Source organism: Gobio gobio (assembly GCF_949357685.1).
Source record: "Gobio gobio genome assembly, chromosome: 6".
In the NCBI taxonomy this organism is placed as follows: domain Eukaryota; kingdom Metazoa; phylum Chordata; class Actinopteri; order Cypriniformes; family Gobionidae; genus Gobio; species Gobio gobio.
This window is the reverse complement of record NC_137102.1, coordinates 44002160-44074248: the sequence shown is the minus strand read 5'-3', so window position 1 is coordinate 44074248 and position 72089 is coordinate 44002160. Positions and strand designations below refer to the sequence as shown.

At 40.3% G+C, this 72089-nt stretch overlaps 1 protein-coding gene across 2 annotated transcripts; it reads left to right on the top strand.

Annotated features, from left to right (window-relative positions):
- The first annotated feature begins 16847 nt into the window (after positions 1 to 16847).
- epha4a (eph receptor A4a) lies at positions 16848 to 57366 on the top strand. 2 transcript variants are annotated; one of them, XM_079820322.1, is made up of 18 exons: positions 16848 to 17029; positions 18127 to 18194; positions 20464 to 21127; positions 36901 to 37056; positions 41462 to 41797; positions 44475 to 44599; positions 45645 to 45804; positions 46207 to 46318; positions 48579 to 48637; positions 48908 to 49021; positions 49184 to 49369; positions 52597 to 52658; positions 52767 to 52976; positions 53212 to 53388; positions 53488 to 53681; positions 54518 to 54676; positions 55023 to 55906; positions 56271 to 57366. In XM_079820322.1, the coding sequence occupies exons 1-17, from the start codon at positions 16930 to 16932 to the stop codon at positions 55135 to 55137; spliced, it is 2997 nt and encodes a 998-aa protein (XP_079676448.1). In that variant the 5' UTR covers positions 16848 to 16929; the 3' UTR covers positions 55138 to 55906; positions 56271 to 57366. The 2 variants fall into 2 exon arrangements, with proteins under 2 accessions (XP_079676448.1, XP_079676449.1); XM_079820323.1 differs by having other exon boundaries at positions 16863 to 17029; positions 53239 to 53388.
- Positions 57367 to 72089: the final 14723 nt, after the last annotated feature.

Sequence of the window (72089 nt, the reverse complement as noted above, 5' to 3'; positions counted from 1 at the left end):
GATTTAAAAGTAGTATTTGTCATCTTAACTACCCATATGCACTTTGAGGACATTAAGATTTCAAGAGAAGAATGCAAGACAAGACAAGACATTTTCTCAAGTACATGTATTTATCTAAGAGTTCTGTTTTTCCGGTACAGGGTTTGTAAAAGTGCATTTATAACGTCTCTGTGTTTCCATGTCCATTGTATGTGTGTGTGTAACACATTTGAGTTTATTTTGGATCAGAGCTTCTGTGGTTTGTGTGTTCCCCTCAGACCACATTCCAGTTTTTCGACCGCTTGCCAGCTCTAGTCGAGATGGAAGTGGTTCTTGGTCTGAGTAGAAATATGGGGCTCAGACCAGGCCTGTGTGCATGTGTGCATGTGTGTATGTTTTGGCTGAACACACAAACGTCTAGTGGCATCAGTGTTCGCTGTGCTTATAACTCAGCTATATGACTGTGTGCGCTAGCTGTTTGTGTGAGTGTGTACCTGTGTTTGGGTCTCCATATGGAGATATTTACTCAGATGTCATGACACAACTGTGGAAAATTGGTCTGTAGATCTGAAAGCACAGATCTGTGCTGAGCCAAGCGCTGCCTCTCGCAGGTACTCCCACGTCCTCCGAAGAGAACCGCAGGGGGGAGGCCATTCTTTGTTACCCCCCTCCCTTCAGGAAGAGCTGGGACAGGGAGTGGGAGGACAGCTGAAAAACCCCTCTTTTCCCCCTTTTGGTGGCAAGTAAAGCTTTAAGCACTCCGTCCAGAACAAAACAACCCCACAGTGATCTTTCTATCTGGCTCTTTCACTCTTTCTGACTCCGTAGGAGCCTCCATACAATGCGAGATCAAGGTATCAGACTAGGGTGCGGATTGGATTGGAAGTACGCACTGAAAAACACACACTGACCCCTAGACCACATCTCCCCACACCCATTCGCAGATTACAAGCCCCTCTGTGGCCAGGGCATGCCATCAACATTATTAATGGCAGCTAAAATGTGGCTACCTCAAGGTCCTGAGCAGAATAAATATCATTCATCACCGGCGCAATTCAAACAAGCTAGACAGATGAGTATTGAAGTACATTCTTTTAGTCAGTGGGGATGAATGCACAGTGTGTATATTTGGAAGGGAGATGTGTAACGAGAGAGGAAAAGTGAAATGTTTGACTTCAAGAGTAGAGAGTGCAAACACACTGCTGTAGTGGAGACCATTTAGCATTCGATAATATATGTTCCAAATAGCCTATCACTACCTGGTTTATTCGCCACTCAAGATCCGTAGAGGTCTATAACAACCCTAAAGACGGCACTATTTGCTCAAACTTTGATTCACTAAAGGGTGTCCAATTGTTTTTGCACATCTGGAAAAGGCTATTTTAACCCTTATTTGACTCTCACCTGTATGTACAGTACACCAAGACATCTATTCAGTATGTGCATTTCTATTAGTAATTTGCTTAAATGTTCCCTGTTGAATGTTCAACCTGGTCTCACAGAATTCCGTGAAATGAACACGGGCCCCTTAACTCAAAATCTGTGGCAGTTTCACGGAATCGCCGAAAATTCCGTGATGGGTCCACAGAAGTGATTCCTATGTAAGTCAATGACAGTAAAAAGTAGACATGATTTTATGAATATTTATAGACTACTTTTATATTTTGGAGCAACTAACTCCACTCCTACCCTAAACCTACCCACTCTCAACAATATAAAACACATAATAGGCAAATACAAGTACAGTCACAGGTATTTATTGCAAAAACTGACCAAAAACAGTATAAAAGTATTAACTTATGTTGCATTCCAAGTCTTCTGAAGTCACACAATGTCTTCATGTAAAGAACAGAGTTGATCTTAATGTTTTAATTGCTAAAATTATGATCCTGCTGCTCCGTGAACACACTCATTCCTATCTCATTCAAATAATACACACAACTCTTTAGCATGACGCAATCTGTCACGAGACACACACAAGAGCCAATGGCATTTTACAATCAAAGCCGACGTACTGACACAATTGGTCACAAGACATACGACAGCCAATGCTGTCAAAGCTGACGTAACGTTTCTTCCGGCGTTAAAATTTGAAAATGTGTTTATGATCTTTGGCGGATAGACTCGGCGCTGCTGATCGCTTTTGGGGATTTTCTTCACACAAATCAATCGTTTGGCCTCGGAACAATATTTGTACTTTTTGAATAAATTGTGCCTGCAGTCGTATGCCTGTTATATCCTGTTTTTTATAATACACAAATGGGTAGGTTTAGGGAAGGGATTGGGTTACGTGTTCAAAACGTGTCTGAATACTGTAAATAAATAAAAAAGAAAATAATTGTAAATAAAATGATGCTGGCTGATTAAATCGAGAATCACACTCCATTTCATAATGGCAAAATCATAGTTTCATGACGATAACCATGCCCAACGCGTCTGTATACTGTCATTGACTTACATTGGCATCACTTCCGTGGACCCATCACGGAATCTTCGGCGATTCCGTGAAACTGCCACAGATTTTGAGTTAAGGGGCCCGTGTTCATTTCAAAGAATTCTGTGAGATCAGGTTGTGAATGTTATAGCAACATAGTTTTGTGATATTTAATTTTAAAATGCCAGTTCAAAGTCTTTGAATGACATTTGTACTGATGTTGTTTAATGTTGTTTAAAACCTAATGTGATGCTTTCTAGGTGTTGTACTCTTTCATTAGCCTGGATGCCAACCGAATTTAGCCCCACCCACAAAATGTTTTGCTCGGTTTGCAATTCGGTCTGGACTCGCTCCATAGAGGAGGAATTATGCCCGAACAGAAGCTGTTCGGACCAATGAAATTGTCAGGGCGGGCTTTAGACGATGATGGACAGATGATCAACAGTAACGTAATCATCCACGTCATCGAAGGCTCTTGGGTTGAATTTGTTCTAATCCTAAACGGAGAACTTGTTCGTATATGCGTTCACCTTTACTATTTCTCACAGAAACGATGATCGTGTTGGTAAGTAGCCTACTCTGTGTATCCTTAAATTATTTTATTACTGCCAAAGATCGTTTACACTCATGTTTTTCTTGTAACGTTACTTAATCATGCGTGCGTGCAGACAGGGTTTCCAAGTGTTTTTGCAATGTCGCGCACAATTGCTACTCAAAACGTTTGGTTGGCAAAATATGTTATTTTGGCAAGGTTGCCTGCTAAAATTCGCATTCCTGGGTTTATTTAATCACATAATTGGGGTCGCTTCAACCCGCGGACATGGAGAAAAACACGGACTTAGTAACAGTGCAGTTGAGTTCTGTTGACATTTGACAACTAACGTTACGCGTCGCTCCGTTGCTCTGATTGGTTGTGGGTCTATCCAATTGAGGTCTTTCCTGGCTCGGTTGAAACACGCCCCATAATCAAAGCTCAATGGAGCGGTACCAGACTCAAATTCTGACTAGAATTGAGTATGGCCACGCCAGGCTACTCTTTCATAGATGTGAGCAACAATTGTGCAGGAACAAGATAATAATAACATTAGGTAATAGCTAATATTTAGTGACTGCTATTTTACCACTTCATCGTTCATCTACAATTGCATGTGTTTTCTCTACCATTACAAACAAGAACTGTCACCTCAACGCTGTACTAACATTAGCATAAGCGCTAACAGTGTGGCTACATCGCTATTGCAAACATGCTAAGTATTTTCAACAGACTTGGGAAAAGTTGTGAATTTATATGATACTGTATTCATATACCATGTAATTTACTCTTCAATGTGCTTTAAAGAATACCATGGTATTGCAATCAAGGTACTGTCCAAAGTAATGGCGCTTGTTTTGTTTTTTTCCTTCACAAAGTCATCTGTTCTGTATAGTGAGTAGTATTATATTATATTATATTGTATTATATTATATTATATTAGCAATATATTTTCATCAATAAGTTGCTCAAGTTGCTTTTTAACACTTTATCATTAATTTACAATTGTGCGTGTTTGCTGTAAAAAAATACTATCACCTCATCTCTGTCCCATAATGTTAACATGGGCTCTAACAGTTTGGGTTAGTTCACTTTAGCAAAAAAATGCAACGGCTTTCTTGGAAAGAAAGTTTTGAATTGAATACCATGGTACTTCAAAATATATTCCATAATATTATTGTAGTATGGTATTTACACTTCAAGGTGCTTTATTTAAAGAATACGATGATATTACAATCATGGTAGTGACCAAAATATAGTTGTGCGACTTGTTTGTAAATGTACTTGAATACTGTAAGGACAGAAACGTTAATGAAATGCAGCCAAAGCCATGTCTCCACAAAAGTGTGTCAGAGTACCTGGAGCAGGCAAAGAAAGTCTTTCACTATAGACCACTCACCCAAAATTGGACTAAAGAATTTTAATGGACTCCGGCAAATGGGAGCTAATTGGAGCGAAGTCGAGGTAAGGATAGGTGGAGTGAAACAAATGGACTGTAGAAAGAGTCATGTTTCAGAGAGGCACGCTGAGAAGGATAGACACTATGGCAATTAAATGGAAACCAAACTTTAAGAGAGCCAAAGGGAAAGAGCGTATGAGAAACAGTGGAATTTGGAGTCCAAGCAGAGGGAAATGCATTCCTTCAGTAAATTGCTGGTGGGGAATAAAGACAACGCAAGAAACGTCAGTCAGACTTTAAAGTTAGAGATTTACATTAAATCAAACTAAGTCCTGTGCTGTTTTCTTCTAGAACTTTAAGCTTGTGATATATAATCATCTTACAGTGCTGTCATAGCAGAGCTGCCTGTTTTGGGGAAGTGTTTTTCTCATTTTCACTGCGGTTTATGTTATTTATTGTTAGTTGTTCTCTGTAGCTATGGTGAGTAACAATAACCTATGGAATTGAAGGACTAATATCGAGTCTTGCACAATATTGTATCAGGCATATCACGACTAAGCAGAGTCAAAAACAATATTAAATAGTATATTATTTATCTAAATAAATTTAAAATAAAATACTAAAGACTAAAATCAGTCATTTTAAAACTATAAATAGACATCACACTATTATAATGTACAATATTAAATTATAATACTATATATATCACAGTGATATTTCTGGAAGTTAATTACTTTGAAATAATTTTATTTAAGGATTTTACACTGCTACATAAAAAAACAATACAATAAAGCTGTACTTTTGAACTTTCTATTCATCAAAGAATCCTAAAAAGCCATCACGGTTTCCACAAAATATTAAGAGGCACAACTGTTTTGAACATAATAATAAGAAATATTCCAAATCAGCATATTAGAATGATTTCGGGAGGATTGTGTGACACTGAATTTATGGCTGCTGATATTTCAGTTTTGCCATTACAGGTATAAATTATTATATTTTTTTTAAATATATTAAAAAAGAAAACATCTTGGTTGCATATGTAACCCTCATTCCCTGAAGGCGACGTGACGTTGAGAGTGATCGACTGAAAGAGAACAGTTTTATTACATTGAAATTTTACTGTACTGAATTTTTGAAATATTGCTGCATTTTTATTAAATAATGCAGCCTTGGTTTGCATAAGAGACTTCTTTCAAAAATAAAAAAATCTTACAGACCCCAAACTTTTGAAAGGTGTACATATATATATATATATATATATATATATATATATATATATATATATATATATATATATATATATATATATATATATATATATATATATATATATATATATATATATATATATATATATATATATATATATATATATATATATATATATATATACTATGTTTAATGACTTGTTTCCACTGAGCAGGGGTGCGTTTCCCAAAAGCGTCGTTAGCCAACTATGGTCGCAAGTTCTGTCGTTATCAACATAGTTCAACCAGTCAGTGTTTCCCGAAACCATCGTTCGAACGAACGTTCGCAAACAGCGTCGCAAACTTGCGTGGTTGCAACGACAGCTCTCGACCTGTGGTTAGAAGCATAGTTTCTTGTTTGCATGACATGTGGACTTAATAAATCCTTATCTTGAGCAAAATAAGCAAGCTGACATTCAGTACAACCTATATCTTTTATTTAGAATACATACAAATGTCATTAATGTCTTTTAGTTTGTCAAGAGATTTAAAGCACCGTTTTTGAAGAGTGCGCATGTGTGGACGTGCTCTAGTACGTAAAAAAGAGCCTATTTAAATCTGGAAATAAAGCAAAATAACTGAGAAAAATTTTAATTATTCCTCAGGTACCATATCCATAATGTGTAGCAAAAAATCTAGCATGAATTCGATCTCAAAATAATTAATTAAAAGCATTTATTACTCCACCACCTGCGTGACATCATTAACCAACGTGGTTGAACAACAGATTTGCGACAATACGGTTTCGGGAAACAGTCGTGACTAGCTAGTTGATTTCTTCAATGATGCATCGTACTATGGTAGTTAAGCAGTCAGTTACGTCGTTGTACGGGAAACGTACCCCAGTATGGTTATGTACTGTTCAGTACAGTACACAATTTTTGCCATTTCCATTGTCAGAAGTTGTGAATGGTTCCTGTGGCGAGCAGCGAGGCCGAGGGACCGTGAGGGCGGGACGAGGCGGCGCTCATCAGAGAGGATGAGCGCCAGCTGCGAGCCGCAGCGATCTCGGCCCTTGCGGAGGAGTGAGGGAGTATAAAGGAGGAGTGACGACAGTGAGGGACGAGAGAGGACCAGGCCTGGATTTTATGTTGAGTTTTATTTATGTTCTGTTTTGTGTATGCTGCAGTCGTCCGTGAGGGGCTGCAGCTTTTATTTTATTTTGTTAATTTGTGTTTGGTGTATGTAGGCGGCAGTCGACCGCGAGGGGCTGCCGCCGCCATTTTATTTTGATTAAATACTTTGATTGTTCGCCGGTTCCCGCCTCCTTCTTCCCGTACAAACAACATTTACTACAGTGGTGCCGAAACCCGGGAGGAAGGAGGGACACGCTGTCGAAGAGCCCTCGCAGCTGAGGGGGATCGCGGTGCCGCGGAGTTCGGGCAGCGCGGAGGAGAGAAGTCCGCGAGCGGCTGCCCGAAGCGGTGGTGCTGGAGCGGATGAAGATCGGTGGGACGGAGAGCTCGCTGCCGTGCCCCTGGGTCGAGGTGGGGTGGCTGCCGTCCGCGAGGGGGCGAAGGAGTCCCCAGCGCTTGCCTGGAGCCGGAGCCTGCTGTCGTCCGCCGCATAGGGGAGGAGCAGGGAGCGCGGGATGGGGACTCGCTTCCGGCCGCCCTCAGAAGGAGGAGCCACCGCCGGCCGCCAGGGGGCGGAGGAGTCTCGGGCCGTCCACCGAGCGTCCAGTGCCACCGCATGGCACCGCGAAGAAGAGCCTCTCGGCTGGCTGAGGACCGAGCGGCAGTGTGTCTGGGAACCGGACCAGAATTTTTTTTTTTTTCTTTTCTCCTCTCTCCACTCTCTCGTCTCTGTCGCTCCTCATGCTCCCCGCTCCGTTCTCTCACCTCGCTGTTCTTACCCCCAGGTCCCGCGGCCGCCGTGATCGGCCCCCCCGGGGAGGGGGGGGGGGGGGGGAGTAGAGCGCAGACTCGGGAGTGCCCCCCGGCCTGCGAAGGGCGTTGGGGGTATGTGGCGAGCAGCGAGGCCGAGGGACCGTGAGGGCGGGACGAGGCGGCGCTCATCAGAGAGGATGAGCGCCAGCTGCGAGCCGCAGCGATCTCGGCCCTTGCGGAGGAGTGAGGGAGTATAAAGGAGGAGTGACGACAGTGAGGGACAAGAGAGGACCAGGCCTGGATTTTATGTTGAGTTTTATTTATGTTCTGTTTTGTGTATGCTGCAGTCGTCCGTGAGGGGCTGCAGCTTTTATTTTATTTTGTTAATTTGTGTTTGGTGTATGTAGGCGGCAGTCGACCGCGAGGGGCTGCCGCCGCCATTATTATTTTGTTTGTTTGATTAAATACTTTGATTGTTCGCCGGTTCCCGCCTCCTTCTTCCCGTACAAACAACATTTACTACAGTTCCCTAATTCCGAACCGTACCGTACCACTTTTTTGGCACCCTTCCATTGGGGTACCTAGCACAGTAGTCCGGTACTAAAGGGTGGAGTGAGAATCAATGCAGAACGTTGATTGGTTGATGGAGAACATTCTCCTTGCAGCCTAAAGCCTTTGTTCAAACAAAGCATGTCTTCTTCTTGTGACAAAGGCACAAGCCAAGAAGCAAGAACAAGATCTGCTGTATGTCGTCCATTGTTGTTTACAGTGTCACTTTCTTCTTTGCGTGAGAACGACGTAAACCGCTACACCACGGCTATCATAAGCGTACTGTTGGCGGTGGAAATGCAAGCCGGATCAGGGTTTACGGTCTCGAATCGTACTGTACTGTACTAAACCGCACTGCACCGCTCGATGGAAACAAGCCATAATTCATTAATCTTGTTACTCTTATCATTTCAGCAATACAATTAAACCTCAAATGTGTTCTGATTGGCTGTTGCTTTGTGCAGGATTTATGCTTCAGTGAGGACAGAAAAAAGAATTGAACTATCTGCATTGCACCTAGTTTGGACAGTGTGTTTTGGATGAACATTTTATTCCTGGTTGCAGGGGACACATGGGACAGAAGGGCTCTCCAGGGCTGTTGAGAGGTATTTTTAGAGGCGGGTCTTATCTGAACTCCCAGAGGCCTGAAACTCAGTTCTTCACCTTGCCAGGTCAGCCGCTGAAAAGGGAATCAGTGGGCATCATGGGAACCGACTGAGTGGCGGAGCCAAAGGGGTCGACGGGTGACCTCACAGTGAGCTTGGGCAGCCCGCTGACAGTCCGACATGAACAAGACCACCAACAAGTCTATTTTCACCGGTACCTTGCTGTACTCCTGCTGTCACACAGACTTGCACACTGATTCACTTTCAGAAAAACATGAACACACACCATCATCATCTTAAAATGGCTCTCCTTGTTGTGAACCCCAGTAAACTCATCCAAACTTTGATGTATTCTCTTAAAAAAACACACACATGCTCTCAATTTCACCCTAGATAAATGTAGCACAGGTCTTTCTGAAGCTCATGGTAATATCCAAAATAATTTGCTTGTTTATCAGTAAGCATGCAACACAATTACCGCACTAATTACTGCAGTCGGTGCGTAAAATATTACCAAGTGTGAGGCATGCCTCCTCTCACGCTGCAATATTCATACCATAATCACGTTATTACTGTAAACGTGGCTCACTTTACGACAGCAGTAATTAAAAACGGCTCTGATCGCACGTATCAGTGGCAGCTTAGCACTGCCGTACTGTCAGTAATTAACACTGCCGCCCCGTCTCTCCCTTTCCTAATGAAATCGCTCAGACAGATCATAGATTTCTCATTCATCTAAGCAGACCAGGCACAGGCAGCTCACCTCCACTGCTATTGAACCACGTTAAAACAAAGTGGGGGGATAAAAACTCTCTTTCTTTCTTTCTCTCTTTCTGCCTCCCTGTTTTTCTACAACAGTGAAATCGATAATTTAAACTGCTAAAACTGAAGCTGTATTTTTGCCTGTAAGCGGCTTGTGTTATAGTGCTGCTTTCATCTTGTTCTAGTAAAAGAGGACATAAGAACCCATGTAATGATAGAATGATATATGAAGGGTTCGCACAGTGTAGCTATTGTAATTTCTGGCAAATTAAAGCAGTGACTTGGAAAGCCGAGTCTTTGCCATGTTACAAGCGCTGCTTTAAAAATCAATATGCCAAGAGGAACAGATGGGAGAAGGCATTGTGGACGGAATTCTTTACACGATATTTACATATCTAACTAGGCGACTGACGCTCCAAGAACCAGTCAACTGCTGTCTCAAGACCTCAAGCCTCACGTCTGATGATTTATTAGGCTTCTGGCACTGATGAAACTCGCTACCTGGCTGCCTTCCGCCCTTCTCTCCGTGTGTGTGTGTGTGTGTCATTTTGCTACTTGGCATGTGTGTCTGAATTTGTGTTCATTTCCATATGTCTGTGTTTGCTTGTCTGGGTTCCTGTGTGTTAGCACATATGTCTGTGTATGTCTTTGTAGTTTTTATATGTGTGGTTCTAGCACACTATATTTTTGTATGTTTGCATGAACACTGAAGCATACAAAATCAATGTATTTATTTTGAATAATGATAGTAATAGTAATCAGATTTTGGGAAAGTTACTTTTAAAAGTATTGCGTTACAATATTGCATTACTCTAAAAAAGTAACTAATTGCATTACTCAAGTTACTTTTTATGGAAAGTAATGTTACAGTATGTTACTTTTGCATTACCTTCCTCACCTAGGCTGGACTTCAAAGTAACTTGCGTGACTTATATGAAAAAGTAACTAAGATATTTTGTTGTATATTTAAAAGAAATGTGTTACTTGTAACTTGAAAAAAGTAATCAGATTACGTAACTTGCATTACTTTTGCATTATCCCCAAAACTAATAATAATATTTAATTTATTAAATAATGATTATTAAATTATTAATAATTATTATTTTTCTTCTCCTCTGCTTTCCTCCTTTTCTTCTTCTTCTTTTTATTAAATGTAAACTCTCTATATAGTGTTTGAACAACTTTAGAGGCATACAAAGCATACAAATGTGTCATTTGAGGGTCTTAATATTGAATATTGTTTTTATCTTATTTATTATCAATTTGATTAATTGCATATGCTTAATGCTATCACATTTATTTCACACAGTTACTGTGTTTACCTAATTTGACTTATGATGTTTCATTCTTTTCTATGTGGTTTTTAAAGACAAGTTGGAACAGTTCTGACAGGACACACACATCGGTAAATGAGTAAAACAGCTTAATGAGTGCAATAAGTTAATGTTACACTGTATTTGTGTTTCACTTATATTTCATGCTTTGTTGGGGTTTTATTATAATTAATTTAATCCATATAAAGAGACTAAGTGATTTGACTTTCATTACTCCCATCTGGATTTCATTTATACAAAATGTTGTCTGTTAAAGGGGTCTTTCTCAAAGTTTCTTTCTTTAAGTAATAAATGAGAGTCTCACTATATTGTGTCTTGGTATTGAACTTGTTATGGACAAGGATTCATATGTTTCTGACGTTTTACATGTCAAAGCAGTAACCATAGTGTTGTCAATATGTTGATAGAGTACGTTTTGGTCTTTTTTTCCACGGCAGTGCAGAGAGAAAAATTAAATGCAGTTTGCATGTGTAAAAGATGCATACTGTACAAATACCTATGAATACAAATGCCCTTTGAGTGCTTATAACTAAGTATATTTGTCTAAACGTGACTTTATGTGTGTCGGTACTCATGCAATTGGCACAGCAGGATGTTTGAAACAACAAAACGTCTCACTGTCTTCCTGCCTCTCTGCCAGCACCTGCTGCTGCTTTGACTCTCTGTTTATGTCAAACCTTACCTCTCAGCGCCATTGAGCGTGGAGCTGACTCTGAGACAAATGGCAGAGGACATTTAAACAAAGCAATATAAGGCTGCACTGAAATAATTCAAGGTTAGAGTTACAAACAGTCATGACAGTTAACTTAGTCATATGACAAAAGGCAGAGTGCAGTCTTGCATGACAGATCAGATGTCTTACTCTTTGAGCAATGGTATACATAAGTACCCAAAGGTAGAGGTTATGGAGCTTTCTGGAGTATTCGAATGTTGTAATGTGTTTTACAGTCATGGATGACTCTCTCTTTCCCTTTCGTTCCTTATTCATCCCGAGTTTTTGCTCCGTACAGTTGTGACAGCTGCCTGGTGCGATGGGACCGACAGTGATGCCTTCACCATTCTAATGACTACTTATTTCTGAAGTGCTCTAGGACACCCCGCACCATTACACATTCTATCCGTCTTCACCAAACAGCCACTCTGCCACATCTAAAGCCTGCTTTACTGCTGTGGGGTTGTGGCTGGCACTAGGCTGTTATTTAAAACTCTTAAGAGAAGTAGAATTAGCAAATAGAAGCCATGCTACTGCAAATCTTGAGGCCGTGTGGCACTCAGTCTGCACCACTGTGAGATGTTTGCCAATGGAGGTCTGGAGAAATAAAGAGCCAGAGTGTGTAACCGTTTCCTTCGTTATGAAGGTGGTCACACTTCAGGATTGTTGATTTCTGAGGTGTGTTTTCGCCTATGGGGTTCACTTTGAACTAGTGATAGAGCAATGGATCGGTTTATATCTGGCCAGTTTGAGATTATCAGATCAGCCGACAAACCACGTTCACTTGGCCGATTATCTGAAGTTATTCCACTGGCAGTGATTTAAATATGTTTTAATTAATTAATTTGTTGGTTTTTATATTAATTTTCTTCACTTGATTTTTTTTTTGTTGTGAATTTTGTATTAATATTGTGTACAAAAAATGTCTTTATGACTCTTTTTTTCATTTTATCAAGTTTGTGTACATCTCATTTGCTATTAATGAATTGTATTATGTATATATTGCAAGACTTTGTACAATTGAAATTGCCTTTTAAATTCCTGAATTTGAAATGAGGTTGCAAAAAGGATTTTAATGAAAGGAAGCAGAATTAAAATTACATTTAAATTCATGTAAGTATATTTTTTAACTAAAAAAGCAATTTGTCGACATTTTCAATGCTGGTTTTTGAACGTTTCAAGAAAGACTGACGGGCGGACAGACGGACGGTGGGACGAAAAAAAGCACTTTGTCAAGACTTTGAATGTTGGTTAGAAAGTTGGATGGACGGACGAATGGATAGATAGATAGATAGATAGATAGATAGATAGATAGATAGATAGATAGATAGATAGATAGATAGATAGATAGATAGATAGATAGATAGATAGATAGATAGATAGATAGATAGATAGATAGATAGATAGATAGATAGATAGATAGATAGATAGATAGATAGATTTGACATGGGTGGAAGAATGAATTTCCTAGTACGCATTGCCTGTGTTAAAGTTCTGCTCCTGCTTTAGACATCAACATCGACCATTGGAAAAACCCAAATCCATCGACCATGTGAACCCAGGGAAAATAAGTGCACATGTGGGACCTGCTCTTTAAAACAGATTCAACAAATAGCAGTAGAGATTCCGTATGTCATTTACTGTGTGAGTAACATTTACATAAAAACTGTCCAAGTACATTGATTGTTAGGTATCTGATGCTGTATTTGGGAAAACATCAGGGACTTTCCATTGCTGATGATTAGGAGCTCTTACGCTATCCATTGATTTCTCCTCTACCCAGGGATGAGCGGTTGAGAACACAGAGCAGAGCTGATAGCTTTGTGTTTGATTTGCAGAGTCTGGAATCCATTCACATACTCGAGGGGGAACAGGACTCTATCTCAAACAAAAAGGTCTTTGGGAAAATCATGTATAGAGACAGAGAAAGAGTGAGTCATCCCTCATCTTTATCAGAAGGCGAAAAAGGATTTTATGCAAAAACCTCAGCAAGGTCTTTTTGGATTTACTGAAAGACAGGCACGTTCTAACAAAGAAACTTCTCTCCTCATTTGGTTCCTCTGAAAGGCTATAGAAACATCTAGTAAGGGTACATCTTTATTGGAGACTGAAAACCAATCAATCTCATATTTTATTGGAATCGGTCACATCTCAATCGAGCTGAGGGTGAAATAACTATCTGTGAAATAACAGCTCTTCTTCACTTCCTTTGTTTCTGTATCACAAACACCCACACGCTTCTTCAAACTGCTGAGCCCGTCCTTTTAGTTGGGCCTGCCTGCATTCATCCCCTCTACTACGTTTTAACCAATCCATCACACATTCAATGTTTGCATGTGCACAGGATGTACGCATTAGAGCGGAGTTCTTTCGGATATGAGTGTACGTTGTTTGGAAGGTTCTGAGAGAGGCCAGAACGTGGGGCGTACAGAAAGTAGAAGAGTGTCGTCTTGCTCAAAGTTGGCAATTACAGACCGCACAGTGTCCCTTGGGGGTCCGGGGTGCACTCAGTCTGGAGACCTGCGTTAGCATCGCACAATACAGATGTGTGGGCAGATGCCATCTGGGGCTCGGAGAACAAAACCGAGTGTGGGGGCGCCGTTCAGGGAATTCAGTCAGGAGACCCGAGAATCCAGAAAGAGAATGGAAAATGATCTGACGGTAATCAATCAAAAAAACTGTGACACAAATGACCAAACACAACGGCCCAGAGCAAAGCCTCGCACAAACACACCCCGGCCTGTGGCGACTCCCCGCCCACTAGCCATAACGCGATCAATAGGCCTTCACCGATATAAGCTGAAGCGATTGGCCGAGACCGCTAAAAGCGAACCGCCTCCTCCCCGGCTAATTGGGCCTTTATGATTGCGCAGTCTTTCGTGCAGATTGAGAAAATAAAACGCCATTCTCTTCGTCAAACTGAGTGACAATCGATGTTGGGCACCCATCTAGGAACGCCAGATGCTCCGCCCGACTTCATTATGCCGGGCGAAATGGTTTCGCCGGAGCAACGGCGCCGCCACAAAGCGCTTCGATCGTGGCCCTGGAGACACAGTCCCGGACGTCACCTGCTCCTCAGCCTAATGCTATTAAAAACGAGAGATCCCAGAGAGGCCCCAAACGCATATGGAAAAGAACAAAAACGTAGCTTCTCTGGCCTATACATAAACAGGAAACGCTAGCTGTGGTCAGACGAAGCTTGAATTCTAAAATCTGAGAAGGCGGTGGAACAATTTCCAAGCCTTGACACAACTAAAACCAACTTTCAAAAAACAGCCTTTACTGGGAGAACTTTACTAAAAGTGACCCTGGACCACAAAACCAGTCATAAGTCGCATGGGTATAGTTGTGTAGCCAACAATACATAGTCAAAATGATTGATTTTTCTTTTATGCCAAAAGTCATTAAAATATTAAGTAAATATCATGTTCCATTAAGATAGTTTGAAAATGTCCTACCGCACATATATCAAAAACGTATTATTATTAATATTGTGCATTGCTAAGGACTTCATTTGGTCAACTTTAAAGGCAATTTTCTCAATATTTAGATTTTTAGCACCCTCAGATTCCAGATTTTCCAAATATCTCTGCCAAATATTGTCCTAACCAAAACAAACCATTCTTCAATGGAAATCTTGTATTCCGCTTTCATGTGATGTATAAATCTAAATTAAAAAAAACTACCCTTATGACTGGTTTTGTGGTCTAGGGCCACCAAATGATAAGAAATGCATTTTTAAAAATCTGGCACTTTCCATAAATAGGGCCTGAAACTAAACAAAATTACAAAGCTACCCTAGAATGGGTAAAAGGGTTGCAAATGCAGCATAAATTGAGGTTTATCAAACCTATATGATAGATGTAACAACAACAACAAAAAAGGATTTGTCTTAAATGCTTTCCAAAAAAAAGTCACTGTGGATGCATAGAGCTAAGCTTTACATGATTCTTTATTTAAGCAAAAACATTGTGATATCTCACTTTATTCCTTCCATGAACATTGATCTTATAGTGACACAACAATAAAGTGCTGCTACAACTGTTAATGTTAAAGTATAAACAGTGCCTCGTCTCTTTCAGATCCATCAGCCTCGAGGGCGGTACCCAATAACTCCAGTCAGTACTCTCCCTTGAAGCCCATCCATATGCAAACACACTGTTGTCAAAGTTGTCAGCACACAGTCAGCCCCGCCACCGTTACAGGATGTAGATTGGCTCATCAGGTGGGCTCATGCAGTTAGACGGTGCAAAGCGCGAAGCGAATTCGACGCATCTGCTGCTATTGATGGAATTCTACGATGGAAAAGACGCAGCCCTGGTTGTGGGCGTCATGAAACGCGTGATTGACAAGGGCAGGAGAGGTCGTGAAGTGTAGGCGTCCAGTTGATAAAGGCATAAAGGGTCTCACCCTAACATTTAATAACTTTTAGTCTTTGCAGCAACACATACTGAATGGCGATGCCCGATTGGCGAATGAATCGTTTTTTTTTTATTTTATTTAATGATGCAATTCACAAAATCGGTCTGAATAATTCGTTGAACAACTTCTTATTCGGACACGATTAACACCTATTAATTCAATTTAATCGCAAAATTAAACGGAATGTGTCTACATGGTTTTACTAGAACAGATAGGCTATCATACCATGTCGGGATGCCAATGACGCAATTATTTTTGAGACATAAAATAGTTGCTGAATCGTTTTTAAACCCACTAGAAATGAACTAGCCTATTTAAAAGAACCGATTTGCGAAAATAAGTCTTCTATCTCCACTGAAACTGTAGCACTGCAGTTTTAATGGTCTGGTTTACGTTTTGAAGTATTCCCACTCTCTTGTGTTTTAGGATTGTTTAATAATTATTGGAGTATTCTGTCTCCCCTGAATAAATGTTCTGGTATTTTATCAAAATAGCCTATTTATACACGACCTAGCACGTTTAGAAATTTGCTTTTAACAGTGTTGTGGATTAGAGGAATAAATTGCAAACGCTAGACGGCGCGCTTGCTCTTCCCACTATAGATCTGGTTAACTTTACTTTAATGACTTGCGCGCTCCATGCAGACTTATCTATGACGTATACAGATATAATAATTATGATCAGGGTATGTCCTATATATTATGGACCAAGTTCTGTATGTAAAAGCAGCGCTTTAACAACAGCCTTTCTATTTCTTTATCTGCGTTCTCTAGCTTTTACGCGTACACTGCATTATCTCTATTTCTCTCTCTCTCTCACACACACACACACACACGCGCGCGCGAGCTTAGGTTTTCTATGATACGCAAAAGATTGAAAGAAGAAATACTTTTTATACTTCTACAATTCTCCAATTACCATATACCTGGAAAATGGGCTGGCTATTCCCCCGAATGGACAGAATGTTGACTTTTTGTGTCTCGCTGTGACAGGCACGTCAGGCAGTAAAGATCCGCCCCTCGGCGGTGTTCAGCAGCGCTCAGTGCATCACTCTCAAACGCTAATTCCACCGGGACAGACGCAACTTCGGCCCGTACGCGGAGCGGAGGAGACGCACACGAAATGACACCAATGGCTGCGCTTGTGTTCACAGCGACTTTTGCGCTAATAATATGGATACCGACTTTCACATTAACCGCACGGGTCTACCCTCCTAATGAAGGTAAGGATTTACCAAACCAAAGGAACATTTCTCCAAGAGTTGTTTTTTTGTTGTTGTTTGGGTTACGACTTGGGACGGTGTAGAGTGGCACAGTGTACGACTGCCGTTTTTCTATTTTCTTTTTTTTTATTTCGAGACTTTATCCCGTCAGCGTAAAGGAATTATAAATTTTTTCTCCGAAAGTCCCTTTGGGGATCTCCAAGTGTCTGTGGTTCCCAAATCCGCAGATCTGGAAGACTGAGCCGTTTTTTCATCAAACGAAGTTTAAACTCGGACTCTATTGGGAGTAAACAGTCTTGTTTCTAATTGTGTTTGGAACTATTTTTTATTCCACCTATCTTTTTGTATTTATTTATTTTTATCTCATGAAATGTGCTTGGATGACCAGACTGGAAATATATGTAGCGTATTGGTCGAATAATGTGAAGGAAACTTACATTTTCACGACTCCTTTATTATTTTTTATTTATTTTGAGTGTTTTCAGAAGCGGAATGTACGAAATTCGTTTATCATAATCAACAGAGACACGCACGAGACTAATGATAAAAAACATTGCAGTCTAATAGACTATAAACTCGCGTTAATATCACATTACACCGTACGCATTTAATTTAGGGTATGCTAGGGCTTTGTTTTGGTGTGTATTGACTATACACAGGCTACTCACACATTCTGAAACCTTTAGAAATAAAAAGAAAAAAAAAACCTTCTTGTAAACATAAGCTTCTTCTATATTCCTTGCACATCCATGTGCACTAATTATGTTCTTCTCTCAAAGGACTGGATTTTGTTTGGACAATAGCCAAATTGGAACACTGATTAAAACAATACTTAATCATATCACAATCAAACTTTATAAAATACTTATTTTGGCTGAATATTTGTTTGTGTTATTTAACCATATCCAGTACATTTCATTATAAGCATAAATCAGTATACTTCGAGCCAAGGAAATGGAGAGAGTAATAACTTTGTGCATTTGGGAACAAAAAGGGTAGCAAAAGAAACAAGTTGTGACTTAAGAGACAGTTTGGTCTAGTCATAAGGAGGTGGATGATCCATCTTCAGTGACTCACAGCATTTTGTCTTTCCGCAGTGACGCTGCTGGACTCGAGAACTGTGCAAGGAGAATTGAAATGGGTTGCGAGTCCGACGGAAGGAGGGGTGAGTCTATACAGAGGGCAGACAATGTTGTTTTTACTTTTGTATTAGTGTGGAAAAAATCTCTATTGACAACTCTTGAAGGTGTTGATTGTCTTGGAAACTACAGTTGCACATGAAAACCAGACTAGAGACATTAAAGAACCTCTTTCGGGGCACAGCGGAATTGCTGTTCCACACTGTACATAATACTAGAAGGTCTAACCAAGGCCTCATGCTATGCTAAAACCACACCAAAAATTGATGGGAAACGGCTTAAGAGGCATCACACTGTATGCAATCAGTATTTTCTGCATTAGTGCATAGATGAAGCACAGAAGATTAATGGGACCTACACAAACATCCATAATTATAAATCCTGACAGATGAAATGGCTTTGTTCTTATAATTTGATGTTTCATACAGACTGAGAAACGACTTGAGTTTAAGTGCTTGTGCTCGGGATAATTTGTTGTAATTATAATGTTCATTTCTTTACATCATTTATGGGTTGGCATCTTAAAATTTGAGAATTTTCTTGTTCTTGGTGCACTGTGTTTTGCATATCCAACAATGAATCGTGACTTTTTGACTTACTAAAATTAGTAGAAATAAGATAATTGAAATACACTGTGCGCTGATGGTTAACATGCTGAGATTTAAATATTTAATTTATACATTTTTTACAGTTTTACATTTATTTGTTTTATGTTTTGGCCACACTTTACATTAATATTCATACTTAATTATAATTATTATGCAGTCAGCAACTGTATGTGTAAGTTTAAGCACTTTATATTTACACATTATTATTGTGTGTGTTGTTGTATTTTAATAGTAAAGCATATTTAAAAACCCCCAAAAAAGATTAAAAACTGCATACAACAATACATTAACAAAACCATGAACTTATTTAGAAACGTTTTCTATTGAAATATTGAGATCAAAGTTATTTTTCTGCGATTTGACTGATTAATTATTCCACAATTAGTCTTCCTTGTTCTCTCCATAGCCACTTATGTTGGTTTCAGGTTTAGTGGTGAACTTGGCATTTGAGGAAATGTGGTCCCCCCCCAACCCTCTGCTGCTTTATCTCATCGGCCCGTTTGATTGACAGGGTCCCGACAGAACCCCCTCCCTCATGCAAGCGGGCCGAATGTACAGCTTTATCGGTGTGACAGCTGGGATTTCTACACTTACGACTTACAAAGAGTAAAAAAGCGAGAATAAAAGACAGCGTCATAGATCGTGACAGGCCTTTTCAAAACTCTCCTTCATTGCATACATCTCATTTGAAACTCTCACCAGCAGGAAGCATCAAACTCTAGGCCCCATGGTATTACAATGGCTTAATATGGGATTAATGGTGACCAGGAAGTCAGGGCGTTCTTGCAGGGCTGGGTACTGCATTTGTTTGGTATATGTGCAAGGGTGTTGGTAATGCTGTATTATTATTGAAAACAGTACTTTCGGCTTAGTTTTAAGATTTTTAAACAATTGTCTTTCTCCCAATTACAGAGATCAATAATTTGACATATCAAAGGCATAAATGGCACTTTATTTTTAAAATTTTGATGTACAGAAATGGAGCTTGTCAATGCTTCGAAGAATCATACTATCCCAATTATGTTGATTATTTAACAATCTTACATTTAAAAGAAAAATTTAATCTACAATTACATATTTGAGTGGCCAAATAGTTGACCCATTGACTTTCATTTTATGGACAGCAAATATTCTTCAACATTTCTTTTTTGTTTTGTTTTCTGCAGTAAATTATGACAGAATTTTTATTTTGGGGTAAACTATCCCGGTCACCCTTTAGTTTAGGGTCCAATTATTACTATTAACTAACTATTAACTACAAATTTTGCCTCAATAGACTCCTAATTACTGCTTATTAATAGTTAGTAAGGTAGTTGTTAAGTTTAGGTATTGTGTAGGATTAAGGGATGCAGAATATGTGCTTTTTAAGTACTGATAAACAGCCAATATTCTAGTCATATGCATGCTATTAAGAAACTAGTTAATAGTGAGAATTTTACCCTAAACTAAAGTGTTACCACTATCCTTACTATCCACAGATAAGTGCACAGAATCTGGCAGATGTGTGATTAAATTCTCATTATCATATTGTAATCAATGAAATCATTGCATCATTGCAGCTGTTGGTCTGTGGAAAATCTCCAGCTCTGGGCCTGGCATTGTGTGCACCTGCTGTGACAAAAGTCTCCCTAGCAGAATCTCTATAGGCCTACTTACCTCTCTGTCTTTCCCTCCATCTCTCGCACAGTGGGAAGAGGTGAGCATCATGGATGAGAAGAATACGCCAATCAGGACGTACCAGGTATGCAATGTAATGGAACCCAACCAGAACAACTGGCTCCGAACAGACTGGATCCCCCGTGGCGGAGCTCAGCGAGTCTACATCGAGATCAAATTCACCCTGCGTGACTGCAACAGCCTACCAGGAGTCATGGGAACTTGCAAGGAGACCTTTAACCTCTACTACTATGAGTCCAACAATGACAAAGAGCGGTACATCCGAGAGAACCAGTTCACCAAAATCGACACCATCGCGGCTGATGAGAGCTTCACGCAGGTGGACATAGGAGACCGCATCATGAAGCTGAACACGGAAGTGCGGGATGTAGGAATTTTGACACGGAAGGGTTTCTACTTGGCCTTCCAGGATGTCGGGGCCTGCATCGCCTTGGTATCCGTACGGATCTTCTATAAGAAATGCCCCCTCACTGTACGCAACTTGGCCCAGTTTCCAGACACCACCACCGGGGCAGATACCTCATCACTAGTGGAGGTACGCGGATCCTGTGTGGACAATTCAGAGGAACGCGAGGTCCCTAAAATGTACTGTGGAGCAGATGGAGAATGGCTGGTGCCTATTGGAAACTGTTTGTGTAACCCTGGCTATGAGGAACACGGAGGAACATGCCAAGGTAAGAGCTCGGATAACTCCCTCGCTCGAGTTTTTCCAACAGAGCGTTTCACCAGGTTCTGTTATGATTCAAGATTTACACACCTCCCACATGGAAAGTAAAAAAAAAAAAATTAATGCCCTGATCGCCCAGCAGCAATACATTCCATCATTTAAGATGAGATCATTATAAGTGTAGCTGACCCGGATGCACTTTTCCCCCCTCAGGGATGTGAGAGTTTACTCAGATGTAGACAGCTGGGTACTCAGCAGATCACTGTGGATTAAGCGAGTGTTGTTATTCAAGAGGTCTGGTTATGATTATGAACCGCCCTGTTTGATATCAAAACACCTCCCTGTGGATTTGCGCATGAGAAACGTTGGCGCTAATTATTTTGTTGGAGCAACAGCCGTGTGTTTTATGTGCAGAATCCGCTTAATTAGATCATGGGCGAATGCTCTTGTACCCTTTTCGCTCTCGTTCTCGTTTGCTATCTCTCAAGAGCATGTGCAATGGTTTTCAGTTCACATTAAAGCGAAAAGATGTGATTGGCAAAACACTGAAAGAGCAGGACAGATAAAAGAAGAAAAGGAGAGGATCAGATAGATTGCTTCTGTCACCAGAGGGCCGTTTCTCTTTCTCCATGCTGGCTTTGATTCCCAGTGTCCGTAGTCAGGCCATACGGCACTGAAAAAGCCATGATATACTGTTTGGGGTAATGCTGAGGTCAGTGCAAGCAAAAAGGAAGAGCCAGAGGACATGTAGACAGTTCGAGCACGCCCTTTCTTTCTTTTCTGTCTGGTCCAGGAGAGGGTCATCGCTTGAGCAGGGTGATAAACGGCCGACTGGCCAGTCTAACGGCCTTTATTTATGAGCGCTATCTCAGCGGGCTAATTGCATGACAAATACGGGCTGTAATTTAGGGCTCCTGCGGGCTCAAGGGGGGCGGTCGGCATTCACCGCGGGCGATCTCTCTCTCTCTCAGTGGATGTGCTTGTGTGGGTGGTTGAAGGGGTACACTGGGAAAGGCCATTCTCAGGGAACTGGCCGTTTTTCTTGGCCACTCTTTTATTAGCAGAGCTCGCTGGCAGTGGCCAGGTTCCCCACTCGCTCCTTAGCTTTCCGTCTCTCTCCCTCTGCTCTCTTTTGCCGTTCAGATATGTTGAAACGAAGGAAAGAGGCTGTAATTTACCAAGAGCAGAACGGCGTTTCCACAAAGACATTTGGTGGAACGTTTTACTTAAATCACTTCAGGGCTTGCGTTGATGATTTCATTACTCTGAGATATTTGGAAGAGGGCGTTTTTAATATTTCTGTTGTTTGGCATCTGCAAAAGTTTTAAGATTCCATTTCCCAATTCGCATGTAAAAAAAAAACAACAAAAAAAAAACACTTAAAGTCTTAAAAGCTGTAGAGGATAATATGTTTAATTTATGGCCTACTTGTTTGCACAGGGCTGAAATATAAGTTTTAGGTCAGTTGAACAAAACCATCATTTGCTCTTTCAGGATGGTTAGGGTTAGTGCTGCAGCCAGTGCTGATTCACCAATGTAACATTCATCGATCTTTTACGTTCATTTTTATACATTGCAAACTACGTTTGGTTTTCTGTGACATACTGTATTCTCTATTGTTGTTGTACGTTCTGCTGATCTGACTGTTATCAAAAACGTTAGTAGCTGGCAAACATAGAGGTTCAATTTGCATAAATGATTTGACAGTTTTGAATGCATAGCTAAGAAATGTTTGCACTTAATGGAAAAATATTAATATTCCTAGAAATGATTAAAATACAGTGCTAAAAACAAAAATGAATCATTATTTTTTGGTGGAGCTAGTGAATTACCATAAATACTAGTTTCCAAGGTAAAAATTCCACATGATTCCATCCCTCTGATGACGTGTTTACCACTGGGAAGTTTGAAAATAATAATGATGATACCCAAATTCTCGAGATGGGCGTACCATAAACTTTAAACATGGTGGCGGGGAGAACTACTTCTGTGACAGGTATGATTTATTAATATTTTTCCCCAAAACAGCAAGATTGTTTGTAATGTAGTGCATATTTACATGAGTAATCATTTGAAGCATATGTTTTATACACAGCAAAAAATTGCCTACATTTGACCAAAATTAAAGAATCGGCAGATAGCGGACTCTTTGGATAGCATTGTAAATGTTTATATGGTTGTCAGTGCATGCGAAACTACATATAATATCCATAATTCCCGTTCATTCAGACAACAAAGCACTTGTACACAACAAGCTCGTAATCATGACTTCTGAAGTGGGAATTATGAAATTTCCGATAGCACGTGAAGGCAGCATAAGTCACAACTACAGACCACCAGAATTTTTTTTTAATGCATAATATATATGTGTTGTTAAAAAATGCAATGCCAATGCAAAAAGTGACCAATACATACAAATCCCAAATCATATTTAGTATTTAGTAGCCACATTCCGGCTTTTACAAATAACCAAGGTGCCTTCTTTACATATCCTTAGACCATCTTCTTTATATCTGTGCTATTTAAGCATGAGCCTGTCATCAATGTCTGATTAAGCCATCACATGCTGTCTTCAGCAAGGCAACAGGCAGTTGTTTCCTCATTGAAGCGGGTTCAAAAGGTGGCTTTCTATCCCAGCATGCAGATGCGAGTCACTGTCTGTTTAATAAGTCTGTGTGTGCAGCCCAGGCCAGGGGAGGGATACAGAGGTTCACCTTCAATGACGAGGGCAAGAACTTTCTCAATGGGGCGTCCCAAGGTCCTTGTGAAAAAAGCCCATTGAGGATAAGGGATACAAGCCCTGTACCCCAGAAGGCCTCAATGGGAGCCTCTCCCCAATTGTTGGGATGTCGTGATCGGGGATGGGGGCGAGAGGGGAGGAATACTAGACAGGGTCAGGGGTGACCCCTGGCTTTATCCTCCTCTCCTCCCCAAGAGACGGGGGTCATGGCCGAGATTGATTAAGACGTCAAAATTTTGACAGCTGCAGTCTAGATGGACAGGTCCAAGAACAGAGGAGCGAGAGAAGGCCACAAAACAGCCGCCGTTCGGTTGGTGAATGGAGCGGAGACTTGGCCAGAGGATTTGGTGTCTTTTCTTCTTTTTAAGAGATTTCTGTTTTCTCACTGCTCATCTGCTGTGTTGAGTAGGAGGTGAGGACAGAGAGGAAATCTCCGCTTGTTAGTGGGCGTCCGGCGAGCTGGAGACGTGTAAAAGCCCGCTGAGATGCTAGGCTGCAATGAAGAATGACAGCCCACTCTCAGAGTTTCACTACACTGTAAACGTACACATCGTTTAGTGAAATAGCACGACGGCATAGAGAAAAATCCAACCAACATGAGTGGGTTTTCAGCTCTTCTGACTAATATGCCTCTGCAAAAAAGCACTACAGTATTTCTACAATTATAATTTTCTAGTGTCTCTTAGAAAAGAAGTACTGGTACTGTTACCATGAAACATGTCCAAACAAGCATGGTAGTACCATGGTATTTGAACACCATACCATGGTACAGAAATGCATGCACCATACTTTTTAAATAGTACATCAAGATATTTCAAAATATACTATGGTATTATTGTAGTGCATTTGCAAAAACATGATAGTACTATGGTACTTTTGTATCACCTACAAAAAAGTGACAATAATACCCTGGTTTTAAACATGTAGTTTAGTACTACTATAATATTTATTGGAAGTACCATAGTACATGGATTTCAGCACCATGCTATATTTCAAAACCATTGTATACATTCATGGTACCGTCCCAGCAAACATTTGGACGTTTAATGACTGTTGAAAAGACGTCCCTCCGACACATCCCGTCATGGTTGAAAAAAAGTTCCAAAATGAAAGTTGAACAGATGTATCTGAATGCATTTTTAGGAAAAACTCTTTTTGGCCAGGGACACGATGTTGCCCTCTGACCAATGTTTGCTGGGATAGTAGGTGATATAAATGTCAAAAAAAGGTTTGTTGTGACACTTGTCTAAAAATTATATCAGTGTCATGGTTCTTTTTTTGTCAATGATACTATGGTATTTTACATGTACCATGCAAGTACCACAGTATATATCAAAGTATGCATCTGATGCATCCCTCAACCATGGTGCCGCCGCATTATTTTTTTTAATGGGTGCTAATGTAAAACAGCTCAGGCATATTTACGTAATTAGAAAGGATAAAGGCTTTGAAAACTAGAGCATGATGGGAAGGTGTGATAATATGAAACAGTGCTCTTTGAATCAGAACAGACAGCAGTTTGTGTAACTGGAAGAAAAACGTTGCTTGACAAAACATTATTTATGTATGTAAGCTGAGATAGACTCTCAAGAGAACGCCGTTTGTATCGACTTCACCATGCAAAAGTACGTTTTAGCTTTAATCGCACATTAAGCAAATTGGTGTACTTGAGGAGAGGTATTGATCCGTTCTTCTTATGTGTTATTGTTGAGACGCAGCTTTTTTTTTTTCCTGTGTAAACTTCGCACCTTAGCACCTGTATGCGGCTGTGTGTGTGCCTAATTAGAAAAAGCTTGCTTGTGTATCTCTTTGCTGTCATAATTATGAGCAGGTGTATGAGACTCATCATCCTCAGCTGTGAGTCGTTTTTGCTCTTTTCTTTGTTAAACAATAGCCGCCGCCTGCCAAAATGCTCCTGCCTATGAATATTCATCACTTCCTTTTTGCTTTTGATGGCAAGCACATATGTTGATTCCTGTCACGATCCTCCTCAGTTCTCCCTTATGAGCCCCTCCATCGGCCCCTGAATGGACTGTCAGCTGTCCCAGAAAGAGAGATGGAGAGAGGTGCCCTTTGATATCAGACAAATACATAATTTGCATATTTCGTCCGTGAAATGCAAAGCCAGCAAACTTGTCTCTCAAAGACAATGGGCGGCTCGTCCTTTCAGCGAGATCGAGCGAAGGTTGGGTCCATCCTCTTCGCTCTGTGATCATGGCGGCATCCTGTATATGTTTGAAATCATTTGGATAATATGATTCGCATGATTAAATCCAGATCTTTTGAATCGGCCGAGTCTGACGTTCGTGTTTCGAGTTCAGACGCTCCGGTCTGTTTGCGTCTCTCTTTCTCTCTCGCTCTCTCTCTCTCTCTCACTGTCTGTATGTGTGCAATTGCTTGCTCATGTGTGCGTTGTTCTCCTTGACCTCTTCCTGTCTATCATCATCCGGTGCTCCCATACGGAAGCTCCCCTGACAGCTCACAGCCCTTCAGTTGTCATGTTGTGATGGATGCACCGGGGGCTGAAAACGGCCTGAAGGACAGAACTGGTGGGAAGGGTGAGGGATGGAGGTGACTGTCCCTCTCCTACAGAACTGTTAGCGTCCATGCTAATGCAAGTTTAGATGTGACAAATGCCCCTTTTTTTACTCTTTGTTCAAATATGCTATTTGATATCACTGCATTCAATTTGTATTAGCTTCTGATGCTAAAGCTGTGCCTTTGTACACTCACAATAATTTATATAACAAGATATTTTCTACTTAATTTTGGTATTTTAACAAAACATTTCTCAGGAGGGGTTGTTGAAACTATGTGTTAAGCGTGTTTTTCTAATCCAATTAGTCGAAATGTTTGCTGTCTATCTGACATAAAAAAATGTACATATTATGAATAAATACTTCAAATAAAAATGGAGCATTGTAATATCACGGGGATACCATGGTACTCTTTGAAATACCTTGCACATTTTCCAGGATTTCCAGCTGTCCCCATGCATATAGGACCATGGTATATATCAAAGTCCCATAGTACTTTTTTATAAGGCAAAATACCTGAAATAACCAGATTAAGTAGAAACTATCCAACATCCTTGATAAATTCGCATAATTTCCCAAGAAAGTCTGTTGAAACTACATGCTAAGCAAATTTTTGCTAATGTGAACTAGCTCGCATTCCCTTTTGAGAAATTCTGATAGCGCTAGTCTCATCTCTCTGGTGTTTAATTATATTTTAATTACGCCGTCTGGCACACATTCATTGCCGGCGGTCTGGATCCCTTAGATCAGAAGAGCTGAGCACAGATCTCTCTTAGCGTCACTGGTACAGCGGTGTGGACAGCACTGTCTCAGCATCCACATGCCAGCGTAAATATCCTTTTGAGTGGATGAGCCTTATTGACTCACTGCTTGAGGGTCTGTCCTCCCATTCTCCCTGATTAACCCAGCATCCATTTAGCCGCTGCTCTCCACACATGCTTCATGCCAAAGGGTTTGTGTTCATTTGACAAGATGTCCATCAACGGCGGACACGAGCGCCCAACCCTGCTACTTTATGCGATCCTCCCCATCAGTTAGTGCCTGGCTCCTTTCTTTTCCCGCTCCGTACATGGAGCCCTTAAGTTGGCTTCCTTCCAGAGAAGGTCATAGGTCGGAGTGAGCCTGTGTCGAAGGCAGGAAGGCCCGAGCCATCATTTTCTTCTGAAAGAGACGTTGAAACTGCTGACCTGTTTTATGCAAGAGGGGCACGGTTAACTTTACAGTCAGCATGGCTGCTGCGCGTCTTTGTCTTCGGGTTTGATTAGGACGCTGCCAAAATTTTCCCTTTACAAATGCACCAGATGGAGTCCATGAATGCAGTTGTTCTTTTCTACTAATGAAGTGTTTATGAAGGCATAATATGAATGGTTTGATTCATGATGATTGATGTCACAAATCAATCTTAGTGCTAGAAGATTGAACAAAATGACAAAACTTTTTTTTGCAGTATGAATGACGGGAACTGAAGTGGCTCTGTGTTTTCTCACTTAGGTAAATATGCAAACGTGAATGAAAGAAATGCTATTCATAGACACGCACAAAAGCACTTTTTGAACCCTCCATTGCGCAAACATGCATACTCGGCAGCATACTCAGGGATTCCTAACTGAAGTGCTCTTCGCAAAACTCACTCTCGGCACTTCTAGATAGGACGTCAGTTAACAGATGTCAATTAGCTGAGAGCGTGTCTACAAGAACAGGAGCTGGAGAAAGGACAGACTTAGTAATGGGATTATTTTGGGGGTTGGCAGACCTGTTTCCACAATGCGAGGCAACACTAGTGATTAGCCCGTAGGGGTCACAGCGGTGACTTCACAATGCACATTAATACTGGTAATTATTTGGAGGGGCTGAAGCATGGCTGGATCTAATGCTTGCTATTAGACTTGAGGGTTTATTCCATTCCTGGGGTTTTCGTTAGAGTGGATTGGTCACTCTCAGACCAGCTGCTGTGGAAAAAGCCACTCGGTTTGTCACTGAACGCAATTAGTTGTGACTTTATGTCTTTGTTAGCGCTGAGAGAAAGACACAGAAAAGCGGGAGAGGAAGATGATCAGTTATGTAGCAAAATATTTCAAATATAGTAGGTAATTTAAAAATAAAATAGTAAAAAGTTACTAAGTCATCTTAATTGATAATTATAAATAGAATAATTTATTAATTTACATATATTTTATAATCAAATCTTATAATTATGAAGTAGTTTACTTAAAATGTAATTCATTTAGTTTATATTTAATTAATATATAATGTCTCTCTTTAATAGCTTCAGTGTAGTTAGTTACTTGTTGTTGGTAGCTTGTTTTATAGCTAACCACTTATTTTCCTCTCTCTTTTTTTAATAGTAGCTTTATTGATTTAACCTCTTTTAAAACAAGTATATTGTAGCTGGGCTAAAGTTTCAGATAGCTTCCGTTTCACTCAAATAATGAGATGGAAACTGTTTTTTTTTCCCTGTGTTCACTAGAAAGAAGGCTGTAATCTGAGAAGTTAAAAGAAATTGATCATTTAGTAAGAAACCAAACTTATGCATTTTATAATTAGAACACACACACACACACACACACACAATCCTCTTGGCCTGTAAACGACCCTTAACAGCATTACAAAGTTGCGTGCCTCCAACACATGTGGCTTACTTAAATAACCCTGGTATGTTTCTCTTAACAAACTCTGAACGCATTTATATGTATGTACACACAGACTTTCGCAATCTAACCACACGTGCATTTCTCGCGTTTATATTTGCACTCCTCAACCTTCAAAAACTAACACACGTGACAGAAAGCAAAGCAGTAATTTGAAAAAGAGACTGTTGCGGAGTGTAATTCACTCATCGTTTCCGTGGTGTTGACACATTTACCTTTTAATATCCCTTGCTGGACATTAATCCGAGAATCCAAAAACTCTTTCTGCTCGCTCACCACCTCGTCGGCACACACCTCTGCTCCAAGGCACGAGCTTGTGGCTGTGCATTCACAGCAACCACAACCCATAACCCTTTGCATGTGCGTTCAGTATGTCTAAGGAATTCTTGCGCTGTGCCGAATTTTGGATTGCTTGAGAGGGGGAAAAATATCCAGTCTAAATGTTGCTTATTTTCACTGTAAGTTGTTACTGCTTTCTTTGGCTCTGATTTGATGCATGTAATCAAACTGTTAGATTTTATCCATTCCATTTGAGATTTAAAGAGCGCCTGTTTCTCCAGTGCAATGTTCTCTATGTCATGAGCTGTTCTTGGTGTTTTTAAGGCATAGTTTGCTCTCTAAGTGAGAGCGTCCATTCAGCGGGCAGCATAGTGCATTCTCCCTGTCTTTGTGTGGCAGCCTTCCTTTGAAGGCCCTTGGCTAAGAGGAGGTGGGGGACCGAAGCCGACAGCGAGAACATTAGCATGTGAAAAGCTCCTAGAATCAATAAGGGCCTTTCTCTATCTCTCTTTTTCCCTCTCATTCTCTATCTCTCTCTCCCGCGCGCAATATCTCTACCCAGAGGCCACGACCCTCCCTGGCATCAACCAGCACCGAACAGACCTTACCTTCATTTTTCTGTGTTCACCGTGGTCATCATGGGGCAAACTTCTACGTAGATGCTATAACTTATGCTATAACCTAAAGACCTTGATCATTATACGATATGAACTTTTGCTGGTTATAAGCTGACAAATTTAGAATTTTAGGAGAAAAAAACAGGAGGAGACATTGAAATTGGATCAAACGTACATTTTCCACATGAGCATCACAGCTCAGTGCGCAAACCTATAAGCCGTAGCTCACATTCAGGCTTTGAAATGTACATTTCTTAAGGGGGTTTGTCTTGGAGAATCTCTTTTTTTCTTCACCATGAGCTGTCAAAGCACGTCCCGCCGCTACTGGCTGCAGCCCAGCCCAGAGTAGCCCTTTGCAGTCTCTGCAGTCTGGCCGCCGAACAAAGCAAGTGGACGGGACACGACCTGTTCTCAGCAGCATCAGCTCTTCAAGAGAGCACCACTTATCCAGGGTTCATGCCGAATGCACCTCCCCGACCCCTCTGCAGAATTTAATATAGCGGTCCAGAGAGATCCCAATGCCAAGCCTGCTTGAAGCGAGTGCTATTTGCTAATGATTGTAAGAGTAATCCTGCCTGTGAGATGTGTTGAAAGAGACAGACAGGGCTGAGGGGGGTGGTTTATGGAGTGCAAGAAAAGCAATTGCAGGCCAGAGCATTTGTATTGAGGGGAAAAATGTTGGCTTTGCAATGAGGGGACAATTTCTGCACCCTCTAGAGCGAGGCAATTATGACCAAGAGTGAGTAGTGGAAAAAGACAGAGAGAAAAAAAAGAGAAAGTGATGAAAAGAGAACAAGGGAGCGAGACAGTGTAAGAGAGAGAAACCTCAAGGAGAATGTAATAAGTGAGATAATATTTATTTGATGCTGATAGTGGACTGAAACTTTGTCGTGTTTTGTTTTTTCTGGGACCTGTAGTACCATGGTACAGGTACTGTGATACTACCGTGATTTTGGGGCTTTTACCATAGTAGAACTATCATATTTTTGGAAGTACCTTGATGCGCCGTGCTCTAACAGAAAAGTGCCAAAAAAGTACCACAAGATTTTAGACTTTTAAGTGCCATGGTATTTTTGGAAGTACCACAGAGTACTATGCGGTACATGAATTTCAGTACTATAGAATATTTTAAAGTACAGTAGTATTACCATCTGATACCATCACTGTAAAACAGTATCGCCACAGTACTTTTTTTTTTAAGGGTAGCAGTAAACGGTGTTGTAATTGTTAATGAAAAATATTCAAAATCATGTTATTGTTTGAAATAAAGCTGATAAAAAACTTATAAAGTTAAACTAAAGTAAAACTTTACTTTAGCATTACTAAAAAGATACTAAGATATTCTCCAAAATACAGTGCTAAAAAAGTAAACAATGAACATAAAGTAGTAACACTATATACCAAGTCTTTTGCAGCTGTTTGATAGCTTTGCCTGAATAAAATTCAGATATTTAATTCATTATTCACTGAAAAACGTTGCTTTCCACCATAGTTCTCAAATCTCACTAGTCCTTCTGAAAGTTCAAACTGCACATTCACAATGGCTTAAATTTTGGTCTATAACTTTAATAGATAACTCCTTGTTTTGTATAGACATCTAACCCTGCATGTTTTTAGCGACATGAGAGTGAGTAAAATGACTGGATTTACATCTTTCGGGTTAACATTCTCTTCGCATACACACACATTGCAAGGCATCTCCTCCTTGTTTGCTATGCAGGAATTGTTAGGAATGTGAGATGTTTGGCCCCCTGCCTCTCTCAGCTGCCCGCTCCCCTCAGAGGACAGTAGACAAGACAATGAGCTGCATTTCATAGAGACTTTACCTCCACATCCCTGCTGCTGCAATGTCCCTGCCCCCAGAGCAGACTGAAAGGAGAAAAGAGTGTTTTCTTGTCACCTGCCTGAGCCAACCCTTCAAAAAGAACTTCCTGAAATGTTGTGAGTGTCTGTGTGTAGGTGGAGTTCCTGTCTATCAGATCCGAACCTCTGGCTGGGATCTTGATATGATTCAGAAAGACCTACCCTGGAGTTGTTGTCTGTGCTGCTTTGCCCCCTTCCTTTTCCTTCAAAGCTTTACGTAGCTTTACGTAGCTGTATATAAAATACAGCAACACACACACACTTCTGTACAGCAGATGGCCACATAATAATTTACCTCAAAGCGGAGCTCTCGCACATAAAGGTTAACACACGTCCTTTGTGTGCATTCGCCTCTAGCTGTACCGCTATACCTTACTTTGGTAAGACCTTGGGACTGTCTTTAGAAAAGTTCCAGGAAACTTTTGACAGGTTCGGGTGGGGGATCAGAGAGCCAGAGAGGGCAGGAGAAGGGTACGTAGAAGCAGAGACAGACAGAAGAGCGATAAATAAAACCGAGGCGAATATATGGAGATTAAAGCCAGGAAGGTTTGACGCAGCTTGGCCCCTCGCTGACAAACAAGCTTCTCAGGGGTTAGAGCCACATCAATCACAGCATCATCTCACACACACACACACACTGCAGCGATGAGGAATGTTTGCATGCAGTGAGTGGATCAAGGTATCAGTCACTGCAGATGTAATTAATAAGCAGAAGAAGGTGGGAACCGATCAATGAGGGAATTGGTGTGTTCGTGCTGGAGGGCAGAGATGATAACCGTCTCTCTTTTTCCCGTTCTGTTTTTCCCTGTTTTTTTTTCCTGTTCATTCAGGCGTAGCATCAGATAAGAGTGAAAGCAGTGTTTTGAAAAGTTCAAAAAAAGATAACTAAGGGAATTTTCACTGGTAAAAAACAGTGGTTAACCGAGTAGTGACTAGTGTGATGGCAATACAAATTTAGTAAACATTTAGTAATGACAAATGAGTGTGTAAATACTATATATAAGATAATATAGACAGTTAACTACATATTTAGCATTTCTATTACAACTAACAAGCCTGTTAAGTGACTAAAGGGGCAAGGGACTACATTAAAGGCTATAAACTAGATAAATGTCATAAAAAGACCTTGATATTCCAACATGAACCTGGAAACTCATGAGATAATGTGAGAGAGTGAGTGTGTGTGTGCGTGCATGTGAGGTGGATTAGCCGCTGTTGATCCTTCTGAGCAGCGGCTTCAGAGATAAGCCAGCATCATAAAAGTGTCATAAATATGTTAGCCATTAGCTCACGCAAGCCCACAGGTCTTGACTTCAGTTTCTCTGCTTTCGGCAAGTCTTAATGTGTATGTGTGTGTGTGGGGGTGGGTGGATGCATGTGTGTGTGTGCAAAATTTTTATTTTTTTCTTCTTCTTCAGAGCAGCAGCCAAAATTGTCCAATATGCTCAATTTCTAATGAATTTCCCAACTTTTAAAACTGGTTATGAGCAGCATTAGCTGGGTTTCCATCAATATATTTTTTTATGCGAATGTGGGATTATGCATAAAAATGCTGGGTAGAAACGTGCGAAAAAGGATGCAAATAAATGTGCAAAAACATTTAAGACTTGCACGTAAACGGCTATGATTTATTTGTTGTTGCATAAATTAAATTGGCAACTTAGACAACATGCATTTTGTTGTTTTTTATTATTGTTATTACTTTTTTATTGTTTTTTAATTACTCTGGGGTGCAGGAGGTGGAGAAAAAAAGGCAGAAATGGAGAGAGATAGAGACGGAGAGAGTCACACTTCACTTGTGTGTGTGAGGAGAGAAATATAACCTGGCAGAGTTAAGTCAGTGTTGAATTTCCAAAAGGACACACACACTCTGAAGACCACCCAGCGCTGAAGCTCTATTCCCTCTCATTTTCCTGTCCCCCTCTCGTTTTTTTCTTTCCACTTCTCCTCACATTTCTATTTATTTTTCCTGCAGTTTTACCTCTTTGTCCCCTGTTTATTTATTTGCGATCATCTGAATAGAAACCATCAATATCTTTATTGACGCACGTATCACCCTCTGTATGTGTCTAACCAAACGTCCTCAGATTACATGCATCTAATTGAAGTCTTTTGTCCTGCCTGGAACATCTTTCAATACTCATAAACCGCCACACATACCTTGCAGAATTCCATAATTCATTCGCTTCCCAACACAATGCCCTATCCGCTTTTGTCCTTAACTCCACCCTGCGTTTTGTCTTTCTATGGAAGACAACAGGTGACTGTTTTAAGGTCTAAAGCCTATAGAAAGCATTCAGTCTGAGATGGTGTCTTCATTGAGAAGGACATTGTCCCTGCGGTGGACGGTAGGACGAGAGCGCTGACCCTGAATATTAGGGCATGGGCTGGTAATTACGACCCTATTATGTCACAGGCAGTAAGCTCATCTCTTCAATCGTCCACCAGAGTGGACAATGAGGCCGTGATTGTCCTGCTATTGTCCAGCCCGTTGGTCATAGGCTTCATGGAGAGAGAGTCGAAAGGTCAGACCTGTAGGGGGGACGAGAGATGTGTGTGGAATGGAAACCAGGATCTGTTAGGGGTCTCCTGAGGGATCTAGGATGGAGGACTTAGGAAGGGAGAAGACAGCTGGCCATCCTTCGTAAGGGTCTGGGACTGAGAAAACACTCGGGCTCTTAAGCAGGTGGAGGGTGTTAGATATCCTAAGTGCTTGAGAAAAGTGCTACAAGTCAATGAGTGCATTCGCTTATAAACAAGACCGAAGCTCCTTCGCTCGAGGTCTTCTGATCTCTCGATCACACCTCCAGTTTCCTACCGTGGCGTTAAGCTTTCCAAGAATCCTCTTCAATTAACTCTGTCCTCCAGCTGGTGTTAAGATGAACCAAAGCTGATCAGATGAAGCCTCTAGCTCTAATTCCCATCCTTCCCCTCCAACGCACGGCAACAAAACCCACCGTCCAGTGAAGGTTGCGACCCAGGTCTGCATCTCTTTTCCCTGAGCTTGTCCTATCTTTCTATTCCTCACCCCCCTACTGTTGTTTTATGGATCCTGTTTAGAAGATGACAAAACTGTGTTAATCTTCTCTCTGAAGAAGTATGTTAACTCTCTCCTCTGATCAAGCATGCTATTGCGGCTGATTGCGAGTGATTGGCCCCTGGGCAGTCTGTGGTGGAGAGAGAGATGAAACAGAAATGGAGGAGAGTGGAAGGTGGTGATTCCCGAGGGCGAGCGCTAATGCAGCCTCGGGGTTCCTGACACTTATGTGAGATTAAAAGAATTGGCCAGCGAAGAGAAAAAATAAGAGAGAATGAGGCAGAGAGTGATGAGGGACACTTGTCTGAAGTACTGTTGGTCTTGACCTCCTGCATCTTGTCAATCAAAAGCAGAGAACTTTTCTGTCCTCACTTTAAGCGGAAACACTATGAGATGTAACAAATCACAACAATCAGAATGTTTTTCACATTTATACGTGCAGTAGTGATATTTAACTGTGGGCGCGGCTACATGACTGGTTTGGATCCGTGTAAAGGGGCAGTCACGGGGTTAGAGAAAATTAAATATTATTTCGGACCCAGCAACAACTATAGGAAACCGGATATGATTTCACGTTCCATCACAGTATTATGCATGATATATTGGCACTGGTTAATTTTATTTTATTTTATTTATTTTATTTTATTTTATTTTATTTTATTTTATTTTATTTTATTTTATTTTATTTTATTTTATTTTATTTTATTTTATTTTATTTTATTTTATTTTATTTTATTTTATTTTATTTATTTTATTTTATTTTATTTTATTTTATTTTATTTTATTTTATTTTATTTATTTTATTATTTTATTTTATTTTTTTAGCAGATCTCAAAATATGCAGATCTCATATTGCACTGTAAATCTATTTTAAATGATTGATTTTAGCTTCTGGTGTTAAACCAGTATAAAATTGTAATATTTTCCGGCACACTGAAACCAACGAGACTCTTCTTAACTGAACTTACTAATATTGATGCAAAACCACCAAAATTAGAGATTCCCTATGTTTGATTTTCACCCAAGAGGCAAATCCGTGATCTTTATATCCGCTGTTGGTCTAACGTATTTTTGCATTGTGAACTTGCAGGTCAGAGTTCACCAAACCCAAACTTTTGTACGCAGTGAAAGGCAAATATCTTCACATTTGTTCGCATTCATATGAATGTAAGTGAATGACACACAAAGCCCATTCTGACTGCCCTTTAATGCCCATCCTCTTGACACACGAAAGCTTGTTTGTCCTATTTGTCATATAAAAGCCTTGTGTTTCTTTCCCATAATGCTTTGCTAAGAGCATGTATGATTATCGCTAAGGGCATTATTATGATTTGTGATATTCCATACAGAGCGTTTACATTGATAGGGCCTTTTAGGGAAACACATCTGTACACTATCTACAGATCAATAAACTCTTAGATAAATGTCATAAGTAGTGCGGCTTTATTCTTGTTCAAATGCTATCTGTACTTCTATGGGTATCGATGGCTTTGTAGAGAGGAAAAAAAGTCAATAAAAGACCTCAAAGCATTCCTTTGTCTCTGTCACCATAAATAGGAAATTATGCCGCGTGTTTGTGTGTGTGGAATATTAGGAGCAACAGAAAAAGAAAGAAGGAAGTAGAAAGACAAAAACAAACAAAGGGAGAAAAGAATAAAGCTGGAGGGAGGGCAAAAATGGACAAGAAATTAAAGAAAGCGGTCAAACTTGAAAAGAGATATTGAAAGAGAAAACAGAGCTGGAGAACAAATGCTGAGAGGGAGAGAGAGAGGGCTTGGCTTGGGTGTTAGGATTAATGACAGTGCATTCCTCTGGTATCACTTCCTCTCTTCATTAGAGTGTCATAAAGCCGTGCACTGCTGTCTGTCATTCAGACATTCCACACCACTCCCTTACAGTGTGTTTCACAGGCCTGACATAAACATACACAGACAGAGTGTCTTTATGATTGCTGGAGGTGAAAGACTACGATTTTTATCACAAAACTATGAGATACTGTAGCAGGATATGTGGAAGAGTTTATAATCATTAACATCTCAATTTTCTCTCTCTTTTGCAGCCTGTAAGATCGGTTACTACAGAGCGCTGGCTACAGACGACAGCTGCTCCAAGTGTCCCCTGCACAGTTACTCTGTGAGGGAGGGATCCACTTCCTGTGCCTGTGACAAAGGCTTTTTCAGGTCTGAGACGGACCCTGCCTCTATGCCCTGCACACGTAAGTGTATTTACTTTGATTTGGGTTCACACCGACTCCATGGAGTAAAATACACATTGTACATCATTTCTGTCTTCCGTGCATGCATACATTGCCAATGTAGTCAGATTTATACTGTCCAAAAGTTTGGGGTTTATAAGATTTTTTTTTTTTTTTAATTTAAAGGGGTCTCTTTTGCACTTATGCATTATTTGATAAAAAAAAAAAATGCAGTGAAAATAACTTAAACGATTCAAAAATAACTTTTTTCTTTTATAATATTTTTGTATTTATTATATAATATATTGCAAATTGAAATGTATTCCTGTGATAGCAAAGCTGAATTTTCAGCATCATTAATCCAGTCTTTAGTGATCCTTCAGAATTCATGCTGATTTGGTGCTCAAGAATTTTTTTTTTATCATTATCGATGCTGAAAACTGTTTTTCTGCATAATATACTGGAAATCTGGAAACTGTGATACTTTTTTCAGGATTGTTTGATGGATAGAACGTTCAAAATAACAGCGTTTATTTGGAATAGAAATATTTTGTAACATTATACATTTTCATCTTACCTGTCACTTTTGATTCTTTTTACTGTCATTTTTGATAAATTTAGGGCATTCTTGCTGAATAAAAATATATATTTCTTAAACAAAAAACACATCCAGGTATTAATATACACATTGTGCATCACTTCTGTCTTTCGTGCATGCATACATTGCCAATTGTAGTCAGATTTATACTGTTATCGATTGTTATCGATGCTGAAAACTTTTTTTCTGCATAATATTCTGGAAATCTGGAAACTGTGATACTTTTTTGCAGGATTGTTTGATGGATAGAACGTTCCAAATAACAGTGTTTATTTGAAATAGAAATATTTTGTAACATTATATATTTTCATCTTTACTGTCACTTTTGATCATCTTTACTGTCACTTTTGATCATCCTTGCTGAATAAAATCATATTAATCATATAAACCCCAAACTTCTGAACGGTACTCTGTACATGCTGGAAAAATCTGATAAATATTTGGTTCTGTTATTCCGGCTTTGCAAAAATCACAATTTCAGTTTTATTCTGAATGAGTTTGAATGTTTAAAACATGAAAACATGCTAAATTCGAGCTTGTTACAAATATCTAGAGGAAAGTTCAAAGACACTCCATTTCATAATTACACGCCTTTAAATGTCACAGGGTCATTTTAGATTTCAGTTAGATGGTCTCTTCCTGTGTGCTGTTGTTGGTCAGAATAAGCTGTAATGTGGACCAGATTATGCTTGTAGTCAAAAGTCTGGCTGTGTGAGACTAAAAACAGACGTAAACAAACCGCCCTGGACATGAGCAATCATTAGACCAGGTCAGGGATTTTGAACTGAGGAAGCACATATCACTCAGGAGAACCAGCACCGCCTGGACGTGTATCAGACTGCAGCTGTTCACTTCACACACTAGTGGAGCTGTTTTCCTAAAGGCTATAAGGACAAAAAAAAGTGCTTGACAGTGACAAATTATTGGACGTTTAATCGCAGCTGATGTTATTTTGTGTCTTTTATTCCTGCATTGTCTAATCAAAAAGTTTTGTGACTGACTGAAAATGTATATGTGTGTGGAGCAGTGAGTTGGGAGGAGCTCTGTCATGATGAGTAAAGATAGATATGTGTGTCAGACCCTGAGGTGAGTCAGACTTGATAACAGTGTTCTGCTTGTTAAATAGAGACCAGCAAAGTTGACGCGGCACAGCTCTGAGCCAAGACGACAGGGTTAATCGTAAAAAAAACCCGAACACACACATCATGACACGCTCTTTCTTACATATGAATCACTCAGGTTCTTGCAGACACACACACGCGCGCGCGCCTAGGCCGGGGTGATCTAAAAAGCGTTACGTGATAAATATATTAAAGATCTCTGGGAAAGGGGCAGAGAGGCACCCAGGCCAGATGTGTTCATGGTGTCGAGTTTAATAGGTTTTCCAGATCTGAATGATCAGGGGCGGCAGGTGGGGGGAGGAAGGGCTCTCATGCACCTATCGGGCGTCCATTTTACGTATCGGATTGTCTTTCTCGCTTATATCTCCTTTCTCTAGCCTCTCTCTAATTGGAGCTCTCGTTCATATCACCGTCTGTCGTTCACCCAGAAGCAGCCGTCACATACTCTGCAGCCAATGTGCTAAAAGGCGCATACAAAAAAAACGAGATAAAAAGGCGCTAGGTAGCAAGGGAGGGAAAAAAGCTAAATGCGAGAAAGTGGGGAGACAGACAGCAAAGAGGCGCGAGAGAAACGACCCCATTACGCTTGCCGAGCTGAGCCTCTCTCTCACCTTATCGTATTAAAATGCAGCGAAGCCAGTCGACTTAATCAGCTCCTGTCAATCACGGAGCGTGTGGCACAGAGCCACCGTGGGAGCGAGCTCGGTTCACCCCAGTCTGCCGGGTGGGTACAGCAGCCACATACTTAATACAGGTTAAACAGAGTTTAAAGACCATTTACACTTAAAGCTCAGCCAGGAGGAATTCAATCTAATCCAGACCTGGATCAGATATGTGTTTGAAGTGTTTAAATGATTTGGAGGATATGGAGATATTTGAAAATGGCTTTTGCCATATGGGGAGATCTCGAGGAGGGATAATGAGACACATCCTGTTTGAATGTTTGTCCCCTTCACTCACTTCTTTGAGTTTAATGTTAAACGTGTGGAACTCCGAGACCACCCACAGGAATGAAAAATCTCAACAGAGATCTTTTAAAGAGTGAGGGGAGTAACTTTTCTTTCTAGTTAAAGTACTCTTGTCTATCCCAGCTAAATATGCCAACTTTGGCTTAACCAGTGTGTTCCGGACGACTTGTTTGTCCATCCAGTGGGAGATGAGGAGACTAATATTTCAGTTGTTTTTCCTTGAGAGCAATGTAATTAAAATGAGACACTTGTTTAATGCCAATCTACCTTGTTATGCAAGTGCAGCCATTTGTAATTGGATTGTACAAGGCTTTTTTGTGTCATGCGTTTCCAGTTATTATGGACAAAAACAGTCCACTATGCTGCTTGAAATTGCAAACTGGTATTTGTTATCTTATTTTTTAATGTATCGTATTATAAATGTACTGGTTTTTAGCACAAATAGTTCCCTTTCAGTCGGTCACTCTCAGTGTACATCTCCGTTCCCTCCTTCAGGGAATGAGGGTTGCCATACTTAACCGAGACATTCTCTTTCAGTCGGTCTCATTTCATCGGATCATCTCTGACGTACGTCTCCATTCCCTCCTTCAGGGAACGAGGGTTACCATACGTAACCGAGACATTTTACAATTAACTGCACTTTATTATTCTTTTAATTATGTACCTATTGCGGCTAATGAATTGGAAGTCTCACAAATCCCCAGGAATTAGCTTGCTTCCACATTGAAAAATAAGGTGGATTTTGTCATGTTTGCTAAGACCTTAACAAAAAATCTCACATCCTCAAAAGTTTCAAAAGAGAACTCAACAGTGTCTCAAACTTTGCTCAAAGTTGTCAAGATACCAAAGTCTTGACATTTCAATCTGAACTCAAACATTTCTCATCCAGTTTTCTCTAAACGAAATTATAATTTAAAAAAATCTCTATAATGCGTGTTGACAATTGTCACACTTCTTTCTATGTTAATTTCTCCTCAGAAATTTTAGGAGAAACCTTTATATTCAACTTAATACTTGAATATAACATACCCGAGGACTCAATTAAGTCTCCTGAGCAATAAAAGAGCAACTCCTAAATAATAAAATGTTGCTCCGGGCAGATTTTATGAGAAAGTCAACCTGAGACTGCTGATTTAGAGAACCATATTTATGACAAGAACGTCATTGCTTTGCTATACTAGAGATGGCAGCGAGGGCGACCAAATTAGCATTTATGAGATCCCTATCAGCAAGTTGCTCAATTATGGAGATGTAATCATTCTCTCTCTTTCTCATTCTCTCTCTCTCTCTCTCTCTCTCTCTCTCTCTCGCTCTTTCGTGTGCGGGTTTAGTGTATTTCCTTTTTGCGCAGCTAGCACTGCGTCGCCTGTGGTGCTGGTTTGTCATAAATGTAATTATCTTTAAATTCAGCAGCGCCTGGTTTACGAAAACACCACATTGAAAAACAGCGGCAATACACACAAGCACACAAACAGACTTGTATCCGTCATAGCCTGTAACATCATCTGCCTGCAGTGGCAATAAAAGGGTGTGTGTGTGCGCGGGTGTGTATTTGTTTACCATTGAAGATTCCCTTGCCAAGGGTGTATTTTGAGATCAATCTCTGCCACAGTCATAATCCTGTTTTGTTTGTTCCAAAACTTTCAGACATCACTGTAGCGGAAATGAAACATAAATCATGTGCATATTTTGTCATAGTTCTCTAAACTGTTTATTTTTCTAAAATTGTCTTTTCGCAGAGCCCCCATCTGGTCCTCAGCACCTTATTTCCAATGTGAATGAGACCTCCGTGAATCTGGAGTGGACGATTCCAGCATCCTCCGGTGGCAGGCAGGACCTTGCTTATAACGTCATATGCAAGCGGTGCAGCTCGGACGGCCAGCGCTGTCAGCCCTGCGGCAACGGCATCCATTTTTCCCCCCAGCAACTGGGCCTACGTGCCACCCGGGTGTCCATAAATGACCTGCAGGCTCACACTAACTACACCTTTGAGATCTGGGCTGTCAATGGGGTCTCCAAGCAGAGTCCTGGACCGGAACAGGCGGTGTCTGTGACGGTTACCACTAACCAAGCGGGTAAGTCTGTGGTTTATGTTCACAAATTATTGTTGAATGTGATATTCCCACAGTTATGACTTCATTAAATACCAGGATGATGTCGTCATGTGATCTGGTCACAGGCTGATGTGTTGAATTCGTCACCACAGTCTAACACTGAACATAGTCATCAACTCAGTAATCAGCTTCTCGTCTGTGAAAGTACTCTGTCTTATATCACCACAGAGAAATTTCTAATTACTTCTTGCCTGTGTCTGTCAGAATGGATTTTTATGACATTAAACCGCGTGTCGGGTCAAATTGCGCATATGTGCATTTGTTGGCTGTTCGCATTTGTTTGCGCTGAGTGGACTGTTAACTTTTACAAGGTGTTTAATTTCGGGTTCTTGAGAAAGCGTGAGACAGGAAGTTCCTTTTTGTCTGGCTTTGGGGACTGAGTGTGTAGGGCCCCCAGGAGTGGGGTCTTCCAAGTGTCATTCTCACCATCATTGTCTTGGTGAACTCTGATTGTAATAGCCATCACACCTGTACAGAACACTCTTCAAACAGACCTTTACTCCTGACCGTCTGTTTCTTAGCTTTTATGACCCCATATATCGGGGTTCTGAGCAGAGATTGCCCTGCAGCACTGAAGCCAGATCTGCTTTTCTCTACTGATGCTTGCTAATGGCGATATCAGTATTACCTTAGTAACAGGGTTTGAAATGAACTTTTTCACTCACCGGCCAATTTGGCTACAAATTTTTTTTTATCATCACTCATCGGACATTCAGAACTTCTACTAACCAAAAAGAAATAAAAGAGAAATAAATCAGATATACAGTATATGTCATATTTACCTGTGACCTTCTTGTCTAACAGGTAGGAAATATACAGAAAATTAATAAAGTTACCAAACAGTCTGCACTGCATAAATAATAAATCAAATTCAGATTAAAGGCCTGTTCACACCGGGACGATTTTCGCACGCGTTTATCGCCGACGTTTAACGCCTCGAGACTAAACAATGGGCGCCAATGTGAGTGTTCACACCGACGCGCAAAACGCCAGGCGTAAAAGCGTCATTTTTTAAAAAACGCCTCGGGTTCGTTTTTTTTATTTTGACGCGGCGCGTAAAAAACTGTCCGACCAATGAGATCGGCGTTTTTGTTCACGTGCCTGGAGCTGCTGAAGTGACAGTAAAACACGACTTGGTGGCGCTCAAGCACAAAACGGTCTTGCCGAGCACACATTGATACGACGAAGAAGTAGTAAGTAGACAAAGAAGAAGATGAACTGCTAATGCTGCTTGCCAGTTAGCAAAAAGTGTGTGAATGGTTTTGTCCATATACATAATATGTCTATGGTTTTGGCAAGCACGTAAATACTGTCTCTCTTCTCCTTCTGTGTGACAAGCGAGTGTCAGAGGCTTAAAGTGCCGCAGCACCATCATGTGTACCGGGAGCGCATCGACTGAATGTGCACATTCACTCGGCGCAGCGCCAGTGAAAATCGCTTGGGTGTGAACACTCAAGACGCGCCGAAAAACGGCACGAAAAACGCTGGCGATAAGCGCGCGCGATATTCGTCCCGGTGTGTACAGGCCTTAATCCTTATTAAAGCCACACTTTGCTCTGTTACCTTTATTCTTTGATTAACATTAATGATGGACATCATTTGTGGCTGCTGTCACTTTGATATCTGCTGCTGCCGAACAAGACGCTAATCTGACGCACTGTCACGCACATCTCATCTACTTTTCTCTCAACTCTCAACAAGTTCATTTAAGGTGTTATTTAACTAATTTAAGACTGCTCTTATGAGGAGATTTTTTTAACAAAATGGGCACTTTGGCATAATTCTCTATGTTATTGTTTGTTCAAGAGCGAAAGAGAACTCGATTCTGGTGCGTCATAGACAGGACATTGACAGGCAGCGCATATGAGTGCGCTCATAAATAAAAAGTGAGTAAAAATAGTAAGTGACCCGCCATATTGGCTAGTGATTTTACAGCGTTACTCGTGACAGTTGATTTTTACCTGCATTTGGCGGGTTGCTAATTTCAAACCCTGCTTAGTAACCATATAACATTTATTTTGCACCCATTGAGAACAGCTTAACAACTGCATAGCAACACGTTTTCCTGATTTTCGACAGGAAATGTAAAAATCGAGTTAATAGAAGATAAATATTAAACACTGATCTGTTTCTAATTATAATTTTCATCTGTGCTAAGAAACTAGGCCAGAATCGTCTCAGGGTCTGGCTTAAATTCCCCTTTGGCAGCTGCAGAGTGTCATTGATAAAACCCTAAAGATTACAGATAAGAATGTGCTCCCTAGATGACTACATCAATGGACCTTCTGTAGTAGCAAAGTGGAATTATGAGAGGAGGAAAAGAATCAGGAGCACTTGCCTTATTCTCATAGTGGATCCGTAATGATGATGATATAATGGGTGCATCACTTTGGTGATCCAACCTTTTTCTGGGAGTTGCGAACCTGTAATCACTACATCGTCACATGCTAACTTGTGTAGCTTCCAGCGTTTAGGTGTTTTTCAGGTTTTCTCAGTTTGACAGCATACATATCTCTAATCTCATACCTTTTCATTGTTTTATGGCACTAACATGTTTATTTTTCCATGAAACAGCTTAGGTGGTCAGTGCTCTTAGCAAAACTAAGCTTTTTCGCTTTGTGATTTTCTCTTCTTCCAGCTCCCTCTCCGGTTACCACCATCCAGGCCAAGGACATCACTAGACACGCTGTGTCTTTGGCATGGCAGCAACCCGAGAGACCCAACGGAGTCATTCTTGAGTACGAGGTCAAGTACTACGAGAAGGTGAGATGATTCATAGGAAAGTAGTTTCCAAAATGTGGCCCTGGTGAGATCTTCCTTTTTGAAAAGACTAGCATATGTGGTCAGCAGCATATGTTGTGTTTTGGACGTTGGTGTACAGCCCAATTAGGTTTCTTAATCAGAAAGCTTGGTCAACCAACTTCACCAGAAAAACTATGCTGGTTGGATTTAGTTTTAAGATGGCAGGTTCCTCATCCTGGCAGCTGTAGATTAGGGATGTACTTTTGTAAATGTACTTGTCAGAGAATACAAATGGGAAATATGCTGCTTTGAAACCGCCGATTAAGGTGTAGCAATCAATGTGAAGCCTTCATTGAGCAGTATGATGTCAGGTACTGTATATCAAAACGAGAGAGCTGCATTTTAGTTCATGGCCAGACCAGACTCACTCACACTCGCAGCAGGAGTCTGGTGAACCGGCGGGTCAGAACAGCATGGGGTGGATGGACAGATCTAGGGTGGAGCAAGCGGGCCGTTAGGATAGAAAGAGGATAACAGCGTTCTCCTCTCTCTGCTCCCGCTGTGTCTTCCTCTGGCTGACTGATTACAGATTGCAGCAGTGGTCAGATTCCTTTCCCTTACATGCTGATGTTTTCCATTGCAAACACACTCTGACACACACTCAAGACCAAGACACAAAGGTTCTTGTTTCGTGATCCAACAATTATAAGCCAAACATTAGGGGACATTGAAAAAAAAATAATTAAACTTAGTTCCTTTGCTTGTTTTGGTTCAAACTCCACATTGTTTAAGTGGTTTGGATGTAGTGATGAAACGGGGGAATTTTGAACAAGCAAATTCAGGTTACACCCAAGGGAGCGAGTGAAAACAAAGATGGCAGCCTTGTTTTTGTACAACAAGGCTGCGGTTTTCCCTACAAAAGCCTGGCTGTAGTTTCTGTGTCAGACCTTAAACAAATCCCTCTTCCGTTTAGTTTTATCAGGGTTTGATTCCAAATAAAACAATCCTAATGACAAATCCCACAAGTTTGTTCAACTGTTGGTTCCTGTTTCTCTCATCCAATCAGGATCAAAATGAGCGCAGCTATCGCATAATGAAGACCACGTCCCGAAGTGCCGAGATTAAAGGCCTGAGCCCACTCACCTCCTATGTATTCCATGTGCGTGCCCGCACTGCTGCTGGCTACGGAGACTTCAGTGCCCCCTTCGAGTTCATGACCAACTCAGGTAGGTTTCCATGTGCATGTTACCGAGCCGACAATGGCAAGTCTTTGTTTCCACAATTAGAGACTTGTGTTGAATTTTAGGGTGGGATCACCCATTCATCCGGAAACTATTTCTCTAAAGTAACATAATTATAGCCCATGTGTATGTTTTCCTTTTCTTTACGATAGTTTCTTTGTTTGCTCACTACAAAGTCGCTGGTATTTTTAAAAGCACTTTAAAGCAAACTCTGTAACGAGTGGAATGTTTTCGAGCTTTGATACTAGGTTGTTTCAGCAACTTAAAAGAAACAGGATTTGTTCCACTCTTATGAAACTAGGCTCTTCTGTAAGAATTCAAAATGGCTGACACTTTAAATGAGAATTATACATTTGAGATGAACTTTAATGTTGTTTTTCCTCTTAGTTCCCTCTCCCATCATCGGAGATGGTGCTAACTCCACCGTGCTACTGGTGTCTGTGATTGGCAGCGTGATTCTGTTACTCATCTTCATCGGAGTCTTCATCATCAGCCGCAGGTAAGCCACCCGTCCCAACTGGGTGTCAGTCGTCTCACAGATACTGTCTGAAACAGGAATCATTCCTCCATCTCTCCCCCTGTCCCTGTGGGCGTCTCTGTCACCTCTCCCTCACCCTGTCTGTCATCCTGTATCAGTCTTTCTATCTGTTGTTCTCCTGCTGTCTTCCCCTCTCTCCACCTGTCCATCAGTCTGGTTCTCACAGCTCTTCCTCCTCCTCTTTCCTGCATTCTCGCTCTCTTTTTTCCTGTGGTGTAGCTAGTGGTATTGTGACAGGCCGCTGGCAGCTCTGCCTGATTAGTCTCCGCTGGGCTGCTACGGGTCTCTGTGCCATGTGTGTCGGAATCCGTAGGGAAGACGTACCATTCCCAAGGGAGACGCACGGCAGGACAGTGTATGTGCGTCTGTGTACCGTACTCAATCAGAGCAACTGTCATACTCCCACGGGCGAAATGTCATGGTTGCTTTACCTTAATCAAACAAATTTTTTTTGCCAAACTCTCAGCCAGCTACGCTCTTACTCCACCATGGTTATCATCAGCTACATTTCCCTTTCTGAAGGCCTCCTCCCTTTGTGTCCGATTGGAGTTTCCCAAGACCGAAGTGAGAGTGTCTAACATTGCATCATTATCAGCCAAGATAATCATCTTCGCATCCTCAAAGTACCCAAAGAGAGCCATCACCCTCATTCAGGGTGAAACTAACAATTCAAGCTAATGAATGGGGCTTTTGTTTTGGCCAAGCATCCATTAAGCACTTCCTCAGTGGAGCCCATGAGTGGGAGACAAGACTACACCTCTCAAGTAGCTCTCACCTTTGGCCTGCCCTTCTCTACCTTGAGGGGACACCAACCGCTCGATCGTGGAGGCGAAGGAGGGGGGTTATAGCCCTGCACAAAGCTGTGAGGTTTCTTGCTTCTGTACTTGGATATCACACCTGATAATCTCCTTATTCCTAAAATAAACGTGTGCTGGCCGCTCGGGCGGATGGCAGGGCCTCCTCCCACGAAGGCATGGCCCCCTGCAGGCAGAGCTATTTCTAGCTTCTGCGGCGCACTCAGGCGTTAAAGCCTGGCTCTTTCCTCCTGTTCTACCTGTGGATATGCCCCTCTCCCTCCCTATAACCTTTTCTTCCTTCACTAGCCCCAAACCTTGGGGGTCTTTGTCAGCGCCAGAACGCACTAGAAAAACAATAACAGCAGTTGTGCATTCCTGGTTGAGCCCCCCCTTTCTATATACAGGCAGGTGACCCCATCCCCAGCAGGGAGTCTTGGGTTAGGGCAACGTCCTAGGCGGGGTTGTTATCTGTTCCATTGCTTCTATTCTGCTCCCTGCGCCCATGTAGAGGGGTCAGCGGTTGGCCCTAAGGGGTGAGTAGGTGATTGGGTGAAATGGTAACTTTGAAGGTGGCACATTCTAGCTCCTTTATGTCATTGTGCACAGGCAAAGAGTGATGTTTTTAGAAGAGGGGGTGGGGTGGTTTTAAATGGAATTTCTGTTGCCATTTTGGCCACTTGATGAGTTTGTGTTTGTTCGTCTGTCATTCTCTCTACCTCAATGCTGTTTGTTCTTTATCTGTCAATCTCTAAATGATTTTAGATGAAAGGCAAATGGACTTGGTTCATGAACAGACCTTCTTTCTACTTTGATGAAGTCTCTCTCTCACTCTGTGCAGCTTTATTAGCTTTGCAGATTTTTACAGCCCCACTTTTATGGAAAAGGTTTAAGGTTTTTCAAAAGATTGACCTACTACATTGACTGGCCCACTGTGGCTCACACATGCCAGTTAGTCTGGGTGAATGTTTTGTACAAATGTTTCAGCTGATTTCTCTGAGAATTTTTCTTTTATTTCTAATGTGATTGTTTCATATATCAGGAGACTTAGAGAGCTCAGTTATGTTTCTAGTTGTAAATCTCAGATTTGTATCCTAAAATGCCTTATTATCTGACAATCTTTTATTAAAACTGTTTTAATAATAGCTAAAACATTCATAACCTCTGAAGGTGAACAGCCTGCTTTAGAGGGTGTTGTAATAATAATAAAATGTCAAATCATTTATGCAAAAATATTAAGTTAATTTACTCTCTGACTTTCACATTGCACACTTTGCTATCTAAAAAATCTGAGCGCAGTTTCCGACATTGTTCAATCTAAAAGAATTAATTCCTGCCTGAAAGAAGCCAGTGAGACATTAAAAAGATCTCATTTGTGATTTTCTTTTCTGTGGATTAAAATCTCTCTCATCTCTGTGTGTTAACAGGAGAAGTAAATACAGCAAAGCCAAACAGGATTCTGATGAGGAGAGACATTTACATCCAGGTAATGCTGTGGCCAAATAAACACACACTGACACATTCTCAAAGATGTATGTATCAACTAAGCTAAAAGGAAAAGGTTATATAGGAGAAGAGAAGGTTTGTATGTTCATATGTTCTCAGTGTGGTGGAGGACAGACAGAAGCCAACAAGAGGAGGAGGAGAATGGAAAACAGATGTTGTATATTCATCATGTTGTCTGTCTGCCAGCTATCCTCCCCTCCTCTACTCTCAACCTCCTAACATGTAGGCACCTCTTTCCATTTCTCCACAGGGGTCCGGATCTATGTGGACCCCTTCACCTACGAGGACCCCAACCAAGCAGTCCGTGAATTTGCTAAAGAAATCGACGCCTCCTGCATCAAGATTGAAAAGGTCATCGGCATTGGTGAGCAAACGACCTGCTGTTTTCCTTTCCGTGTGTCTCAGACTGAGTGTAGCTAGACCACAACTGTTACAGTGAAATGTTAGCCCACCATTCCAGAGATATCTCATGGGTCATTATGTACCACAGACATTTTTGATTCAAGCCTGGTTTTTCCGTTTAAAGGAGAATTCGGGGAGGTGTGCAGTGGCCGTCTCAAAATGCCTGGAAAGCGTGAGATCTGCGTTGCCATAAAAACCCTCAAAGCAGGATACACCGACAAGCAAAGGCGGGACTTTCTGAGCGAGGCCAGCATCATGGGCCAGTTTGACCACCCCAACATCATCCGACTGGAGGGAGTCGTCACCAAATGTGAGTTTATAATGTGATCGAGCTACTCGTTTACTTTGACCCCATCCTTTCAGACAGATTTGTTCTGGTTTTGCATATATTTTGCATATCATGAGCTTGTTGATTCAAGCTGTGTGCGTCACTTTTCATCAAAAGCCTTTTTACAAAGTGATGCATATTGATTTTTGTGGTGCTGTTCAACAGAAATATCTAAGCCTAAAATAAGATAATTAGAAAAAGAATATATTAAAAATGTTCTCAAATAAATTCAATTCTCAATTGTATTGTTTATATTTTTTAAGCGAACCTCCTTAAATTTAGAAAATATCCTAACCCTTTAAAAAATATCAAAATATATGCAATTTTGCTTCTCACAAGGACGAAAAGGATGTTTACATAATTGTACGGAAAAACAAGACAAAAATGCTTGTTAAGAAAATTATTGTTTGCTGTGTTTTCAGCTTATTTGGCCACCCATTGAAGCTCTGCTGTAGAGCTGATGGTTTTCATTTCTTTAGGTTTTCGACTTTTAGCCATCAAAAGCCTTTGCTTGAGAATTGGTCCACTTTGCTTCTAAAATTTTTTACTGTTGATGCCTTTCTCCTGTTTGCATCTTAAATGCCTTTTGGAACCATGCTAAAGAAATGACGTACTCCCCGTTCCCCAATTTGATGAAAATCAACCCTGTCTTTTTGTAATGCACCCTTCCAATTACCAGAACGGAATCTTGGCTGACTGGCAGACCTGACATCAAACCTTTTAATAACTCATTATTGATTGAAAGTTGACTCTCTTATATGTGTGTTTAAGAAACCTCTAGAGTGTAGTTGTGGCCGGCCCTCACTGTGCATAACAAATATGCAGAGGACCTGGTGTGTGTGTGTCTGTGTGTACATGTGGTGGAGCTGTGATTTGCATTTGATGGCTTTGCGTTTGACAGCTGGACTGAAGAACACCCTTAGTGTCTTCTCACGCTGATGGCTCTTGTGCTGTCTGGCAGCTAGGGAGCTCTAGAGAAACACAAAGATGAATATGTGTGCTTTTTTTTTAGTTTGTTTTGGTAGACTGCATGGAAGAGAGCTGCATTCATATGCAGGGGCTTCTGCAGACATGTAACAATCCCACAATCCCACTGAGTCACATCTTTTCTCCAGATAGCCCTGGCAAATCCCCATCCTCTCTGATGTATTAGTGAAGACAATGCCAACAGATGGGTTACACAGAGAGAAAGAGAACAGAAGTGGAACAGAGAGCAAGACAGAGACATTTTAAGGAGCAGGAGAGAGAGACCACTCGTGGAAAAATAAATGGGAGAAATTATAACACTCAATATGGCAACTCTAGGAATGGAAGTACGCCTTTCACTGAGTTTGTTTAAAGAGCAAGTGCATTAACTGGGCCAAACTGAACCAGACTATTTGTTTTATTCATTTGAATTGTATATTTTATTTTATTATTTATTTTATTTTAATTCATTTTAATTGTATATTTATTTATTTTTAGGATGGTTTGAGATGAAAAACTAGGAAAATGCATGATACAATGTGATCATAACTTTTCCTATAACAGAGCTTTTGTTGCATAGCCCGCTTAGTGTGAAGCATGAAGTGCTGTTTATTATTTGCAACCCTTCTCCCATAATCCTCAGCATGGCAGAAGTAGTGTCTTCAGGATAACTGTTATTACAAACAGACAATGGCAGCCCTCTCTCGTAACCTACGCCTCCAACCAGGCCAATTAAACCTGTTAAATAAATTACTAATGATGTAGAAATTGTCCTAAATAAATAAAGACAAAATGCCCCTAAGCCTCTGAGAGCGGGAGAGAAACAGGGTGCCAGCCGTCTCTGCAGAAAGCTTTCACAGACGGGCTTGGTGGGCGCAGTCTTTTATGCGCTGGCATTAAATGCAAGATTGTATTTGCATAATGAAGGCACCGCTAGAACACTGCAATGATTCCTCTGAGGTGAAGTGTGTGTGTCTATGAGTTTGTGAGCGGCTCTATGTAGGCGTGTGTGCATGTGCCATTGTCCTCTATTGTGAAGCCCCTGCTCTCCATCCTTTTGGCTCCGTGAGAGGGGCTTGCGTTGCCATAGCATTGCCTTGTCTCTGTACTGACTGGCAGGTAATGTGGGAATCCAGTCCTGATAGCCTCCAGCAACGGCCGCATTCAGTAAACAAACCTACACAGAAATCCCACTCGCAAACAGGAGCGAAGAGGAAGAGAGGGGGGAGTGTGAGAAAGGAGGGGCTTGCGAACGAACACTTCTTGATTGGGAAGTGTCATTCAAATGTACTGATGTGTGCCTTAAGTGCACACGGCTATAAACAACATATACAATCTCTGCATTTTTCTCTACATTTTGAGTTTGGAATCACTATTTGACTGTGTTTTCGTTCTTGAAGACAAGTGATTTAAGGCCATTACATACTATGCAAGAACAGAGAAAAAAGTTTTCGCTCCCAGGGCTGCGAGAACAAATTGACGCCATTTTGTTTTCGCAGCCCTGGATTGGGAGTCCTCGCAGCTTGTTCTCGACACATCATCTGAGCAGAACTTTTTTCTTGTGGGTGTCCAAGAACTATTGTGTGATTGGTCAGAAACTTAAAGTGGGCGGGGTTAATGTGGAGAAACGGAAATGTTCGGCACCTGCTTTTCTCGTGAAGTATGGAATGCCCTGGCCAGAACAAACTTTGTTCTTGTTCTTGCCACCTCGAGAAAACGAACAAATGTCTTGGTTCTTGCGGAGTGTGTACCAAGCTTTAAGCAGATAATTGGTTTAGTACCTAGATTTAACAACTCTGATTGGTTCTGAGTAGGGCAAACTGCATCCAATCAGGTGCAATTATGTAGCTATCTGCTGGCTTTGATGTTGCTTTTTGAACAGAAATCAGATTTCCAACTTGGCAACTCAAGTCAAAAATAAGATATATACTCTAAAGTGCAAACGTTTGTTTCTTATGCTCACAAGGCTGCATTTATTTGATCAAAAATACGTTTTTATTTTTATTTTAATATATTCGAAAACCTAACTATTCCAGTATCCTTACTCAGTCGCCACATAATCCTTCAGAAATCATTCTAATATGCTGATTTGCTGCTCAAGAAAGATTTCGTATTATTATGAATGGTGAAAACAGCTGTGATGCTTGTGGAACTGATTTACTGTCACTTTTTACCTGCATGCTATACATTGATGAAATGTCATTTTAATAATTTATTCAAATGTTTTGTATTTCTCCACGCAGGTAAGCCAGTTATGATCATCACTGAATACATGGAGAACGGATCCCTTGATGCTTTTCTCAGGGTAGGTTTAGTTTGTGGGTTTTTTCAAGCATGTCGTTTTGACCCGGCAGTCGTTTAGTACTGTATTGGCTTAAACATCTTTTAACTATAAATGTTATTCCTTCCATAGAAGAACGATGGGCGGTTTACTGTAATTCAGCTGGTGGGCATCCTGCGTGGTATTGCTTCAGGAATGAAGTATCTGTCTGACATGAGCTACGTCCACCGTGACCTGGCGGCACGCAACATACTGGTGAACAGTAACCTGGTGTGCAAAGTGTCTGACTTTGGCATGTCTCGAGTTTTGGAGGAAGACCCAGATGCTGCTTACACTACCAGGGTAAGTCTAATTACCTACGTTTGTTTACTTTTGTTTGCAGCCCTAACACAAGCTTTTTAACCCTTTATCTTCAACATTTAACCCGCATGTATGTGGTTGTTCTTTTCAAGTAGTATAGAAATCACCAACTAACCCTAATATTGAGTTCAACGCATGCGTGTGTGTGTGTGTGTGTGTGTGTGCATGCGTGTGTATGATTAACCTCGATGCATGTGTTTGCTATCTCTTTTGAAAGGAAATAACAGGAACATATCAATCACAGGGAGGCAAGATTCCTATTCGCTGGACTGCCCCTGAAGCCATTACATACAGAAAGTTCACCTCCGCTTCCGACGTGTGGAGTTACGGCATCGTCATGTGGGAAGTGATGTCATATGGAGAGCGGCCATACTGGGACATGAGTAACCAGGATGTAAGTGTTTTATAAGGACTGGACGAGATTGATTCAGAGCTTCAGCGTTTAAAATTTCAGCTGTTGTGTTTAACTCATTTGGATCTTTCTCTGTCTCAGGTGATAAAGGCAATTGAGGAAGGCTATAGGCTGCCTCCGCCCATGGACTGTCCAGTTTCTTTGCACCAGTTGATGCTGGATTGTTGGCAGAAAGAGCGCGCTGAAAGGCCAAAGTTCAGCCAAATTGTCAACATGCTGGACAAACTTATCCGTAACCCCAACAGCCTGAAAAGGACGGGAGGAGAGATAGCCAGGTAATAAATAAAATATCTGTCACAGAAGTCAAGGGGCAACATGCACCTATTTTTTGATGGTGCATCAGTCACAGTTCTGGTGCACTTATTTCCATGTCTGAGATGTTTCCATACCCGTTTTATTGTATTTTTTTTTCAACAATTGTAAAACCTTTTTTTTTTCAATAATTATTATATGAATTATTATGATAATTGGATAATTTGTATAATTATGATCATTTGTAATGTAATTCATTTTATTATTTTGGACGTTATATTTATAATAGTAATAATAGAAATACTAATCCTTACAATTACAATAGATTTTCAGTGCTTGGAAAATAGCCTTCAATCGCGATTAATCGCACCCAAAATAAAAGTTTATATATATATATATATATATATATGTATATATGTATCTGGTTTAAATATTTAAAGTTTAATATAAAATGTTTGATTAATTTGTTTTATTTTTTGGAAGTTGCATTCACTTAATTATTTATTAATTTTTTTGCCCTTTCTAAAAATGAAAATAAAAAAATAATTAGCTCAACATCTTTTAAAATCCACTTGGCTCAAAATCTTTGCTCAGTTTGAATGGGCATGCCGCTTCTCGTATAGGCCATGTTCTTGGGTCCAGTCTCCAGTGATTTAGATTGCTGTAAATGTGTTTTCAGCTGTGGCACATAAGTGCATGTTAAATGCATGACTGGCAGTGTTATATAAACGTGTTCCAATGAAGTGATGCTCACAGCAATAAAGTCTTTTATTGTTCTTTCATACGTTGTTCAAAGTGGGCAACACAGAGCCAGCCCAAGCTCTTGGGGCTCCTAACTAAGTCTTTTCTCTTTTTCTAGACCCAACACCACCCTCCTGGAGCCCAGCAGCCCAGAATTCACATCTAACTTGGGATCAGTTGCCGATTGGCTGCAGGCCATCAACATGGAACGTTACAGAGACAACTTCACTGCTGCTGGCTACACCACGCCAGAGGCTGTGGTCCACATGACACAAGAGTGAGTCCCGTGACCAAATACTGGGCACTATTAAGGTGTTAGGAGATGTGTGATGTGTGTATGTTGGCTTCAGGCATACTTTTGACTAATACAAGGGAAAGAAACCCAGCTCTTAAATCAGCGCTCGGGGATACACAGTCCTGACGTATGGGTTCAGTAGTCACATTTCCGTGCAAAAATCCTGCAGTTGCCATTGAAGCATTGAGAACTTCTACTTTGGCATTCAAATGTTCAGCCAGGATCGAGTTCTTAGATTTCATGTTAAAAGCAAATGAGGAGAGAGGGACAAAAAAAAAAGAGTTTAAACATGTTCTCATCACCTCTGTCTTGTGTGTTATTGGAACAGAGACATGGCGAGGATAGGGATCTCTTCTGCCGCACATCAGGATAAGATCCTCAACAGCGCGCAGGGAATGCTGTCCCAGATGCAACAAATGCAAGACAGGATGGTTCCTGTCTGAACCCATGGGATCAGAACACACAAACTCGAAACATTCTTTGGACTTCATTTTTTATTTTGGTTCTAAGAAAATCCATTTACCTCATCCATGCACTTTAAATTAAATTTTGGGGAAAAAAGAATAAAACAGAAAACGATTTCAGAGGAACAATACAGCACTTTTCTTTCAATAACGCCATCCCCGCCGTCGAGTCAAGAGGGTTGTCCCGCGCTGTACTGATGCTCTGGATATGATTGTAGGAAACTTTGCATTTCAATGAAACTACGAAGGAGTTTTGCTGTTCGTTTATTTGATTTTTTTGTATGTATGTGACTGTAAGTAAATGTATAAATAGTACTGGATTTTTGCCATTTCATGGTTACTTGAGTCAGCGGCACCTGGTGGATTTTTAACACACGAAATAGAGGCGTTGGAGATAAAGATTTTATGCACTCTTTACCACTTTTTTCCTGGGGATTTCACGAGGCATTTATCTTCTAAACGTCTACAATGGAAGACCAGTTCTGGAAGGTCTCCAGGTCTCCCCACCCTAAGAATGGAATATCTGTCTCCACTCCGCAATTCTCCACACCGCTCCACTTGGCCTGTATTGGAATAGAAAAATCGGCCCTCAGTTTACATCTTTCTCTCTCCACCTCGGTCTCCACGGTTTTTCCCTGCTCCATCCATGCCCTCTCTCTCCTCGCCTCTCTGTCTCCGGGGACCTTCGGCGGGCCGTGAAATCAACACATGTCTCCTTTACTGGAAGTTCCATCAGAGCTGAGCTAAGGTAAGCACAAAGTAACAAGTCCGACCCAATGTTTATGGGATCTGCTCTACTTCCTCTCTGTCCCCTGCAGTTATTTATCCGCTCATTAGTTGGGATTAGAACCAGTACCGATGAACACAAGGGATATATATATCGGTGCCGTTTGATGGGATGAGCTCAAAATGAAAACAGCGCCAACAATGTAAAATGTGTTTTTCCCAGGCTCCCCAGCAACAGAGCAAACAGAGCAATTTCAGTTTCCATACTCTGTGGATTACTTCAATTAATGCTGCGTTTGTGTGTTCTGGTCTGTTTACAGGACGCGCTTTGAATCCCTGAATCATAATCATTTTCTTTTTCTCTTTCTCTCTCTCTCGCTCCACAGAGTCACCTTCACACATCTGCTCCGCAGCGATATCCTCCGTCAAACCCGATGCAGACTCGCATCCATTGCGGTTTCAATAACTACATTTACTTGACACCGGGACAAAGGACTTCAATTCCCATGATTCCCAGCAAATGCTGAACGCTTCCACGACGGGAGACTGAGAACATGACAAACAACCCGAGAAGCGGTTGAGGGCCCTTCGGTTGTCTCCTAAGAGATTCGATGAGAGATATAATGAACATTTTCATTTGGTCTCACTCTTGACAGGAAAAACTCTCCGTTCTCAGTGCAGCATGTTGCTGTTTTCTTTGAAGGATGACGGTTTGTTTTGAGGTGCATACACAAAGGACAAAAGCACATGATGTGCGCTAAGACTGCAGAACTTTGTGGCTGCTCTCTGGAGACCAACATACTGGAGTTGTTTGCTATATACTCTAAGCCACTGCTGTTCTTCGCTTCTTACCAATGCTGGAGATTGTAACTTAAAAACACGGCACATTTATTTGGGTCCTTTGACTCAAATGAAACTATTTCAATGCTAATTCGAATGGTCTGAATGCGGACTGCAAGAAGAGGCACGTTATTTGTACCTAAAATAAACTTATTACAGGAATGTTTATAAAAAGGGAAAAAAAAAACTGTTAACATTTCAAGTGTGCTCTGTTTCACATCAACCACATCCGTCCTTCCAATCTGAGAGACTTCTTGTTAATGTGACGCATTCTCGTATGAAATGCATCTGACTTTGCTTTCTTCCCGTTTCATCTTTCGATATTCCCTCCTTACCTGTTTAGGAACTGTTTGGAATATGCAATGAATGTGAGAGGAGAGAAATTCAATAGAATGTACCGTGCCAAGTCTCCTAATGTAGGTTTTTTTTGTTCCCGGAAGAACACTAACAATTCACATGTTCCCCCAGATGATCTAGACATTTTAAGTTTAAGGTTGTGCACAATTATGTCATCATTTTCCCTCTTCCATTTTTATTTGATGAATTTAGGTACATGAAACATGTCATTTATTTATGGTCTTTTTTTATCTAGTTTGTAAATTGTAAAATAGAGCTATGAGAGAAATAAATGATTGCCAAGTGCATTGTAATTAACGTCTAAATTGATTTGTGTGGCTAATTCTGCTAATTCCTTGAAACGGATTGCTGGAAAGGTATTTGGATGCGGCGTCTGATGAGGTATTCTCACATGGAGAGAAATGGATCCGTGTTTATTTCCACATAAAGTGGCAGCCGAGGGTGAGAGCGGACAGTTGGCTCCAATGCTGGTCACATATTTCTATTACATTTTGGCCGCAGTTGAAACGAAACGGTCGAATGTGGTGGTATAAACAGGTTTGCCGGTCTTGCCAGTAGCATTCAGATTATTTTGAGTTTTCTCTCCTCCTTTTCACCCATCATTCCTCTCCTCGTCTCTTTCAGCTCGAGCTTGAAGTGAGTGTTTGTGTAAACGCTGATTGTGAGTAAAAGCAGCTTGGCAGGGATAACCAACACATTAAAAGCGTATCAAAAATAAGAGGAAAAAAATGAGAAAATTCTCCCCCGAAGAACAATTTCAACAATCAAACCGTATTATGGTTGAAGCAGCGGCAGAAGAGGGGGCTGCCCGTGAGTGCCTGCGTTCCGTCAGCCTTTCTTTTTTTCCCTCCTTCCTTTTTTTTTCATCCAACTTTTTTTTTTCCTGTCCTTTCTACACTTTGAATGGGCCGTAATACAGCCGCTTTGGCACGGTACGCCTGCTTAATCAGTAAACATCTGTTTCCCACAGCCGTCCCGGTCGCGATGAGGGCTGATTGTGGAAAGCCTTTGATAAATAAAGGAGGGAGGGGGAAAAAAACGTGGAGAAAACGTAATTTTAGAATCCCAGAAAACCCTGCCGTGAGCCAAGCAATGTTTTTCCTCTGACAATCATTCTAATGAGAGATGCATTCATTATGCATGTATTTAGACGCCCGTCACCCTGGAAAAAAAGAAAAGAAAGGATGAAGCAAAAAAAAGAGTTAGACGAATTAAACTTTGCTCAGGAAAGACTCACCAGCCTGAATCTGGGTGATATGTAATGAGGAAGAGAAATGGCATTCCTGCAGGATGAGAGCAGAGAGAGAGGGAACAGGAACTAGAGTGTTTTGATAGTTCTCGATGAGGTTTAACAGGAACGGCGTGGACCAGGACTCTAAGAGGGTGGTGAAGGACAGAGTGTGTCTGAGGACGCAAAAAAGGGCTTACAACTGCAGTCTGAGAGAGTTATGCTATACAAAACCAACCCTGAATACATGCTTTAAATCCGTAAACCTTGGAGCAATCTGGACAATCAGGACATAAGCCAGGTCTTAAATTTATATGAATCTGTTCTAGTGTCCTATATATCTGTATTCTGTGGGATCTCTGTGTATTGCAGTACTAGCGTCTTTTATCAGCTAGATATCAGTATTTTTCAATAGCCACTTTATCAGTTCTTTTCAACAACTTCTAGCACGTGGATAAAAAAAAATAGCAGGAAAGTAGAAAAAAGTTTAACAAGGAAAAGATGAACAATCAAAATCTGGAGCGGCAGCAGCAAATGAATTCATTTCATCTCTTTTATCTTGTCCTATCCCAGACGAGAATGGAAAATGTCCTGAGTAGCAAGGATTTCACCAAATATTCAGTCTTTGTCTTGTTTTACAGACCTTTTTTTGTATTTTAGTATCCAGTATTGTAATTTCTTTATTTTTTCACTAAAGCTAAAATACAAAAAATTTGCTTTTTGTTTTGTTTTGTTTGCAAGATTGAGGGAGCCGACCCATATTGACCAAGGCTGTTGGGGTTAAATGACCAATGATTGAATGTTAAATAAGTGATAAGAACAGACTTTTCAGCTGTTGACAAATGGTTGGTGGGAACTTCTGCATTCTACATTTCCATAATCAGCCTTAAGCTGTACGAGACCTCTGGTCCATTAATCCCAATGCAAACAGTTGTCCTGGTGTGTGTGAAGACCGTTGTCCTGACCTCCCTCCGAACTAAAGGAATCTCTCTGGCTCTAGAACAAGATGGCATTTCAGGACACATTTTAGAGATAAAGTAGATTAAATTCTATTTAATGTAATTATTTACATAAAAGTTGAAAGAAGAACAACAGAGTGAAATCATTAAGGAATAATGTCAACTGGGTCCCACAGCAAGAAAACATTTTCTTAATTTAGTATTTTGGTCTTGTTTTATAGTTAACTTAACTTTTAAAAATTAGATATATTTACCAAATGAGATTAGAATCAGAATTTAGGGTGGTTTATGCTTAAAACAAGGGGAAAACGCCTAACGTCGTCATACTCAGATTCTAGTCAGAATATGAGTCTGATACTGCTCCATTGGGCTGTGATTATGGGGCGAAAATGCCTCTGCACTCAATTGGATAGACCTACAACCAATCAGAGCAATGGAGACGAAGTGATGTGTTGAGCGACGCATAGTTGTCAACAGAACTCAACTGCACGCACGCTGGAAGAAGTAGAAGAAGATGAGTGTAAACGATCTTTGCTGGTGTTGTAAAAAATTATTTAAGGATACACGGAGTACTTACCGACACGATAATCATTTTTGAGAGAAATAGTAAAGGTGAATGCATATACGAACAAGTTCTCCGTTAAGTAAACAAATGCAACCCAAACGCTCTTGTGACGGGTGACAGGGATGGTTACGCTACTGTTGTTTATCTGTCCATCATCGTATAAAGCCCGCCCTGACAATTTGATTGGTCTGAACAGCTCTGGTTGAGCATGGTTGCTCCTCAACGGATCAAGTCCAGACCGAACTTCCTGACCTCAAATATTGTGGGTGGGGCTAAATTAGGCTGGCATCCAGGCTAGAGGAAAATATTTACCAACAGACAAAGGAAAAAAAAATCAACTAGAGCTGTCAAGCGATTAATCACGATTAATTGTATCCAAAATAAAAGTTTGTGTTTACATAATGTGTGTGTGTGTGTGTGTGTGTGTGTGTGTGTGTGTGTGTGTGTGTGTGTGTGTGTGTGTGTGTGTGTGTGTATAATTATTATATATAAATACACACACACGTATGTACTGTATATATTTAAGAAAATGTGTTAAAACATTTTATATTTATATTTATATATAATATAAATTATATAAAAATATATACAGTATATACATGCAAATATTTCCTTAATGTACATGTATGTGTGTGTATTCAAATATACATAATAATTATACACAGGACACACACATACTGTTTATTATGTAAACAAACTTTTATTTTGGATACGATTAATCGCAATTAATCCTAATTAAGCCCTAATTTAAACATAAGATGTATCTAAATGTATTAAAACATTTTATATTTATATATAATATAAATGATATACAAATATATACAGTGTATACATGCAAATATGTCCTTAATATATATATGTATGTGTGTGTATTCAAAAATACATAATAATTATGCACAGTACACACACATACTGTATATTATGTAAACAAACTTTTATTTTGGATACGATTAATTGCAATTAATCCTAATTAAACCCTAATTTAAACATAAGATGTATCTTCTTAAATGAAGTGTAAATATTTTACACAACTTTGTGTCTCAATAAATTAAATGTATTTTGTTTTAAGTATTATTTGATATTTGTACTGGAAAACAAGGCAAATTAAGGAAGCAAACAACTTTGCAGTGCAGACATTCCAAGTGTGACCTTTGCGCATCCTCCCTCTAAATGTATGAAGCTGATTTTAACGTATCACTTGATGCTGGATTACATTTAATACATTATCGACATTTCATGCCTATTAATATGTGAGGTGTATAAGTGTGAGTGATTGACTTTGGCTGTGTGCACATGCTGTGGTGAGCTTCATACAGCCCTGCATGATTAATGAGAAAGAGATGACAAAGGTAATGAGGTTTGCTTAACAGTGTCATACTCACCCACAGGCTTTTACCGGAACCACACAACTAATGGAGAGAGATAGATAGAGAGAGAGAGCAGAGGGGGTTCAATGCAATTAAAATCTTCAATTTATTTTCCTTTCCCACTGTCTCACCACTTCTGTCATAACGTCGCATGTAGTGGGTGTTTTCATTGCTCATTTTTGTGTACTTTTACTCTTCATTTGCCACTCTCTCAAGGATTTTTGATTTATTTACCAGGCTTTCTCTGGGATCAACAGATACAAGCTCTGGTTCAAATCCTAGTAAGCTTCCTGTCTGTCTCCTAGGCAGCATACTAACTGAAATGGAGCCTCAAATGAGACTAATTTGGAACACTCTACATAAACAGCAACTCTGCACATAACACAAATAGAACATGAGAGACTCATAGTTGATTCTAATGGACCTTTTTCACATTTCCAGGTTTTGTAACTTAAAAGTAAACTTCAGCAGGGTGCAATTCTGTACATGGGAGGCCACAGAAAATATTACTTTTGTGGTCCCAATTGCTCCAACAGCAAAAGAAAAACAATCACTATTGCATTTCCACAGCTTTCCAAAAGAAAATAATATAGAGAAGCGAATTACGGCGGCTAGAGGAGAGAAATTTACAATCACTCCCTCAGCAGCTGTATTAGAAACCCAATTGCAGAAGTGTTGACTTAGTTGTTTTGTAATTTACCAGGGTAATGTTGCAAATGTATATTAATTAAAAAAAAAAGAATATATAAAAACACTTGACCAGATTTACATAATTTTTGGCAGAAATGTATCACACTCTGTGAAAAGGGTCTGTAGGCTAGGGTTTGCCGTTAGCATGTAAGCCAACAACATATTCTAAGCATACAACTTAGCATGCACCAATATTGGGTAAATAATCAATTTTAAAGCAATCAAACATGATGGCTGCAAAAATGCTGTCTAGGTAGGTAGCTCAATAGCTCTCTATGAGCAGGTGTTGAGTTAGTACACTACATGTATCACATTTAAAGTGCTCCTGTGGAGAAAATCGAGTTTGTAATGTTGTTTATATATATGTGTGGTGTTTTTAATATGCTTTAAGACAAACCATGTGCAAATGTATCAGTCAACACCATTGCTGAGTATTTTCTCCTTAAAACTGCAGTGTAGAAATGACAGTATCAAAATCCTGTTTTGAAACCGCCCCATGTAACTAGTCCTGTCAGCATTCCTATCATGCTGATTTTTAGAAAGCAGCAGTCTGACTCTGAGATGGGGAACAGGAACATGGTTTGTGTAACATTAGCAACACATTAGCAGCTGATTGATAATGTAGTCAAGCCAAAGGCTAATCATATCAATTATCCATTATGCATCCATTGTTTTAGAGAGTGATATATAAAATGTGTTAGGCCTACCATTCTGATGCATCTTGACTTAATGACGAACCTGTATAATTCGCTCTTCCTCTACTTCTGCAGAATAAGTTTCTGGTTAAAACATACAATATATGGCTGAATTAAACCAATATTTCCACTTGCCATTGTGTAGCGTTAACCACAGTCAGGGTTGCCAGGGTTTCACAACAAAACTAGCCCAATCGCGTTCCGGGGGGTAAAATCTGCGTTTTTTTGGCGGAGTTTCCCTGCTAAAATTCACATTCCCAGGGCTAAATATCACATTACTGGGGACGCTTCAACCCATGGATATGCAAAACAGCCCGTGGCAACAATGTTAAAGTAGCCCAATTCCGCGGGAAAACCACGGACTTGGCAACGCCGAATACAGTTGACCGAGGTAGTCCAAGCTGGTGTGATTGAATGGGGGCTGGGTCTAATTTGCATGAAACTGCATTTACTAAATGAAGCAAGGGTTTAGAGTTACATTAAAGCTATTTTAAGGCATGAAGAGATTTTCACAGGATTTTTTTTTTTTTGGAAATATGTCATTTTGATTATGAAAGATACAAATTATTGAGTGCAGGGGGACTTTAAAAGTATTTTTCATTTCTGTAAAAATATTGTTAGTCCATCATGAGGTTCTGATACCCAGCCATTTCCCACAGCATTGGCAACACTGCATCCTCATCCACACGCCAAACAGAGTTTGGTTTTCTATCAGACTAAAACGTTGCAGACACCACTGCGGCCAAAAAGCAGTCCGCTTAATTTCTTCTCTGTCCAGTGATAAGTATTTATGAGATTGTGTAAGAAAAACCCAGCAGCATAAATCAGACGCGAGCAGGGGTTTAGGCCGTGCCAGCAATCTTGAAATCCTCAACTTAGGAAAAGTTCAACAGATCCATCTCTATAATGCAACAAAGCTCTGGAACCTTTTCAACCACAAAGTGTGATATAGAGAACACTTGTGTGATTCATCAGAAACGAGAGATAGAGATAATGATGGAGCGAGGGATAAATATTAAGAGCCAGAGAAAGTGAGGGAAATGTTTGGACAAAGCCTTGAGCTTAGTGCCTTGGTTTGCATGCGCACCACAGGACAATTCATACAGACCGCCATGCCAAAAGTCCCCTGTGCCGAGCGCAAACACATTTCTTTTCCTAGGTTCGCCATGCATGGTCCAAGACCAATACTGAGACGAGCTTTAGTATTTCTACAAAACTCTACGTCTTTGTCAACTTCTGGAGCTTATGAAACAGGATTTATAGACGAACACTTCACCAAAGGACAAATATATATGAATTACGCACAACATGGAAGAAGTAATCCACAGACCGTCTTCATTATCTATAGCATGCGAAACACAGCTCGATCAAAACACACACGCTGCAATCAAATGGTATTTCCATCCCATGTTTTTGTTGAAATCTGTCTTCCAAAGCGAGGGAAAGGGGACGCTGCGCTGGTCTGCAGTGGTCTGGCTGGTGTCCATTACTGACTGCGGGGACAGGGGGCAAATGGAGGGAGAGAGAGATAGAGGCGAAGAGCACGAGGAAGAGTGGGACGGAGAGGGATGCTGTGAGCCGTTCTGTTGAAACGTTCAGCGGTGGAGGGAAGCCATCTGCTGCATTACAACAACCTGCAGGAGAGAGAGAGGTGAAGGAGGTAGCGTATAGCGCCTCAGGTAATGATCTCAGCCAGGTTGGACTGAAACAAATGCACACGGTATTCTGCTACAGTGACTTCAATCTGCTACTAGACATTTATGAGCAGGTGACAAAACACCAGCCAAAACAGTACACGCACACACATAGACTGAAAGATGACCGCATCCTTGTGGAACATTTAATTGCTCAGTGGTCACTCTTGCAAAGCTCAGGAGGCGAGTGGTTTCTCTCAAAATTTCTCAGATGTTTTGCCTTAAATTCCTTAGAAAAAGAAAAGAGACTATTGTTGGCATACGGTAAGATAAAAAACAGATAAGTTGGTCTTGGGTGACCTTTTTTCACATCTTGGTGCAGTTTGAAATATTGTTGAGATCTGAAACTCCTCTGCTGAAAGACCACCATATGTTGTGTTTTGGTTCTGGCCCAACTATAGTTAACCTTGTAAGATTTTCTCGGTCAACCAGCAATATTTGAAAGGTTCCACAAACTAAGTTGTGCTGGTGAACAGCCTTGATACTGTATCTACAAGCTAGACCCACATCAAACTAGCATAAACCATCTTAGAAAGTGCTGCTGATCTACAGTGGAATCTATAATGTCACAAGGAATGAAAAGGTCTCTATCCACTATTCAATTGAGGTTTTTGCTGTCAAGAAGAAAGAACGAGTCACAATGTAATGGAAGTAGTGACAGATCTTTTCTTCTGTTCGCATTTTCTGTGTATCCTGTTATCCTAAGAAATGATTTTAGAGTTTTTCATGAAATCTTCACTGTGCACGATTAGATCCAGCTCTTTGTTATTGTGTTTTGCGACCATCACTGATACCAGAGAAAGGTCTGAAGATCAAGTTGTGAGATTTTTATTAAAATTGTGGACTTTTATTGATTTGATGACGTTCTCAAAATAAAAGTTTAATTCCATGCTGAGTCTGACTGAGGAAATATCTCAGTTTGTTCTCATTTAACTCTCTCTTGCAGCAGAAAAAAGGGGGAAAATATTAAAGAGATTTAATTTGTCTGAAAAATTATCCATTTACTACTAGTAAATGGAACCAAAACATTTCAATCGCTCCCAGGTAGCTGGACCCAAAATAGGTCATAAACCCTGTCCTCTCCATCTTATGGGAATTGAGACAAAATAAACAATCAAATTACACTTAAAATATATATTTTTTTTAAATTTTTTTTAATTTATTTATTTTTTTTATATTATTTTTTTCTAAAGATGGTTTCTGTCATTTAGGTCGTTTTTATCACGTTGATGTAAGTTCAAAAGTTAGGTTTTTTTTTTAAAATACGTTTGGTTTTAGTTGATATAAAAATGGTAGTGTGACGTCATGATTGACAGCTGTGAATGTCAGCTTTTCTGAGTAGAGGCACCAACAGACTTTTTTCGGGGGGAGATTGGAGATTCAATTTTAATTTATACATTCCCATAACTGATTATTTCACACTGACATAATGAGTTGTTCTGCAGTAAACTGTACTAACCAATTTCTCTGGGAGTGTGGGTGGGTCCTTGATACCACCAGGGGCGGGTCTAGAAAATGTTTTGTGGGGGGGCAGGCTGGGGCACAGACTCAGAGAGGGGTGGCACATTTAAATACATGTAAACAGTGAACCAGTATAATTAGCCCTACACTGGAGGTAATAATAATGTATATTAATGATAACAAAACGTATTATAATGAGTGAAAAGGAATTCAAAATGAGCAACTTCAAATGTGATATGAAATAACAAATAACTCAACAGTAGTAGAAGCACATGGGCTGTGGTGCTATGCAAGCAAGATTTTTTCCATTATAGTTGTATATAGTTTTAAACAAGATGGACCAACATAATTGACAATAGTAGAAAGGCTTTTGAGCTCAACAAGAAGCTGTAGCAGTGTTTATTCATATTTATATTATATTATAAATATATTATTTTTGTTTCCCACAGGATTTTGTGAGACTGTGCTGGGTAGGGGGTGCTCCCCAAAATAAAATTTTGTTCATTTTAAATTTAAATGCATAAATCTGGTGCATTTTGAGAGGAAAAATAAGGGACTAGATCCATGAAGAAATTAGTTTTTTGTAAACAATTTTGTACTTTAGTGGTAATTTATTTATTGGTTGCATAGATATGAATGGTGATGGTATAGGGCACATAAATGATGGTTCATAAATGGTAAAACATGTAGAGTATGCATTCGAACCATCAAAAATAAACAGCAAAAGAGGTTACCTTCGTTGAATTAACTTATTTCTAGAATAATTAGTGGGGGCCTGTAATATTTATTATGTGAATATTTAGGCAAATTTAGATTTGCTCTGCAGTTACTACTGAGAATGGTCTGGTTTTAACCAGGCTATCTGTATGTGCTATATTCAGGGGAAAAAGAACTACTGTCAATTAAAAATAAAGAAAATAAAAACAAATAATCTAACTATGCAAAAGCACAAATAAATACAATCAGAACAAAGATACTTAAATAAAATAAACGGTGCTTTTCAGGTTTTTCTGGAAGGTCTAACATTAGATCATTTTTGTGTGAATTTGTCCGTTTAAGCGCAAGACTTTAAAGAGAACTCAATATTTGCTCGCTATCTGAGATGCAAGTTTGCGCGCTTCGAATGAGCGCACACACGCGCAACTTCTCATTTGCGTCTTCTGGCTCCTGAATTGGCTTAGTTTTAGGTATTTTTGTGCGCAAATGTTTTTTTATAAGCTTTAAAGCAGAGAACACAACCACCGCACTTCGCCGTCCGTTTGCGCACACTATTTACTCCGATAACAAACCCTTCACGGTAGACTGGTTCCTCTCCAGTTCGGAGGCGCTCCACAACCACAACAACAACAGTGGGATGAGTGCAGTGGCCACTTGCATGCATACAATAAAATATAAATAAATCAATGCACTGTAAAATATTAGTTTTAGTTAAGAAAACCGCTGGAACTACTAGTAAATAATTAATACTGACAAGTCCAACAACATATTACCTTCCGACTCTGATGGGTGGGGGGGCACAAAATTACATTTTGGGGGCTTACATTTGGGGGCCACCCCAGGCCCCTTCTCTGGCTACCACGGCTCCAATTCCTACTCACTACTGCGCAGACGCCATAATTGAACATTGGCGGTTTCACTTTTCTACAATGGGAGAGAGTGACTGTGCGTTGTCCAACTTTTTTACAGTCTATGGTTTAAAGGTGCAATAGGTGATCTGGGAAATGCAAACTTCAGCCTGCTTGAAACCATACGATCCCACCCTCCCTGCCAATCACTGTTAGAAGTCACGCCAAAACACATGAAGGCGCACACAGACCAGAAGCGAGACGACCAGAGACAACACTTTTGGGTTACATCATGTGTCATTCACTGGTGAGAAAACTTTACAGTACAGTGAGTAACTAATGACGTATGATGTCTGCATGAACAGGCTGCGCAGTGGTATGCAAACACACGTTGACTGGTAGGGAACACATGCTTTTTATGGTCCTACGCCTTCAACAGGCGATATATATTTATAAAAAAATACATTTAGACCACTTGATTGCTATCAGGATAGGAGGAGATTTTCAAAAAGCATAACAAAATGTTTCTGTAAATGTTGCACCTTTAATCTCACTGGTGAGTTTACTGATGTATTAGACATCTAATTTGTCAGGAATAGACTCAATTCATTTTCTATTTAATATTTTTTGCTGCGAAAAAAATGGAGATTACATTTGTGATTTTCTTATGGAATAACAATTAACAAATTTTAAATCTAATTATATTATCCATTTGACCGCTAATTACATTCTCACTGCTTTTTACTTGCAGATAAAATGCTTCACAATAAGAACATTTGTCAGTTGTTTCAGGAGAAATAACCGCCTATATCACGTTCGGTCGGCATGTCAGCTGTATCAAAACGACATGGCCCCGACTGCACAATCGACCATGAAAAACGCAGAGATAAGGCCATTGTTTACAAGGAGGACGCTTTATTTGGAGTACATCATTGACATTCCCGTTCAGTGCAGGTAACAGAGATAATATGGAGCCAATTGCCTCGCTCCAAAACTGGCATAAATATTCACCAGCCCTGCCCGCACAAAACAAATTGATTCCACATTCAAGGTTACTGATAAGATAACATCCGTGAGTGAATACCAATCTACCTCCCATTGACTGAGCTGGAGCAGACTTTGGTCGGGTGGGGGAAATCTGCACGCGTTGTGTTGTTGAATGATGAATGGACCAATTGAGTCTGCAGAGTTCTATTACTTTCCATCATCAAACGAAAGTTGCTGAGGAGCGCTGCTCTCCATTTTAGAGCAGGAACAGATTATGAATACAAAATGAGGACAGAATTAACCCTTTTCCAACTATGACTGAAGGCAGCTTCTTTGTGTTCGTGCTATTCTTTCTCCATTATTTTCCCTGGCCATTCTCTAATAATGTTATCTCGCACTAAAATGTACTATCGTGCAATGTATGTTCGTTCCCCTCCCCCGCATTCATCTTTCCTGCTTTTCTCCAGACTTCTGCTCTCCAGTCGGTGTCCCCCGGGCTAGGACTAACTCCAATATGAGATATAAATATCCTCAGCATTTAATCTCTATGCTCTTTGAGTCTTCTTCACGGCCCGAGGTTTTTCTTTGCTCCCCCAGTTCTCCCATGTTCTTCCCCTCCAACTACAGAACAAAGTTTGATCCACTGACTGCAGTACTGCCGGACAGATTTGAAAAAATTTTTAGCCTGCTCACATGTTTCTACTGCATGCTCAGGTCACGTGTAGCTATATTTTCCAAGCAGTTAATTTAACTGCTGAAATAAAAACACTTTTTTTATGACATTATGTTCGGCTGACTATGGAAGCTTGATTCCGCCACAGAATAAAACATTTTAAAAGATAATTGCGACTTTTTATCTCACAATTGCGAGTTTACATCTCACATTTCTGACACTTTTTCTCAGAATTGTGAGATAAAAAGTCCTTTTTTATTTTTTATTCTGTGGTGGAAACAAGCTTCCATATATCCGCCAATGCAGACCGAATACTATGGAATCCCATTTACACCAGAAAAAAGACAAAAAAAGTCTAAAACTTTAATTGATGTAAAAAGCCAAAATAATAAGTCGAAATTGATATACTAAGATATTATGATTTAAAAAGTCAACATTATGAGATAAATTCATTTCTGTGTCATTTTTGACTACATCATTTCAACTTTTTATGTCATAAAAATTATGATTTTCTTATGTCATATTTTTTAAATTTTTAGTCAGAATTTCAACTTTTAACCCTTTTCATATTTCAACTTAATATGTAATAATTTTGTCTTTTTGTCATAATTTGGACTTTTCATTTCATAATTATGACTTGGCTTGTCAATTTTGACGTGTTACCTCATAAATAGGACTTAGTATGTCATAACTTTTTTCATATGGTGGAAATGGGCTTCCATTGGACACCATACTAAAGCACTTTATTCAGTGAGAAATATGTAGTGCTACCAGTGAAGTCCAATTCTCGATCTAATGACTCTTATGAGCCGGCTCTTTTTAGTGAACCACAAAGATCTGAAGAAGAACCAGAAAAGTCTGATTCTAACCTTTGTGGGCCAGTTCTATTTAGTAAATCTCAAATATAAAATGAAACCAGTGAAGTTCAAAGTGAAAGGCTCTTATGAGCCATTCTTAGTGAAGCAGAAATGCTTACGAGTCGGTTTCTTAATCAATCTGACCCATTGAAGCGGAAGTTGTTGTGTCAGACTCCATGAAACAAGGATAGGCTACTTGTTTTTGTGAGTATTCTTTGTTCATTCAGATGTGAAAACAAAGATATCAAAGTGTTTTTAAGCTTCTGAACTTTAACATCAGTTTTACGTCAACATTGCACTGGCTTAACGTTGGGTCTCTGCTGATTTGTTCTCTGTCTTTTAAGACCATGGCTGCGTCCAAAATCTCAGGCAGCTGACTTGTTCCTTCGCTGCCTTATCAGGCAATGACTTTGTTTGTGCACAAAGGTACCTCAGGAAACACATTTCGGGCAGACTTCAGAGGCAGCATAACAGTTTAATGATCTACAGCAAAATGGAGCGAGCATTGGTAATAATTAAGCAAATATTTAATTACTGCAATGGTAACTTCTCGCTAGAAATGACATCAGAAGTGGAAAACATTGGTCAAAAACGTACTTTTACACACAAACTGACCACCAACCAAAACTTTCAGATGCCATCTTTATTTTTAGCTCAACTGTTACAGAATGGAAAGCACAGAATTGTGGAATATCAAAGGCAGCGAAGGATACATCAATGCTGCCTTAAAAAAAACGTTCAGATGAAGGTATCTCAGGAGACAGGAAGTGAAGCTAACATTGGATTTGGACATGCCTTGATGCCTTCCTACCTTTGAATGCATCCTCCCGAAAGCAGCATTTTTGGATGCAGCCCATAAGATTCAGAAGTTTGGGAGCACCTGTTATATAGCCTGCTTTAGAATCTTACAAGCATAATTACTGCAAGTAATTATGCAATAAAAATGCAAGTTAGGTTCTGAAGAATGACTCTTTTGTCAATGTTATTTTTACTGACTAAACGAGAAATAGCATTCGTTGGCACTCACTCAAAAATAGGAAAGCTAGGCTTATCATGCTACAATGAATAAAGTCTGACAATGTTTGAAAGACCGCAACTCTCCATCGCTCTTTTATGCAACTTGGATTATTATAAGTGCTATCATAAATAAGTGCTATCAAAATGTACCAGCAGTTTTAGGACACTCAGAGAGTACAAGAGTGCAAAATCAAGTTCTGCCCTACATTTTTCTTGTTCAAGAAGCCATTTCACTTGGATACACATACAATAGGAAAGAAAAGACTGCCGCAACTTCTGCTTCATGCCGACTTTAATCCTATTGCTGTCTAGCAGAGACAATTGTACGGAGCCCCTAAGGGAACATGGTGGTTTTTTTCACCATGTCCCTCTGGGGGCTCCGTACAATTGAGATCTCATTCGTGATTTTCTTTCTTTCCAATGGTTTTTACTGTTTCTGTTGTTCCTCCTCCACTCACCAGTCTCTCTCTCTCTCTCTCTCTCTCTCTCTCTCTCTCTCTCTCTCTCTCTCTCTCTCTCTCTCTCTCTCTCTCTCTCTCTCTTTTCATTTATCTTCACTTCTCTCTCTGTCTTTGCTGATAGATCGGTTGTTGTGGGTTTGCTGACAGGATCAGCACGCAAACAGCCCAGTTTATTTATCTCCTGTTCTGTCCCTGATCCATCTACTACACTGTCCACACGGTCCTGCTCGCCCTAATCACCGCCATCTGCGAGCGTGCGGGAGAAACAGAAAACCGCACTCAGACATGTGACCTTCTGCCGCCACTCACCGGGGCTAATCATCGCCCGTGTTATCAGCTGTTGGAGAGTGGGAGTGTGAAGGGAGACTGAGAGAAAAAATGATTTTATGATGAGTGATGTTGCTTTGATCGATGCAATTCAGATTTCATAACCTCAAATCTCTTAAAGTGGCCACACGGCCATAAAGGTCAATCATCATAATAAAGACAAGGGGTTTGATAATTTCACTGCTTGTAAATGGAATTGAATTTGGATTCTCATCACACCACAACAGCTTGTTACACGCTGATTCAGAGTCCAGTAGAGCTGGACTGGGCATGCTTAAGGTCAACGTGAAACAGTGTTTGCAACCTATTTTACTTCCATAATGTGATATATATTTAAATAAAAAATGGGATATGGAATATGAATTAGCCTATGGAGAATTTTTGGGAATTTAATTTTGTGGGCGTGGGTGTTCCATAACAGAACTGAGTCAGTCCTGAATGTGAATGTGATTTTTTTTTTTT

Bases quoted from the DNA above. Each gene is read 5' to 3' on its own strand.
- epha4a (XM_079820322.1), top strand. From the start codon at position 16,930: ATGACACCAATGGCTGCGCTTGTGTTCACAGCGACTTTTGCGCTAATA. The intron at 41,798-44,474 runs GTAAGTCTGTGG...CTCTTCTTCCAG, and splicing joins GGTTACCACTAACCAAGCGG to CTCCCTCTCCGGTTACCACC. The intron at 53,682-54,517 runs GTAATAAATAAA...CTCTTTTTCTAG, and splicing joins ACGGGAGGAGAGATAGCCAG to ACCCAACACCACCCTCCTGG.